The following is a 72,089-nucleotide window of genomic DNA, read 5'->3' as shown; positions in this document are numbered from 1 at the left end:
ATACCCGTAATCGAACAAATTTGTATTTTTTCATTGTAGCTTTTCCCAGTTCCCAGGTTACACTGCCTGCAGCAGCTTTGATCAATGTGGTCGCGTGAAAAACTAGGTATACTGCACTAGACAATACTATCGCATACTTTGACAGCAGCAGCGTTTGGTAAATCAAAGCAAAGACAATTGTAATGGAGAGGTAGAGCGCAACGAAAAGAACTAGACGCTAAATAGGAGTGTATACCATTAAAAACAGTCACGAATTACATTCTATGTTACAAAGTTAATGAGAATATCAAATAGGCAGGGAGGTCATTATAGCACGTAGCTGAAAGCACAATGTCAGCAAATTACCATGGATGAAGGGGGAGCCTTCGTAACGATGACACTCATGTGAAGTGATCTGTTACGTTTACAGTAATATTCGAAACACTAAAGATTATATTTGTTTCTCATTTTCCCCTTCGGAGAGGAAATCGAACAAATGTAATAGGTCTATTTTCATGGCGTCGTTGTCAACAAACTTGCCCTTGTCACACTGCCTGATAGCTGATGCGGGAGGGGTTATAAGTTCGCCGCAAAAAGGCAATGACAAAGGCTATATTGCCGACATATAATGCTTTATTATAAAATTTTTATACAACATTTGGTGAGAAAATCTGTACTGTCAAAATCACACAGCGTCATTACCTTGTGTTCATATTACATGTACAACCTGAACGATGCACTCCAAGCGTCACGAATATGAATATAACTAAACACACTTCACAGCGAAATGGTATACAAAAGAAGCAAAACTTTGCGAAAAGAATAAAGAACAAGGCAAACTTTTAATCGGTTGCCAAACAAAATCAGTCAGCAAAGAAGGACGTACAAATGAACATAAATGGTGGCATGGAATGTAGTACTGCTGTCGTCACTTTTCTCGAGCCTGTTTATCAGATGAGTATCAGATGATCTATGCCCGATACGCCTGATCAGTTTTCTTAAATTCGGTGCAATACTTTTTTCTGCTGCACCGCAGCACTTAAAGGCCTATGTGCATGTTCATTTTGAAAGCTCCCCCCCCCCCTCCCTGAAATAGTACTTTTTCTAGCGGTACTGATTGCGTTATAAATCGCTTCCTCATGTTTTGATTCGATAAAAGAATTTAGTTACGCAAAGACAAGTCAAAAGATCATTTTAAAAGTGACGATGGCAATACTTACAAAACACACATATCACATTTATATTACATCAAACATTGCTCAGAGCATACATGGCAGGTAAACAGTCACATAATACAAATACACTATTTTAGTACACACCGAACACTCATTTAGGGGCAGGTTACATAAGGAATCGAGAATAGTACTCTTCATATTCAAGCAGTGATGAACTTTCTAAACCAGAGGTACAACACGACACTATAAATAGAGGAGAAAGCACGCAAAACTAAACGGCACCTCTCACAATATAACTGTTATCTCCTCCAATGGCTACAATCATTGCTTTTCTCTTTCTTTCCTTACAAGGTTGCGCAGTTTTTCTATTGATTTGACTTTCGTCGACATTCCCATAGCCCAATATGTCTACATTTTGTAGACAGTTTCCTTCTTTCACTTTTTCTTCTGCTCAGCGTGGCCTCTTCGCCCGTGACTCTTTAATAAGTCCCTGAAACCAATACTCTTGGTCCCGCTTTTTATATGCATGGCTTAGTCTGGTATTCTCACTCACTTCAAGCCTTTTCGCCAGCTTGAGGGCGTCAGCGGCTGCATTCCACTTGTTCGACTTTCCATGGTGCAGATGCTTTAGCACGTCGTTTTTTTTTTTCCCCTAACCTTTGGCTTGAAAACCAATCAAGGCACTTGAACTTTTGGTGCTTTGCGGAAGCGTGGTGCGCGAGAATATGAATGTACGGCGCAACTCTATCGCCACCATAGCCTTTGCAACCTTGGGCTCCTATTTGTAAGAACGTGTGAAAGAATTCTGAGGTTTGTCTTTCTATGCTGCGACCTTCAACGTCATTTTCCAGGTGGTACAAAGTTTTGCGCAGAAGCTTCCAAAGGAGCAAACTTTTTCCTCTGTTTGAGGGTGCAATTTTGAGGCCAGTTTTTACGGCAAAGCATTCAGCAGGCGCTCACAATCGCCCCCCGATAGCGACTTGAATGTTTTTCCCTTGTTTACATCATTGACTTCCCAGACATAAAAATTTAATCCCAGTTATGTGTGGCGTCAACGATGTCCTGAAAGTGTATAGTCATACAACGTGGGTTGTGAGCTTTTTCGCGGTAATCTCTGTCTTCTGCTTCTCAAAGCAATCCGTCTACAAGGCGGCTAACTATTCTTAACTTCATGTGCAATACATCAGTAATTATTAATTCAGAGTCGAAGTTGAAAAAAAAGGCACGTTTTTCATCCCGTTCGCATCTGCGCAGCAATCAGCTTTCATGTTCTCAAGAGTGCGGATCAAAGGAGGTTTATTAAACCTCCTGTTACTTGTCAGAACTGAGCACCTTGTCTGCGGGTTCGCTCGACAAAATGGACAAGGATAGCGTGAAGCAGCAGACTGCAGACCCTGAACAACAAGCAAATATTTCAAATCGGACCCTAGAGAGATGCGAATCGGAATCTCGTCGTCCCCCACAGATATGCTACCCGCTTGTACGAAAACATTCATTTCTTTTATCAAATCCCGAAAAGCCTCTCTTATTTCAAAATAACCCTCCGAGATCTCCGCCACACCGAGAAGGGGATGGAGGTTATGGCTTTGTAGCTGCCGCGTTTTGCAAATGATGACGAATGATAATGTTGTCCAGGTAGTGCGTCTAAACACAACACAGCCATCACCCTCTATTTTTACAAGGAGTGCCTCGGTGGAGATCTCTGTCATACTCATGCCTACATTTATAGCTAGCTCTTGCGTAGCTAACACCAAGTCTTCCTCAAATGAAACCTGAGCGCCAGGTGAGGTACCCGATGTCTTCAAGGCAGTTATTCTGCTAAGATCTCTCTGTAAGAATTTATTAGCCTTATGGTAGGAAGAATAGGGAGGCTCGCGGAGAGCCGCTCCCAGAAAACGTTACTGACAAAATGTACGTCTAAGAGGGCTGCAACTTCTCGCAAGCTTTTTTTGTTTGGAGAAGAAAGGGCACTGTAGTTAACTTGACCATTGCTGCAGAAACTGTATTTTTTAACATCGCCGTTACAAATAATTTCTCCATTTTCCTTGAATGTTACTTCATGCAGCAGGCCCTTTAGGATAGTTGTTAGTAAGCTGGCATACATCTAGGCCGTAGCTCTCCAGTACAACTTCGAGTGTTGGAATATCCAGCGGCATTAAGCTTCCTTCGGTCATTTTTTTTGCACCCCTTCGTCGACCCGAGCGGAAGCGCGTAACTAAAATAGGAGATATTTTTTTTTCTTTTTTTTATGATGCTACCGGTGGTTCAAATCGGCTGCTGTGGACCCCCCCCCCCCCCCAATCTGTAAATCTGACAATCGAAGCTCATTTAAATTTATCTTATGCCCCTGCATTCCAGAACGCTCAGACAGCAGGCATTTTGTTTATAGCCCCATTTAGATAGTTATTCACGGGCTGACGCGGGATAAATATTAGCTGGTAAAGGCGAATTTCACCGTTCGACGCAACTTGGTAGTTTATTTATTCGTCAAGGCCCACGTGTAAATTACGACGTATCTCATTTTGCAGCGTTTGGTTTTCGAACTGCGGGCCGAAAAAAAAAGTAACCCGTAAACACTATATAGCAAAAAATAATACGCGCTATACGTACCACGTCGTTTTTTTTTATTCTTTACTAAGACCGTATAATAAGACCGTATACTCTGGACGCTCTTGTTGGCACGGCTCTCGACACCTCGTCGTGAAGCTGCTACATGCAGCCTACGTGCGAAAGCCGTGAAAAGGTTTGCGCGGCACTCGTTCTATACATAAACACCATTTGGAAAACGCTCAGTGCAGCCTAAACTTCTGACATCGTGAGCAGCTTCTCGAGTTCTGGTGACGTACCACCCACTCGTATGATCACCTCGTATAAAGCAGGAGCACGCAGGTGCCGTGCAGCAGCCAAAGGCAGTGTCCCAGCTGAGCGAACAGGCATGGCACGCACCAGCTGGCCATATGCAGAAAAATCCTTTCAGAAGGTTTGTTTGCACCAGTGCCTGGCTTCTCTCTTTTGATGCTCTGACCATTGTTTTGCGCTTCTAAGGCTTTGATCAACGCGTCGCCTTCCTACGCTTGCCAAGGTTGACGCGGTGCAGAGCTGACTGCTTCGTTTGATCTGATGCACGCTGCTATTGATTCATGGCGGAATATTTACCTATATGGGGTATAAGCTGCAGCAGGAGACCCTGTCAGCCAAGTCGATCCTGCAACCGGTGGGCTCAACCAAAGGGGGTTAGCCGTAGCTCTTGCACGGTCTCCACCTGCACGAAGCTCGGTCGAGCATTGCGTGCTGTGCAGGGCCGAGGCCAGCTGTAAACAGGAACCCACCACGTGCCTTCCAAGGCGGACATGTTTCAAACAAAACCAAGCAAAAGAGCGACGTTCTTCACCGACATCTTCGCAGTGCGCTGCAGCCGAGGCGCATGTGGCTCCCTCAGATCATCGCTTGCAAATGCACAACACCCTGACAGCAAAGAGTTTTACCTGCGGTGGAGGCAGACCTCAGTTGTTTAAGACGCTATTAATACCGCAACCACAGGCCTGCCAATCTTCGCGCCTAATTTTTTATGGGCGTTTGAATCTTGGTGGGCAAGCTCACAGTTATAGATGCTCGCGTGAAAAAACGTGTCCATTTATGCACGCTATAGATGGCTACTTCTCCGGTTCTCGATAGCACGAGCGCACTCCTTGTTTATTTCTGTTGGTCCCACTCTTGTCTGGCGAGTATCGAATGTACCGACAAAAGGCGTTACTGGACGCTTCAATATCGAAAGAAGGAAACGGAGTTTTTGAAGAAGACAGCTCTGTCACTGTGAGAAAAAAGGTGTAAAGGAAGAAATAAAAAAAGAAATTCAAAGTAGTAAAACAAGTGAAATAAAAACCTTATAAAAATAAATTGGTGCGCATCGCGGTTTCCTCATAACATTGCTGAAAGCAGCAAATATTGATGAAACAAAAAAAAAACGGCGCCAAAATTAGTCACGAGACAGCAGGCCGTAAGAAAGAAACTTGAGTTTCCTTTATTGCGCCTCTTCTCGTGCATCACATTTTAATGTGTAACGGGCCAGCAATGACCGGTTGAACAAATTCCGAATGAAGAGGTTTAAATAGTGGAAATATTAAAGTGGCAACGTCGCGTTCTAATGTAAACCAGCAAGTAATCGGATATTGCTCCTGCTTTGGCATCTAAAGACTCATGATAAATACCGTATATCCCTCAACAGAGAGGTGCAAGATCTCTGAATTCTGTCATTTCTTACCAATGGAGACTTAACACTGACAGTGCGAAAAAGCTTGAAATATCAGGCTAAGAGCGGGCATCTTGGCATAAAGGCATCTTGAAGAGGCAGAAAACAAGCAGCATTGGTAGAGAACGAACTCATGTTTTTGATATTCTAGCTGAAATTAAGAGCAAAAAAACAGACTTCTGCAAGGCACACCATGTTATGATCAGGTCACCACTCGCTATACTGTCATAGCGAGAGGATCGATGCGAATGGGAGGGAACCGTTATCTCTGGTGGCTGATGGTCAGGACGATAATGAGGCCGAGAAATTCGCTATGAGAGAGTTTTTGCGCCTTGCAGAAAGGAGAAGGTAGTTAAATATCACCGGGATAGGCATTTGTCTTGCAGTGGACGGAACTCGGATCGTCGTTATAATGACGCTGACGATGAGATCTCTCTTGGCCGGATGTGCTTTCTAAAAGGTGTGACACAATTGGTAACACAGTCTAAATTTGACGATTAAGGTTAGAGAGGTTTCCTGAAAAAAATATGGTTGCGTAATTGCGCAGTGCCTTTCGAGTCGCACGTCGTTAAGGAGAAATTCGTTCTTCACGCATTCTTCAAAGTATATACCACGGATGTTGTGCACAGGTCGTCCGGCCTCTGCAACATCCCTCCAACTAAACTCTAGGCTTTCACGCTCGTTTCGCCTCTTTTGAAAGCACCAAATAGCTGCGTACCTTATGGCCGGACTATCCGTAATCAGTGCATGAAAGCATCTCGTTTTTGTCTCTCTTTGTTTGTAACCGAGACATCCGCACAATTAATATCAAGAGCATTTTCGCCAAGCGGAACGAGGTTCATTAAGCGGCGTTTCTCAGCTTCCAGAATTTTCAAAATTATTTTAGCGGCAGTTGTTCATCAGCACTTTTGCTTTTTCCTTACTGTTGCATCGCTAAAGTCTGAAACGTAGGCGTAGTATCAAATCAGTGGCTGCACCAGCGCGCGGTGCCTTTCAAACGGCTGCATCTTCTGCGCATCGAGAGTGGGGTCTAGGAAAGAAAGACACCGCCGCCTTTTCTCTGAGTGCAAAGTAAATTCAGCGGCAGCCAACGCCTAGATGTCCGCTTCCTGGTGTAGTCTGATAAAACTGCCTTCTGCTAGTCTCCGTTATACTTTGGCAGAACTCTGCAATTTGAGGCATTACCGCAGTCTTAATTGGGTAATACCACCGGCCCTGAGAGCGGTATATCCTGCTCGATGCAACACAACGGAAAAAGCACGCCATGTTACGCACTCACGTGACATACTTAGATAATATACGAGCCGTAAAACGGGCAATACGCGGCGCTTAGCTTGGTGCAACGTAACAAAAATTCGCTAATCCAATCTCTGTTCGCATGCGGGAGATGCGGGGTTAGATCCCCAGTGCCGCCGGGTACTGTTGTGCTCGCGCTCCCTTCCTGCTGTTGAGTTCGGCGAATTTGGACATGGGGGAGGATTCCCTGAAAACCACTTCGAAGGTGAATGAGCCCTCTGCAAGAAACGTGGCTGCAGGAATGTCGGAACCAGCGACGATAATAGCGCCTCCACGTGTTCGAAAATGATATCGGGTCGACGAACGGAGTGTTGTCCTCTTCAGTCACGCTGGGGTTGAACTATTGCCCGAGAGCTGCGCCTTCGACAGAGGTTCCGCGTTCCGGTCATCAGTACAAGATCTTTCAACCCTTGCTGGGAGACAGCCCGCATTCCTGTGTCACGCAGGCGCCTTCTGGTTCCACATGGGCGCATTCCGGACCCACGTGCGCGCCCACCTGGAGGCCGCGTGGACGACAACGTGACCGGGTCCTGTTCCCCTTCCATCAACCGAGCTGCGAGAGAACATCAGGTCCGCCCTGCCGTGGGTGGTACCATCAGTGCCATCGTTCCATTGGACATAATTCTTCGAACTGTGTTCCCCAGCTAGGGATCTGGGGAATACGAGCAGTACTTAACGAGCTGCTGGTGTCGTACCGGAAGAGAGCCCCCCTCTTGAGAGATACCCTTTGCTGAGAGAGATTCCCGACTGCTAAGAAGTTCTCTTTACTGAGAAGGACTCTCATTTGCCCTTACTTGTACATTATGTAAATAGTCTTTGTATAAAGTTTTCCAAGTTTTCTTCCTCCGATCGTCCTCGTCTCTTCTCCGGCCCAGTCACGCTTCCCGAATCCCAACAGTACCCACCGGTGATACAATAGGCACAAGCTTTCCCCTGCATGGTGCTCAGCTACTTTCGGGTGAATTTCTTGGGAAATGGGTTTTTGACCCCACGTTCAGTAGAAGAAACAACCTTGTGTAATGGCGCTCTTTGGCCACAGAAGCCCTTGCGCATACAAAATCATCACCACCACCAATCTCTCTGTAGGTTCACAATATCGTGTTGAGGGCGGTAGTCCACATTAAGTAACTTTTTTTGCATTCCATCAAAAGCCATATTTCCGCTTTGTGTAAAGCCCACCTGACATACGTTATTATAGTACCTCGAGCGTCTTTGCCAGTGCGTGCTTTAGCGAAGCATCAGACATGCAGCGGCGGGCGCCAATTTCTCGTCAGAGTGCCGCTGCGTAACAAGCGTGAAGGCAGGGCTGATAGGCTGAGACGGACAGCACGCTTACGCCCAATGCGATGTGTGAGGAACCATTGACGCCAACGAAGAGCGTTCGACGAGTGCCGAGAAAAGTGGCGCAACCCGTATATTCTTTGTACAACTGGCCAAACGCTTGTTTGCTAAGTTTTATAGCGCCTCAGACTTCGTTTTGCGCTCACAAGAAATACACATTTCAGGTATGAAATTGTGTAATCACCTGACCAAGTAATGCGCAAATAGCAAACCGTTCGTCACCTGGCCTTTAGTACAGCGGCCTTCACCTCCATGATATTTCACTGGGATACAACTAGAGAACGGAGAGGCAAATGCCCTTCGAAGGAGCCTCTCCAGCCAATGACGTCAAGAGTCTTATAAGTTATAGATCAGCTGTAAAACCCTCATTCCTGTGATTAGGGGTGATAGTCACCTTTGCTTAGCTTAGACTTTAAAGTTCCTATACTTAAAGTATTGTGCCATGAACCTGTGAATTTGATAGGTTTTCACTACGTTCAGATATGTGCTCACTTGATTTTTCTTCTTTTCATGACCAGATAGTCACGGTCAGTTATTAGACCGGGGATCTGAGTTGTGACTACTCATTGGTTCGGAGCATATAACACGCACTACATCACTGTAATCTCAGTGCTGTACATCTTATGCGAACATTGAGAAACCTGAAGTCAAGACACAGTACATGAAAATTGCAATGTGTGCAATGTTTTCAGATTTCAACTTCGAGGCACAACATGAGCAGAGAATGTCAGTATAGCAGTTACACCTGGACGCGGCAAAGTGCACTGCAAAGATGTTTTGTCTAGTTAGTTCTGTGCCTGTTATTAGAAGAATTGCCTTCTGATCTGCGTTAAGAGTGGCACGCTACAGTTTTTCTCTTGTTACTCAAGTGTAGCCAAGCATCTTGTTTCGGATATTGCTTTGTCTATTATCATTCCTCGTTTAGTAGCTTGCACAGCAAACTGGTGTCTGTGGTGACGGCAAGCACTGCCTCTCAATTGCTGCTTGTTCCTTACTCTCGCGATTGTTGTGATGTGCATTTAACCGGAGCTGTGCAGTCACCACGTATTGCAAAATGGTACTTGTGAGCGCTAGTCGGTTCATTTCGCCGGAAAAGGTACCCCGCCAAAAAAAAAAAGACAGGACTAAAGGAGCGGACAGGAAAAGGCGCTTACTAATTACTGATGATTTTATTGCTATGATGGCGTAATATATTGGAGAACATAAGCACAATCAACACGTTTCATTGCATCGCTGATTGAATACGTCAACAAAAGGAAGGAAAGAAAAGGTAAAACCAGCACTTGCCACTCAGCCGCTGAGATAGTCAATTTCTTTTTAAATGAGTGCAAGAGATGGCTTGCTCACTGACTTGTCTTGCTTTTGATGAATCAGGAAAGGTTCAACTTATTCCCGCGTGCGCTGATCTTTATGCTTGTACAAAATGGTTGCCCTGCTGAAAGCTGTGGTGCATTTTCACTCAAGATAATGTAAAGCAGAATTGGTATTGAGGGGTGCGGGGTGCCACAAAATGTGGCACCATCCCCTTTGACTGCAGATTTATTTTTTTTCTTTGCTGTCCCGTCTTTTCTTTCTCCTTGTCTTGAACTGCGCTGTGTTGTGTTCTTTGCTGTAATGAATTACTAACTAGCCCTATCGGCTAAGCGCGCGAGTTACATTTCTTGTTCCTCGGTACCTTTTATGTGTTCGTCCGCTCATCCTTCAAGACTCGTTGCCCTCCTGGCTTCTGCTCTTTGCCGCGCGCGTTCTCTGGTTTAGTGCATCCGCCTGAAGTTGCTTCCTGGCGGGATAAAGGCCCTCCTATGGTGTTCTCAATCGTGAGGACCCTCAACTCCAAGTGGCAGCGCCAAGCACGTTTCAGCAGCTTCAGCGCCTCGACAAAATCATGCATGAAGTGGCGCGAGCTTTCTGTGCTCGCTGACAGAGCCTCAGAAGACATATTGCAGCATGAGCTCTGCAGTCTGCGTGCCATCACATGTAAACAGCGCTTTAGCATCAGCAACCGGGTGCACACGCTCGGAAATGAGGAGCTACAGGACAAAGTGATTCGCCTTCTCAGCTTGGGCCCGAAATTCGCTGTGCAAACAACAGATTTATCCCCTTCACCAGGCTCCACCTCCCCCATGACCGATCCCCTTCGGTCTGCTTGCACGAAACCGCAGTGGGCGGCAGGTGAAAGAAGAATAACTACGGCTTGATGTATCCAGGATTAACAACAGCGTAATGAAAATCGGTTGACGCCATTGACTGGAGTGTCTCCTTTGAGGGGCGTATGCCACTTCACTTTTGGGTTGTATCTGACGACTATATATTAACTTCCTAGAACACTGTATCCTTTTCGCAGCTAGCTGAAGCTTCCTCTGCCCGCTGAAGACATGTTTAAATGCTCCTACGTGATCACTCGACCAAATTATCTTCTGAATCTCAGCCTTCCATACCACCGCAGAAACGCATTAACCAAGCCAACCTGAATGTGCATGAGACGGTTCAAGCAATTTTGCGGGCAAATATATGTTCTAAAAAGCAGATTTACTTGTGCGATTAGTGTGTGACTATCACTCGTTGGTGTATGGTGTTTAGAAAAGGGCGGTCCAACAGAAACGAACAGTTCGAATATACGTACTTCATTAGGCACCACCATAAGGCGTCAAGTGTCAGGCAATAAAGCAATGTAGAACACGAAAAAGAGAAAAATAAGCTAAAATCAGGAGCTAAGTATGAACTGCGATTGTGCGAGCGAAATAAGCAAGCGTTTGTCGCAGTCGATCAACAAGTTCCGGTTTATCTTGGAAACCAGGATCAGCGGACCGTGCATCGCATCATGTGGCACTTTGTCACCAGCCCACGATAGTCCATGCTCGGGAGCCAGGAAAAGGCGACGTCTGCACTAGTCGTACCAGTTGCGGAATGTTCTGCACAGATGGCGTTTCTCACATGGCCTTCAGCTCCACAGGTTTAGGTGGTCTTCCATTCGCTCGACCGCACTGTACAGCAGAGGCACGTAGGTGAGGTGCAGTAGCCAAATGTATCGCCACTGCTGAGCCGGCAGGTAGTCACCGCAGTGGCCTTGTGCTACTGGCGGCTCATTTCAGCAGCTGCGCTCCTGTGCCATTCCTTTTGCCCTTGCTGCTGCCTTGGTGACTGGCTGCTGGCTTTTTCCCAGTGACCGTGGCGAACAAGAAGTGGCGGATCCGGCAGAGCGATGGCACGAGGAAGGAGGCCACGATAAACCACTCCAAGTACAGGAGCGCCGCTTTGCAGGCACACTCGGCAGCCCTGTGTGCAAACTGGAAAGACAGGCAGAAGACGCCAGCGGCCAAAGGCGAGAGCGTATCACAGATGGTGCCCAGCCAGACGCCCAGGAGCTCGCACAGCTTGCGCTTGAATGGACACAACATTGAGCCCATCAGCGGCGTACGCATGGGTGGCGCGAGGCAGGCCTTGTGTGTGAAGCAGGCGGTCACTCCGGCTGCGCTTACGAAGTTGGCGATATCGGGAACATCTGCTCTGTGCACAAGCTGCTTGAGCCCCAGAGGAACAAGGGTGAGGAACTCGAAGGGCAAACGGGTGACGTCGTTGCCCACCATCGGCGCTGTGGACTGCATGGCCTTGCGTATTTTGTGCAGCCGGAGGTTGCTCAGCAGTTGCCCGGCCAAGAACATTACCTGCGGCGGTGATAGACACCTAAGTTACTGATGGCCAATGCATTGCGCGCACACACACACGTTGAGCATCCTGCGCATTTAGGGATCCCAGTGCGCATAGGAAACGGGGCCGGGGCTCGTGAGAAGCGAGAGAACATACAGGCGAGTTAGGCAGCCTCGAAAGACGGCTCGTATACGTCTAGATGGCAGCGGCTTCCACTCACCTGCAAGCGCGTCGGCTTGGAGCCTCGGCGGTCCTCTGATGGAAGCCCAGCAGCGCAAGAGGTGTCGGCACGCGTCCGGATTCGGTGGCTGCTGTCTCGCCTCTCGCGTGCACCACAGCGCTTCTTTGTTCTCTGTTTCTTCTGGTGTGCTTCCCTCGCAGGAATGAACCATGAACACAGAAGAAAAAAAAGGAAATAGCAATGTCTTGACGCCTAACAACCAATAGCCACGGACACGATTTAATATCACTAGCAATAAACCAGAGCCAATAAACACTAAACATAACAACGTCCCTCTGTAATTTGCAAACTGGCATAATAAGAGAAGAATGTGCTATTATTTAGATACTATGCATGGGTGTTTCAGGGAAGCCCACCACGAATTTTTATAATTAGGGTTTTGAGGTAAAGATAAGTTTTTCACAGCATATATAGTAATGTCAGTGTTAGCGGAAGTCAGAAAGCAGACACTGGTTAACTGAATTCTAATCGTCAACTTGCCGGTTGGTAAGAGCTGACTATTACAGGTGCCTGACCGCCATTAACGACTTTTAGCCGGCTGTGTGTGATAGCCATATCACTTCATAGAACTTCGAAAACGCAATACTTGCTTCTGAATCTTCATTATGTATAGCGTCATTCGAAAACCGCGCGCCTGCGGGGAGCGCAAAACGACGTCCATCAAATCGGGACACTCCGTCACGCACGTACCACGCGACATTCTATGCCGCGCCCGTGCTGGAGCAGCGAATGACGAGCAGCGGGAGCTACACAGCGCGATTTTCTAGGATACTATAAGAGCGCCTGTTTTCCTCTCCACGTGGCTGGCCACGCTTCACTCAATGCAGCTGTACTGAAACACTTCCGATCCTTTGCGGACCAACGAAAGGATAAGTTGCAAAAAGCATAGTTGGTCCGCTACGACGCACCACACAAGCTAGCAAAATGAGTTTAAAGGGCATCCACGTTCGCTTAGAAGTTTTAGCTTCACTTGTATTGTGCACGGATAACGTGGAAGAAGTAACGATTCAAGAGAACGTGTTCGGGCGTTCAGTCGCGAGTATATTTGACTGTAGCGATGACAGTTAAATTAATCACGTGACGAAGCACTGAATCACTTTACCACCATGCTGGCACAAACCCGATGTCAGCAGCCTCATGGCTCCTCACCAGCTAAGGGATCCACGGCTGGCCGCGGGGGTTATTCCGTCTAACTGATGATCTTGGGACCGAGACGCATGTGTGCCGTCACCCTCGTACAGGCCTCCAGCTTTGGACGTTGCATCCATCCTCGTGCTACGTACTTCGTCGACCGCACCTGGGATTTGCCGAGAGAGAGCCCGAAGACAGCTGCTGTTGAAATTTTCCACGCGTCATGTGGCACATATATCCACATGCCTGGTTATGCAGGAAGCGGAAGGCGAACGGTAGTTAAATAACATGCAGATGCTGTGGAAATAATACAGCGCATTCCTTAGGTAAGGTCAGGCGGAGGATTAAAGGGTCTCTGTGAACTTTTTCTTTTTAGGAAAGTAGATTATCTGCATATTTGTGGCTATTGTGACGCTTATCCGGCGGCAGAAGACGAATTCATTGCTGAGCAAGCCGCATTTAAAAGTTCTCACCACTCAGTTCAAACGCGCGACCTCAATACCCAAAGAATTCAGCTATCACAGCCTTGCGGTGGATGGCGCCGTAGCCTGGCCTTGGGGATCTACGCACTAAAAAAAATAGCTGTGGTTCAACCCGGCTGTACCTATTAAGACGAGCGAAAGCTTTCTTAAGCATGGTTAGACATGGTTTAGCTTCGATTAAACTTTATTGTATATGAATTGTGATGACCCCCATATTGCGCAGGTCCACACGGGACGGAGAGGCAAAGAGACACAGTATGGCTCAGTTTAAACAAATAGGTATATTCAATAATTACACAAGATTAAGATTATACATCAGAGGCTGGGGCGTCCGAGCTTACGTGCCGACGACTTTATGGGGGCGATGGAGTGGCTCCGGAGTTGGGCTCGAGCGGTTGCTGGCAGAAGCTGCACGCCGTCGGGCTTCGGCGCTGAAGGCCCTCTTGGCGAACGATGTCGTCCTGAGCGTCCTTCTTCCGTACTGCTTCTCGATTTTTATATCCTCTTCTCCACACTCCCTAGGGTGAGGACGCCCACGCCGGAGGGGAAGGAGGGGGGCTAGGGCTTTCACTTGGGCGCACAAACATACCACCGCACTTATTGTCTCGCCCCCCTCACGTGTTGAGTCCGAGGGAAAGAATGTTGTCTTCGCGGTAGCGCATAGCGTCGGCTGTGGTACGGCGCGCTCTGGATCGCTGACAGTTCCCTTGTCCTGGAATGTGCCCGGGAGGGCCGCACCTGGAACGGCCACGCAAATTGGGGAGGATAAAGCCTGTTTCCCCGCGGCGGCGGCGGCGGGTCCGGTTGGGTCCGGTTGGGCTTAAACCCCTTCGTTCTGGTTGTCACTCTCAACGAGCATGGCTGGGTAATTGATGATGCCTGTCATCTGGGTCTCCGTCTTCCCTTGTCCTGGAATGTGCCCGGGAGGGCCGCACCTGGAACGGCCACGCAAATTGGGGAGGATAAAGCCTGTTTCCCCGCGGCGGCGGCGGCGGGTCCGGTTGGGTCCGGTTGGGCTTAAACCCCTTCGTTCTGGTTGTCACTCTCAACGAGCATGGCTGGGTAATTGATGATGCCTGTCATCTGGGTCTCCGTCTACGCCGCGCCGTCGAACGTGGAACCTCGTAGCACACACAAGGAATGTACCTCGTAGCACACACAAGGAATGTCACACTCGCTCACCCTCCAGAAGAATGTTCTCCGAACATTTGAGTCCCTGCAGCTCCCCTTGTCTTTCTGAATCGCCTCGCACAGTGCGTCCGACAAAACACTTTTCGCTGCACTCAACACCACTGCACAACACCATATGCCTCCGCTGTCATAACTGGCGTCTCCAGGGGCAGCACTGATCTTCTTTTACAGATAAACATGAAACTCAGCACCCAAGCCTCTCCTTTCTAGTCCAAACTGGACGAAATAAATTTACCACAGTTACAAAGGAGCTCCCACTTCTAGCACGATCACGGCACAGACAAAAATATAGATAACGAAAGGAAGTAGGGCAGGTTCTGCATGCGCTCCGCATGCTCTCCTGTGAAGGTGTTACTTAATGACAGAAAGGTTTAACTACCAACTCCGATAACTTAACACATAAGCACATAGCAATGTTATGAGCTGTGGCATTACACAATTCTAACCAGTTCAAAACTCCGCTCTGTTTACACCATTAGTCCGACTTAGCTTTCCGATTTCGCAGCGGATATCGGCGTTCATGAGTCATACTAAGTAAGTCTGTGACCCTTTGTCTGCTTTGGGACTCGCGAGGGCTCGTGGCAGGAGCCTCTCCTGGCGTTATCTGCGCGGCAACCTCGCGCGCTTCTTCTTCTAGCAATGCATGAAGTAAATCCGGTGGCATTCTGGCCGTCACCTCTGGCGCCTGCCGAACAAATGCAGGAGAGGGCGTTTCTTGCGAACTATCTGCGCGCTCCGCTTCACTTCTGTCCCCATCAAAATCCGCGCTTTCCCTTTCCTCATTTCGTGAATACTGAACCGGTGCCGACTTGAGGCGATTTGCGTGTATCCTTATCAAGCGCCGGTTTACGTCTCGGACTCTGAAGTTTACCGGAGAAAGCTTCTCGACAACCTCGCACGGTCCTCTCCACTTCGTCTGGAACTTACGAGCTAGCCCAATCTGCCTTTGGCAGTTTTCAATGTACACGCTGTCCCCCACATTAAACGGCGCGTCTCTAGCACTGCGATCGTGCACCTCCTTCCTGCGCTTCGCCGCTTTCTTTAAGGCCTCCTTTGCGATGTCCCTCGCCACTTGCAAGCGCGATTCTAGCTCAACCTTATAGTCGTCCAGTGAAGCGTATGGGACACGACGGGGGCCCTCTGGCACTTCACTAGGCTGGTCCGGGTCTCGGCCGAAGAGAAGAAAGAATGGCGATTCGCCCGTGCTCTCGTGTGCTGCGGAATTGTAGGCAAACATTGCATACGGGAGCCACAAGTCCCAGTCCCGCTGGTCGCGCGAAACAAAATGCGACAGGAACCCGGCCACGGTTTGGTTCAGTCGCTCCACCGCGCCGTTGCAAGCCGGATGGTACGGTGTTGTCTGCTTCTTAGCGATCTTAAGCAGCTCGCAAACTCTCCTCATTAGCTGCGACACGAAGTTCGTTCCCCGATCTGTCAAGAGTTGCCTCGGGGGTCCATGTAGGAGCACGATCTGTTCGACAAATGCTCTTGCAACCCTGTCTGCCTTCTGATCTGGGAGTGCTACCGCTTCCGCGTATTTTGAAAGGTGGTCGACAAATACTAAAATGTACTTGTTTCCGGAAGTGGTCGTGGGCAATGGGCCCATTATGTCCATACCTGTCCGCTCGAAGGGAGGCGAAACCTCAGGGAACGGCTGAATTGGAGCTGGTCTTCGTCCCTTGGGTGTTTTTCTTTCGAGACAGGAATGACACTTCGCACAGTAGTCTCTAACATCCTGTCGCATGCCACTCCAAAAGTACAAACGCTCCACACGCCTGCGTGTCTTCGCTACGCCAAAATGACCGGCGCATGGCGCATCGTGAAACGCGCGAAGAACCCTTTCTGTCCACGACCGAGGTATGACGACTCTCTCCCAAGCGGTTTTCTCTGGTCTCCCTTTCCTGGTTGGCCTCGTGCGCCGACACAGGGTGCCGTCTTTGTCAATGAAATAACCTAGCTGTTCGGGGTGAGACGCTGCGCCCTCTAAGCTTTCGATTATTCGTTTCAGGTCAGGATCTTTGCACTGCTCTGTGCGTAATTCGGCGGGGTCGACTACGGGGACAAACTCATCTATAGCTGCCACGGCAGCTGTGCGGCTGAGTGCATCAGCATTCAGATGTGTCTTTCCTGACTTGTGCTCAACTTCAAAGCAGTATTCCTGCAGGTGTAGATTCCATCTAGCGAGTCGCGAGCTAGGGTCCCTGACACTCATCACCCATTTCAGAGGATGGCAGTCTGTGACTAGCTTGAATTTGCGGCCGTAAAGGTAGCATCTGAAGTGCTTTACTGCCCAGACAACGGCGAGGCACTCCCTTTCCGTAGCTCCGTACTTTTGCTCTGTGGGGCTCAGCTGTCGGCTAGCAAAAGCAACGGGATGTTCTTTGCCCTCGATAACCTGAGATAGCACGGCACCAACTGCGAAATTTGACGCATCTGTGGCCATAACGAAGGGCAAATTAAAATCCGGGTGGCGCAACAGCGGTGCACTCAGTAGCTTCCTTTTCAGGGCCCCAAAAGCATTCTCCGCGTTTTCGTCCCAGCGAAAGGCGACATTTTTGGCTGTTAAGGCGGTGAGCGGCTTAGCGAGCTTGGCGAACTCCTCTATGTGCCTTCGGTAGTAACCGATCAGGCCGAGAAACTGCCGGACCTGGCGGACGCTAGTCGGGGATGGAAAATCCGAGACACACCTTAGTTTCTCAGGGTCCGGTCGCACGCCGTCAGCTGAAACAACGTGCCCGAGGTATTTCACCTCGTTTTTGAGGAATTGGCACTTAGAGGGCTTCAGCTTGAGACCCGCTCCTCTTAGTCGCACCAAAACCTGCTCAATATCGCGCAAATGGTCCTCAAAACTGTCACTGTATATGATAATGTCATCCATATACACGAAGCACAGCCTCCCCAGAAGACCTGCCAGGATAACATCAGCGGTTCTCTGCCAGACAGCAGGGCTGTTGGCCAGACCCATCGGCATTCTTTTCCATTCATAGTGCCCTGAGGGCGTGTTGAATGCCGTTTTCTCGGCATCTGCCGGATCCATTGCTATCTGCCAGAATCCCGCCGCCATGTCCACTACCGTGAAGTACCTGGCAGAGCCCAGCTGAGAAAGCGTCTCCTGTATATTGGGGATGGGGTATGGATCGATGCGAGTTACGGCATTTAGTTTGCGGTAGTCCACTACCAATCGATACGAGCCATCTGGCTTTTCCACCAATAGTGCTGGTGCTCCCCAGGGTGACTTTGAGTGTTCGACAATGCCGCGATCAATCAGGTCCTGCACCTGCCGCTCCATCTCCTCACGTTGGGAGTAAGGAATCCTGTACGCACGCTGGTAAACGGGCGATGAAGTGCCGGTTTCTATCCTGTGCTTTATAACGCCACAGCAGCCCAAATCCAGGTTGGACGCGGCGAATACTTCCGAGTAGTCGTTCAGCAAACCAGCAAGAGCCTCCCTCTCCCTGGATTTTACGTGAGAAAGATCGAACGACACCTTTGGAGCAGCCGAAGGACTAGCATGCTCTACAGTTGCGAGTACCGTATCGGTGGGCTCACGTTGCTCTATCGCAGAGGTGAAGAAAGCCAATGTTTTGTTCTTGGGAAGGCTCAGTGGCTGCTGGCTACAGTTAACCACCCGTAGGGGCACTCTGTGGGCGTCATTAACTGTCACGAGGCACGCGGCTGCCTTCAGGCCATTGCTGAGAGAGTCGACCGGCTCAAGCACTCCCACGGCGCCGCTCTCTACATCTGAAGGCACAAACGCGTACAAAATGTGCTCCGACCAAGGAAGGACGACCGCCTCATCGACCAGCCTGACGGCAACCCGCGAATATACCTTCTCCAATGATCCCACTGTTTGACGGGTGTCAATATCGGTAATGCGAATCTCAGCCCCTCTCCTGTTCAAAAACGGAACTTTTGATCCGCCCGCATTAACCTCTTCCTCAGAGAATGAGACTACTACCTTCCCTTTTCTCAAAAAATCCTGCCCTAATATACCTGACACTCCGTTTGGCAGAGACACCGTGTCCGGGCATACGTAGCAGGGGTGCTCCAATGCAATTCCGCCGAGAGAGAAGTGTAACCGGTAGAGTCCACTTATGCCAAGAGGATCCCCCGTTATGCCTACAAATTTGGTTGCCATACCACCAGACGCTTCCAACACCTCGCGGTCCCCCTTCCTTCGAAGCGTGTTAAAACTGCTCTCCTTAAGCAATGTCACCTTTGACCCCGTATCTATCAACAATTCCATGCAACAACCATTTAACTTGCAACGCACAACAGGGCATGCCTCGTCGGCCACACAAACTACCACCACCTCATCATCCACTGCTCCCTCCCCACGCTCCTCAGGCTGGGGAGGACTATCTAGTTTTTTGACTCGGTATCTGGAGCCCCGCTGTAGGCTTGCTTAGGGCGTGTCTCGCCTGCTTCTCTTTGTGGCTCCCCACGGCGCACGTTTTGGCAGAACCTGGCGATGTGTCCGCGACCCTGGCAAGCGAAGCATACGATTTCTTCAAAATCTCGCATACCGCGCCTGTAGCTTTGTGGCGGTCTCCGGTTTCCAGCGAATGGGCGCTGTTGAGCGCGCGCTTCAACCTGGCGTTCTACCTGCTGAGATAGCAGCTGTTCTAAGCGATCTAACCGCTCTGTCAAGAGAGCAACCTCCGGGTTGAGCACCGCTCTCTCTATGACGCGTACTCTCGCTGCGGCTGTCGTTAACGCCTCATTTTGTTCCTCATCCAATGCGGCCTCCACGGCTTGGTCGAAATTGCTCGGCTTGCGCGAGAGCACGAACCGGCGCACGGGGTCTTGCAGACCAGCCACGAACAAAGCGCTCATTTCCTCTTTAAGTATATCCTCCGCGTATTTCTTCTTAAGCTGGTCTCCTTCCTCCTCCCTGCTTAACGTATCGCGCGCTAAGCGCTGAAGCCGCGACGCAAACGTTCGCACGTCCTCCCCTACCATCTGTTCGGCGTCACGGAACCTCTGTACTCGCACGTGACGTGGTTCAGTGTCAAAATGCTCAAACGCGAGCTTCTTAAATTCCGCAAATGATTTTGTGGATTTTACTTTTTCGTCTCGCCATGCAAAATCATGAGCAGCTCCTGCCATCTTACACCTCGCCATTACCAGCATTTGAGCATCGGACCATCCCCCCATTTTCCCAATCTCTTCTAGCATGGAAAAGAAATCGCAGATTGGAACCCCTGTCTTATCTCCTGTAAACGTCGGAATGACGCTTCCTAATGCCAGCATGCTTGCTCCGAGCGACGGCTGTGGAGTGGGAGCTCCCTCAGATAAAGACTTTTTTTTTTCAAGCCCTCCGGTGCCTCAAGCCTCTCAAATGGGGGTAAAAGTCCCACAATCAGTCCCGTGATTCCCTTTTGATTACAATTTTGAAGTCATGAATGTCGCAGCATTCAGAGGACATTTGCTTTTGAGACCCCACTTCTGACACCAGTGTGATGACCCCCATATTGCGCAGGTCCACACGGGACGGAGAGGCAAAGAGACACCGTATGGCTCAGTTTAAACAAACAGGTATATTCAATAATTACACAAGATTAAGATTATACATCAGAGGCTGGGGCGTCCGAGCTTACGTGCCGACGACTTTATGGGGGCGATGGAGTGGCTCCGGAGTTGGGCTCGAGCGGTTGCTGGCAGAAGCTGCACGCCGTCGGGCTTCGGCGCTGAAGGCCCTCTTGGCGAACGATGTCGTCCTGAGCGTCCTTCTTCCGTACTGCTTCTCGATTTTTATATCCTCTTCTCCACACTCCCTAGGGTGAGGACGCCCACGCCGGAGGGGAAGGAGGGGGGCTAGGGCTTTCACTTGGGCGCACAAACATACCACCGCACTTATTGTCTCGCCCCCCTCACGTGTTGAGTCCGAGGGAAAGAATGTTGTCTTCGCGGTAGCGCATAGCGTCGGCTGTGGTACGGCGCGCTCTGGATCGCTGACAGTTCCCTTGTCCTGGAATGTGCCCGGGAGGGCCGCACCTGGAACGGCCACGCAAATTGGGGAGGATAAAGCCTGTTTCCCCGCGGCGGCGGCGGCGGGTCCGGTTGGGTCCGGTTGGGCTTAAACCCCTTCGTTCTGGTTGTCACTCTCAACGAGCATGGCTGGGTAATTGATGATGCCTGTCATCTGGGTCTCCGTCTTCCCTTGTCCTGGAATGTGCCCGGGAGGGCCGCACCTGGAACGGCCACGCAAATTGGGGAGGATAAAGCCTGTTTCCCCGCGGCGGCGGCGGCGGGTCCGGTTGGGTCCGGTTGGGCTTAAACCCCTTCGTTCTGGTTGTCACTCTCAACGAGCATGGCTGGGTAATTGATGATGCCTGTCATCTGGGTCTCCGTCTACGCCGCGCCGTCGAACGTGATTTTTTGTTACTTTATTGAGTATATAGAGCACTTTAGTAGGTGGTACCTCACAACTGGAGAGCTGCTCCAAATATCATTTTGCATGTTACTGAGCGAAGAGGAAAAGTATAAAACTGGTTTCAATCTTTGTTTTTTTGTGTCCTGGCGTGCGGAGAAATTTCTCGACCTCACATGCCCAGCTTTCTGGGACATCAACTACTTGCGCCATCTATCGGCACGGGTGGCGGCAGGGCACGTAACTGAATGGGATAGGGTACAAAAAAAATCGTAATACGTGAACAAAAGCGCCTACAGGAAATGCATCCGGGATTTGCTTTATATACACTTAGCTGTAAAATGTGCCGAGGTTTTAGTTATGTGCTATTAATACACGAGCTTCCCAGCGCGTTTGAATATTATACGATGCCGCCTACGGGAGGGGGCCAAAGTTTGCCATTTTTCCAGACTTTGAAACTGTGTAGCGCCGTAACACGGATATATATCGATAATTATTCCAGGTTTTGGGTACCTTAATATATGCTGTTTAAAATGGTGTGCGAAGATCTTACATAGCTTTGATCAAGAAGCTTCATGAGGCCTTTTAATCTGAAACCTGATATTGCCTAAAATATCAAAGATGGCGCCTGGTAGCGAGCTACGCTGCAGAAATGGTTCGGGCTGATCAAGTTGCGTCCATTTTGATGCTTGACTTTTTTATCTGGTGACTTTTGCTTTGTAGACAAGAACACATGTCAGAGCTCGAACCCCGTGTCTCAACCGGCGTTTCAAATAAAGAAGGTTGTTACGATGACCATGCATTAACGCAGCTACATAAAGTATTCGTGGCTGTTCATACATATGCTTGTCGTGGAGCAACTGTGCAAATTGTCAGCCCTGTGCTATTCTTGCTCCATTGTCCCTTCATGGTATGCATGAGTCATCGCCTTCTAGAATGTCCGAGTACCTTAAATTGGATTATCAAAAGGGATTACACTAAACCGACACATTAAGCCAACTAAACCTATTTTCTTGGCTAACCGTACTCCCAAAATTGTGTGGGTCCTTTGAAACTGTTGGGGCCCTCAGACTTTCAAATTTGGGGGTGCCCTAGGAATATTCCACAGGTGGTCACGCGGTTTGATGATGTCACGACCCTCTCAGTCATCTTCATAGATCGCGGGCTCCTCATACGACTACTGGCGCAGTGGTGGAGCGGTTAAGCGATGCGCCACTGCCCCGACCGGTGGCTGTTTCAAACACGGCTTGTGAGGCCCAGGTTGCTCTTACCGAGCTCTCGTTAGACTCATGCGTAGCGTCACGGTGGGAAGGCGACAATCCCATTGAATATAGCTGAATTAATATCATTGCCACGAGCCACGCGGGGCAGGTAGCTCACCACCCGGTGGCCAGGCAATAATGGAATCGCAAGGTCACGTGACCTCTCTCGACCAATAAGAGAATTTCGTGACCGAGACGCTGGAATTGTATCACGACAACCTAAATGCTATCTCAATAATGAAGAGAAGAACGCAAGGCATTCGCTGAGGCTCTTAAATGAATACTTACCACGGAGGAACAAGCAGTGCACTTGAAAACATATTTGCAATGCCAAGCGGCTTCTTGCACGCTTCTGTACTCAAAACTTTTTTTTTTCCAAGCCGCCGCGGTGGCTGAGCCGTTATGGCGTTCGGCTCCTGGCCCGAAAGACGCGGGTTCGATCCCGGCCGCGGCGGTCGAATTTCGATGGAGGCGAAATTCTAGAGGCCCATGTGCTGTGCGATGTCAGTGCACGTGAAAGAAACCCAGGTGGTCGAAAATTCCGGAGCCCTTGACTACGGCGTCTCTCATAGCCTGAGTCGCTTTGGGACGTTAAACCCCCTTAAACCAAACCAAAACTCTTTTCCTTTCTTCAAGTCGCTTGCTCGTGAACGAACTCATAGCAAGTATAATTTTAGAGCTTGAATAAAAGCTTACGAGCACACTGCACGGAATCATCGTTTACTGATTCACTAACGGCAATTATGCTTCTTTACGATAAAGACACGATACACACATTGCAATGCATCTCAAATATTTTTAATTACGGATTGGTGTAAAACTTGTTAGCGAAATAATGGTCTCAAAGGCTTCTCAAAGGACTGCACAAGATATGCCGTCTCCGTGCTCAGTAAGATAATTGCCACTAGAGGCTCCTAACGAGAGCAATGTTCAATCAAATTAGAGATGTTCATTAGAGGCACTCTGACGCCCCGTCCGCTCAACTTGCATTTGTTTCCACCTTTTATTGTCGCTGCTAGCCGATCGAACTTGAGGCATCAAAGACAGGTCCGGTGCAGTACATTTAACGCGCGCAGTCATCGATCATTGCGTGCGTGAATGTGTTGCGCTTTCTCACTCAAATTTTTGAAAATGAACCAGGGAATATGCGGTGTTCTGCGTTTAAGCAATACGACCGGTTGATGGTGCGCGGCTTCGTAAACCTCCGGTGCCGCAAAGTGGACCATCCGTACGTGAAAGGATCCTCGAAATGATGGCGAGAAATTTAGAGAAATAGAGGAATGCGGCAATATGAGCGCTTCATAGAGTCTCTGTAAGATGTGTGAACTCGTTACGTAAGCACTTCAGGAAAGGTTAAACTGGCGTTATCGCCATGATTGTTTGCACGGGGAATTCAAGTGTCTATACCGCGTTCAGAAAGTGTATAAAGTGTACAACAGCTGCATCTTACCGGTACACACCTACGGGGAAGAAGCGTGGAGGCTAACGAAAAGGGTTCAGCTTAAGTTAAGGACGGCACAGCCATGGAAAGGAAAATGATAGGTGTAACCTTAAAAGACCGGAAGCGGGCAGAGTGGGTGAGGGAAGAAAGGCGGGTTAATGACATCCTAGGCGATATCAAGAGGAAGAAATGGGCTTGGGCAGTGCATGTAATGCGAAGTCAAGACAACCACTGGTCCTTATGGGCAACGGAGTGTATTGCAAGAGAAGGCAAGCGTAGCAGGGGGTAGCAGAAGGATAGGTGGGCGGATGAGATTAACGTTTGCAGGTATAAGGGAGACGCAGCTGGTAAAGGACAGGGTTAATTAGAGAGACAGGGGAGACGCCTTTGCCCTGCAGTGGGTGTAGTCAGGCTGATGAAGACCCCGTTCAGAACGCTTTCTGTATTGTTCTGCTTCATGCGCGTCTCCACTCTATCGAGCGTCTCCGATCTTTCTGTTTTTCTTCGATACATATACACCACGGCTGTCGTGGGGTCCCATGCCTTAGCCGATCCTTCACTCATGATCTTGTGGCACTTATGGGGACAGCCCAGCCAGGAAGTGAGGGAGAAGAGAACGGCATCCGAACGCGCCCAGCTCGCCGCCTCTCAGCTGTGCTCACAAAAATTGCTGACCATCTGGTAAAGGCACGCGTTAGCAGACCCTGCACAAAGCCGCATATTAAAATCGCACCGTCTGCCCAAGGGAAGCTTTTGTTCGCGTCCTTGTTTTTCTCTCCATCGGAATCTAAAGGTTGCTGTCGTTCGTAGTTCCTAAAGGGGCGCAGAGGACAAAATGAAGTTGGCATGCATAGCCTGGGTACACCTTTCCAATCACAGGGAGACTGCTCTCACCGAGAACGGAGCTTTCATAAGCTACAAAAGAATAAGAAATTAATACCGGCTCCACCATCATCGACGGTTTTAGCAAGCCAACTGCAGTGACGTCGAGACAGTTTCAGAGCAAAAACTCTACTCCTCCCGCAAGAAGCTGAAGGTCACGTGGCTATGAAATTTAACCTTCATACCAGGAGGAGCGAAGACTTGGCTCTGGCGCCATGCCACGCGACTCGCCATGCCTCGCCAGAGGTGCGCATGCGGAGGCGCCGGCATTCGCGCAACTGCTGTAAATCGGGTGCGCTCAATTCGCTGTATAAAACCGCGTGGCGTGTGCTTACCTTCACACAAAGGCCATGGATGAGCAACGGGACGGAACTAGAGCTTCGTCGAAGTATCGTCGCCGTGCAAGCGAAACGATTGATATGTAATGAAGTTTAATCAAAGCTAAACCATGTCTAACCATGCTTAACAGAGCTTTCGCTCGTCTTACTAGGTACAGCCGGATTGATCCACAACGATTTTTTTTTTCGTGCATGGATCCCCAAGGCCAGGCAACGGCGCCATCCACCCTGTGATAGCTGTGATAGCAGAATTCCTGTGGGTCCTGAGGTCACGCGTTTGAACTGAGCGGCGAGAAAAGTTTTAAATGCGTCTTGCTCAGGAATGAATACGTCTTTTGCCGCCGGATAAGCATCAGCTTAGCGACAAAGAGCCAGAGAATCCACTTTCCTAAAAAGAAAAAGTTCGCAGAGACCCTTTAATCCTGCGCCTGACCTTGCCTAAGGAATGCGCTGTCTTATCTCCACAGCATCTGCATGTTATTTAACAACTATTCGCCTTCCGTTTCCTGTATAATCCGGCATGTGGATATATGTGTCACATGACGCGTTGAAAATTACAACAGTTTTCTTCCGTTTCGCTCTCGGCAAATGCCAAGTGCGGTCGATGAAGCACGTAACACGAGGGTGGATGGAACGTCCGAAGCTGGAAGCCTATGCGAGGGCGACAGCACAGATGCGTCTCGGTCCCAGGATCATCAGTTAGACGGAATAACCCCGGCGGCCCGCCGCGGATCCCTTAGCTGGTGAGGAGCCATGAGGCTGCTGACTTCGGTTTTGTGCCAGCATCGTGGCAAAGTGGCTCAATGCTCCAACACGTGATTCATTTAACTGTCACCGCAGCAATCAAATATGCTCTCGACTGAACGCCCGAACACGTTGTCTTGAATCGTTACTTCTTCTACATCATCCGTGTACAATACAGGTGAAGCTAAAACTCCTATGCGAACGTGGATGCCCTTTCAACTCATTTTGCTAGCTTGTTTGGTGCGTCGTGGCGGGATAACTTTGCTTTTTGCAACTTATCCTTCCGTTGGTCCGCATATGTTCGGTTTGTTCCAGTACAGCTGCATTGAGTGAAGCGTGGCCAGCCACGTGGAGAGGAAAACATGAGCTTTTATAGCATCCTAGAAAAGCACGCTGTCGAGCTCCCGCATACCGTTATTCGCTGCTCCAGCACGGGCTCGGCATAGAATGTCGCGTGATACGTGCGTGACGGAAGGTCCCGATTTGATGGACGTCATTTAGCGCTCCCCGCAGGCGCGCGGTTTTCGAATGACGCTATACATAATGAAGATACAGAAGCAAGTAATTGCGTTTTCGAAGTTCTAAGAAGTCATATGGCTATTACACATAGCCGGCTACAAGTCGCTAATTGCAATCAGGCACCTGTAATAGCCAGCTCTTACAAACCGGCAAGTGGACGATTAGAATTCAGTTAACCAGTGTCTGCTTTCTGACGTCCGCTAATACTGACATTACTATATATGCTGCGGAAAACTTCTCTTTACCTCAAAACCCTAATTTTAAAAATTCCTGGCGGGCTTCCCTGAAACACCCATGCATAGTATCTAAATAATAGCACTTTCTTCTCTTATTATGCTAATTTGTAACTAACAGAGCGATGTGTTAATGTTTAGTGCTTAGTGGCTCTGGTTTATTGCGAGTGATATTAAATCGTTGCTGTGGTTATTTGTTGAAAGGTGTCAAGACGTTGCTTTCTCTTCTTTTTTTCTTTTGTGCTCATGGATCATTACTGCGAGGGAAGAAGACCAGCTAGTAGCGACAGAGAACAAAGAAGCGCAGTGCTGCACGCGAGAGGCGAAGCAGCAGCCACCGAATGCGGACGCGTGCCGACACGTCTTGCGCCACTGAGCTTCCATCAGAGGACCTGCGAGGCTCCAAGCCGACGCGCTTGCTGGTGAGTGGAGTCCGCTGCCGTCTAGACGTATACGAGCCGTCTTTCGAGGCTGCCTAACTCGCCTGAATGTTGTCTCGCTTCTCGCGAGCCTCGTCCCCGTTTGCTATGCGCACTGGAATCCCTAACTGCGCAGGATGCTGAGCGTGTGTGTGTGCCCGCGATGCGTTGGCCATGATTAACGTAGGTGTCTATCACCGCCGCAGGGAACGTTCATGGCCGGGCAACTGCAGTGCAACCTCCGGCTGCACAATATACGCAAGAGCGTGCAGCGCGCAGCGCCGATGGTGGGCAACGACGTCACCCGTTCGCCCTTCGAGTTCCTCACCCTTGTTCCTCTGTGGCCCAAGCAGCTTGTGCACAGCGCAGATGTTCCCGATATCGCCGTTTTCATAAGCGCTGCCGGAGTCACCGCCTGCTTCACACGCCAGGCCTGCCTCGGGTCACCCATGTGTACGCCGCTGATTGGCTCAATGTTGTGCCCATTCAAGCGCAAGCTGTGCGAGCTCCTGGGCGGCTGGCTGAGCACCATCTGTGATACGCTCTCGCCATTGGCATCTGGCGCCTTCTGCCTGTCTTTCCAGTTTGCACACATGGCTGCCGAGTGTGCCTGCAAAGCGGTGCTCCTGTACTTGGAGTGGTTTATCGTGGCCTCCTTCCTCGTGCCATCGCTCTGCCGGATCCGCCACTTCTTATCCGCCACGGTCACTGGGAAGAAGCCAGCAGCCAGTCACCAAGGCAGCAGCAGGGGCAAAAAGAATGGCACAGGAGCGCAGCTGCTGAAATGAGCCGGCAGTAGCACAAGGCCACTCCGGTGACCACCTGCCGGTTCAGCAGTGGCGCTACGTTTGGCTACTGCACCTCACCTACGTGCCCCTGTTGTGCAGTGCGGTCAAGGGTATGGAAGGCCACCTAAACCTGTGGAGCTGCAGGCCTTGCGAGAAGCGCCATCTGTGCAGAACATTCCGCAACTGCTACGACTAGTACAGCTCTCGCCTTTTCCTGGCTCCCGAGCACGGACTATGGCCGGCTGGTGACGTAATGCCGCATAATGCGACGCACGTTCCGCTGACCCTGGTTTCGAAGAGAAGCCAGGACATGTTGGTCGACAGCGACAAACGCTTGTTTATTGCGCTGGCACAATCGCAGTTCATACTTCACTCCTGATTTTAGCTTAATTTTCTCTTTTTCGTGTTCTACTTTGCGTTTTTCCGTGGCACTTGACGCCTTATGGTGGTGCCTAATGAAGTACGTATATTCGAACTTTTCGTCTCTGTTGGATCGCCCTTTTCAAAACACCATACACAAACGAGTGATAGTTACACACAAATCTCACAAGTAAACCTCCTTTTCAGAACATATATTTCCCGTAACATTGCTTGAGCTGTCTCACGCACATTCAAGTTGGCTTTTTAAATGCGTTTCTGAGGCCATACGCAAGGCTGGGATTCATACGATGATGTGGTCATGCGATCACCTAAGAGCATTTAAATATGTCTCCAGTGAGCATTGGAAGCTTCAACCAGCTGCGAGAAGGATGCAGTGTTTCATGAAGTTAATATATAGTTGTCGGCTACAACTCAAAATTCCAAGCGGCATAGGCCCCTGAAAGGAGGATTTCCAGCCAATGACGTCGACCGAATTTCTTGACGTTGTGGTTAATCCCGCATTCATTTAGTCGTGGTTATTCTCCTTTCAACTGGCACAACTTGCGATTGTCTGCAAGCGTACCGAAGAGGATCGATCGGTCAAGGGGGAGGGGGGAGCCTGCTTTAGGGGATAAATCTGTTGTTTGCAACAGCGAATTTCAGGCCCAACCTGAGAAGGCGAATCACTTTGTCCGGTAGCTCCTCATTTCCGAGCGTGTGCACCCGGTTGCTGAAGCTAGAGCGCTGTTTACGTGTTATGGCACGCTCACTGCAGAGCTCATGCTGCCATAAGTATTCTGCTGCTCTGTCAGCGAGCACAGAATGCTCGCGCCACTTCATGCTGGCTCTTGTCGAGGCGCTGAGCTGCAGGTACAGAGCTTCACTGCAGAAACGTGCTTGGCACTGCCACTAGGAGTTTAGGGTCCTCATGATTCTTGTGCTATGGTGAAGCGACGATTGAAAACTCCCGAGGGGGGCCTTTATTCCGACAGGGAGCAACTTCAGGCGGGTGCAGTAAGCCAGAGAATGCGCGCGGCAAACAGCAACAGCCAGGAGGGCAACAAGGCTTGAAGGATGAGCGGAGAAACACTTAAAAGGGCCCGACGAACGAGAAATGTAACCTGCGAGCGTGGCCAATAGGGCTAGTTAGTAATTCATGGCAGCCAGTAACTCAAGCGCTATTCAAGACAAGGACAAAGAAAAGACGGGACAGCAAAGAAAAAAATTTGACATGCAGTGAAAAGCGACAGTGCCACATTTAGTGGCACCCCCCCCCCCCACACACACACACAAACAAAACCAATTCTGCTTTACATTGGTTTGAGTGCAAATGCACCCCAGCTTTCAACAGAACAACCATTTTGTACAAGCATAAAGGTCAGCGCACGCGGTAAACAGTCGAATCGTTCTAGCTCATCATGAGCAAGACAAGTGCGTGAGCAAACCATCTCTTGCGCTCACATAAAAAGAAATTGACTATCTCACCGGCTGAGCTACTAGCGCTGGTTTTACCTCTTTCCTTCTTTCCTTTTGTTGACGTATTTAATCAACGATGCAATGCTACGTGTTGATTATACTCACGTTCTTCTATTTATTGGGCCATCATAGCTATAAAATCAACAAGCGTAAGTCAGCGCCTGTGTCTGTCCGCTCCTTCAGTCCGCTCTTTCTTTGCGCTGTACCTTTTCCTGCGAAATCTACCGACTAGCGCTGACAAGTAGCCTTTGCTATACGTGATGACTGTACAACTCCGGTTAAGTGCACATCACAGCAATCGCGAGAGTAACGCGCAAGCAGCAAACGAGTAGCACTGCATGCTGTCATCACAGACAGCAATTTGCTGTGCGAGCAACTAAACGAACAATGATAATAGACAAAGCAATATCAGCAACAATATGCTTGGTTACACTTGTGTAACAAGAGAAAAACTCTGGCGTGCCACTCTCACCGCAGATCTGAAAGTCACTCTTCTAATAACGGGCACAGAACTAATTAGACAAAACATCTGGGCACTGCACTTTGCGGAGCCCGGGTGTAACATCTATATTGACATCATATGCTCCTGCAGTGCCTTGAAGTTAGTGTCTGAAATCATTTCACACTTTGCTCTTTTAGAGTACTGAGTTTTGACTTCAGGTTCCTTAATGTTAACATCACATGTACAACACTGAGATTACAGTCATGATGTGCATGTTAAATGGTACGAACCAATAAGTAGTCACAACTCAAATAACTAGTCTAATAAGTGACCGTCACTACCTGGCCATGGACAGAAGCAAAATCAAGTGAGCACATATCTGAACGTAGTGAAAACCCACCAAATTCACAGGTTCATGGCACAATACTTTAAGTGTAAGAACTTTAAAGTCAAAGCTAAGCAAAGGTAACTATCACGCCTAATCACAGGTATGAGGGTTTTACAGCTTATCTACAACTCGCAAGACTCTGTTGACGTCATTGGCTGGAGAGGCTCCTTCGAAGGGCATTTGCCTCTTCGTTCTTGAGTTGTATCCCAGTGACGTATGGACACCCCCACCCCCACCCCCACCCCCCCCACCCCCACCCGTGGCGTATTGAACTAAAGGACGCAGGACTAAAAGCAAGGTGACGAACTTTTTGGTGCCTCCGCATTACTCGGACAGTAATTACACAATGTCATACCTTGAAAGTGTATTTCTTGTGAGCGCAAAACGAAGTCTGATCCGCTATAAAACTTAGCAGACAAGCGCTTGGCCAGTTGTACAAAGAATATACGGGTTGCGCCTCTTTTCTCGGCACACGTCGAACGCACTTTGTTGGCGCCGATGGTTCCTCACACATCGCATTGGGCGTAAGCGTTCTTTGCGTCTCAGCCTTGCAGCCCTGCCTTCACGCTTGTTACCCAGCGGCGCTCAAACGAAAAATTTGCGCCCGCCGCTGCATGTCTGATGCCTCGTTAAAACACGCACTGGCAAAGACGTTCCACTTACTAGAATCACGTATGTCAGGTGATCTTTACACAAAGTCGAATTATGGCTCTTAATGGAATGCAAAATAAGTTACTTAATGAGTATTACTGCCCGGAACATGTCATTGTAAACCTCCAGAGAGACTGGATTAGCAAATTTTTGCTACGTTGCAACAAGCTAAGCGACACGTATTGCACGTTTCGCGGAATGAGGTACATGGCGTGTTTTTGTCTGTTGTTTTGTATCGAGTAGGGTATACCACTCTCAGTGCCGGTGGCATTACCCAACTAAGACTGCAGTAATGCCTCAAATTGCAGAATTGCACGAAAGCAGAACGGAGACTACCAGAAGGCAGTTTTATCAGCCTACGCCAGAAGGCAGACATCTAGGTTTTGGCTACCGCTGAATTTACTTTGCACTCAAAGAAAAGGCGGTATCTTTATTTTCCTCGACCCCACGTTCGATGCGCAGAAGATGCAACCGTCTGAAAGGTACCACGCAATGCTGCAATGACTGATTTTATACTACGCCTACGTTTCAGACTTTACCGATGCAACAGCAAAGAAAAAATAAAGGTAGTGACGAACAGCTGCCGATAAAATAATTTTGAAATTTCTGGATGCTGAGAAACGCCCCTTAATGGACCTACTTCCGCTGCGAGAAAGAAAATTTTCTTGATGGTTATTGTGCGGATGTCGCGGTTACAAACAAAGAGATACAAAAACGATTTGCTTTAACCCACTGATTACGGAGAGTCCGGCCATAAGGTACCCAGCTATTTGGTGCTTTCAAAGGAGACAAAACGTGCGGGTCAGCCTTGAATTTTGCTTGGGAGGCGTTGCAGAGGCCGGACGAACCGTGTAAAACATCCGTGGTATGTATTTTGAAGAATTCGTGAAGTACGAATTTCTTCTTAACGACGTGCGACTCGAAAGGCACTGCGAAATAACGTTACACAGCCATTTTTTTCAGGAGACCTCTCTAATGTTAATGGGCATATTTAGGCCAAGTTAACAATTCTGTCGCACCTGTTAGAATGCACAGCCGGTCAACAGAGATCTAATCGTCGACGTCATTATCCTGATCATCCCAGTTAAGTCCACTACAGGACAAATGCCTCTTGCGGTGATACTTAATTACCTTCTCCTTTCTGCGAGGTGCGAAAACTCTATCCTAGCGAATTTCTTGTCCTCATTAATCCACCTGATTATCAGGGATAAAGGTTCCCTCCCATTGGTATCGATCCTCTCGCTGTGACAGTATAGATAGTAGTGACCTCATAATAACATGGTGTGTGTTGCCAAAGTCAGTTTTTTGCTCTTAATTTCAGTTAGGATATCAAAAAATTGAGTACGTTCTCTCACCAATGCTGCTCTCTTTATACCTCGGTCGAATTTCGATGGAGGAGAAATTCTAGAGGCCCGTGTACTGTGCGATGTCAGTGCACGTTAAAGAACCCCTGGTGCTCGAAATTTCCGGAGCCCTTCACTAAGGCGTCTCTCATAGCTGGAGTCGCTTTAAGATGTTACACCCCTATAAACTAAACTAAACTTAAAGATGCATTTATCGTTTTCAGTTACGCCACTCGTTGCCCCGTTCTTACCCTGATATTTCAAGCTTTTTCCCACGGTCAGTGTTAAGTTCCCATTGGTAAGAAATGACAGAATTCAGAGATTCAGAGAAGTAAGAGAATCCAGTGGTCGTGCACCTCTCTGTTGAGGGATATACGATATTTATCATCAGCCTTTACATGAGAAATCAGGAGCAATATCCGATTCCTCGCTGATTTACCTTAGAACCCGACTTTGCCACTTTAATGTTTCCACTATTTAAACCTCTTCATTCAGCATTGGTTCAACCAGTCATTGCTGGCTCGTTGCATATCAACAGGTGATGCTCGAAAAGAGGCATGATAAAGGAAACTCGGGTTTTTGTCACCCGGCCTGCCGTCTCGTGACTGATTATCGCACTTTTTTTTTTTTGCTTCATCAGTATTTGCTGCTTTCAGCAATTTTATGAGGAAACAGCGATGCATACCAAATTATTTTTAAAAGGTTTTGATTTCACTTGTTTTAATACTTTGCATTTCTTTTTATTTATTTCTTTACTCCTTTTTTCTCACAATGTCAAAGCTGTCTTCTTCAACTACAACTCCTTTTACTTATTTCTCCATTGAAGCATCCAGTGATGCCTTTTGTCGGTACATTCCATGCTCGCGAGGCAAGAGCTGGACCAACAGAAAGAAACAAGAAGTTCGCTCGTCCTGGCGAGAACCGCAGAAGTGGCCATCTATTGCGGACGTCAGTGGACACGTTTTTTTCCGCGGGCATCTGTAACTGTGGGCTTGCACACCGAGATTCAAATTAGGTGCGAAGAATGGCAGGTCTGTGGTTGCGGTAATAATAGCGTCTTAGACAACTGAGGCCTGCCTCCACCGCAGGTAAAACTCTTTGCTGCGAGAGTGTTGTGCCTCTGCAAGCGATGTCTGAGGGAGCCACATGCGCCAAGCGTGCAGCACACTGCGATGATGTCGGCGAAGAACGCCGCTCTTTTGCTCGGTTTTGCTTGTAACATGTCCGCCTTGGAAGACATGTGGCGGGATCCTGTTTACCGCTGGCCGCGGCCCTGCACAGCACGCAATGCTCGACCGAGCTTCGTGCATAGGGAGACCATGCAACAGCTGCGGCCAGCCCCCTTTGGATGAGCCCACCGGTTGCAGGATCGACTTGGCTGACATGGTCTCCTGCTGCAGCTTTTACCCCATATAGGTAAATATGCCGCCATGAATCACTATAGCAGTGTGCAGCAGATCAAACGAAGCAGTCAACTCTGCACCGTGTCAACCTTGGCAAGCGTAGGAAAGCGTCGCGTTGATCACAGACTTAACAGCGCAAAACAATGGTCTGAGCATCAAAGGAGAGAAGCCAGGCACTGGGGCAAACAAACCTTCTGAAAGGATTTTTCTGCATATGGCCAGCTGGTGCGTGCCATGCCTGTTCGCTCAGCTGGGACACTACCTTTGGCTGCTGCACGTCACCTGCGTGCTCCTCCTTTATACGAGGTGATCATGCGAGTGGGAGGTCACCAGAACTTGAGAAGCTGCCCACGATGTCAGAAGTGCAGACTGCACTGAGCGTTCCCCAAATGGTGTATATGTATACGACGGGCGCCGCGCACTCCTTTTCCCGGCTCTGGCACGTATAGGCTGCATGTAGCGGCTTCACGACGAGGTGGCCAGAGCCGTACTATCAAGAGCGTTCAAAGGATAAAAACTTGCGACATACGGTCTTAACAAAGGATTAAAAAAAACGCGACGTGGTACGTATAACACATCTTATTTTTTGCGAGAAAGCTTGTCTGGTTTGTTTTTTTCAGCCCGCACTTCGAAAACCAAACGCCGGATAATCAGATACGTCGAAATCGACGCGTGGGCCTAAAAGAATGAACAAATTACCAAGTTGCGTTGAACCGTCAAATTTTCCTTCACCAGCTAATATTTATCCCGCTGAAGCCCGTGATATATCTAAGTAGGGCTATAAACAAAATGCGGGTCGTCTGATCGTTCTGGAAGGCAGGGGCATAAGATCAAATTAAATGAGCTTCGATTCTCACATTTACAGACAATGGGTCCACAGCAATAGGCATGAACTACTGGCAGCATCATTGAAAAAAGAAAGAAAATATCTGCGTATTTAGTTAACCACTTCCGCTCTCAGGAATGATACTGAGGTCGAGGAATTTCTCCACACGCCAGGACCTAAAAATCAAACTAAGATTGAAACCAGTTTTATAGTCTTTCTTCTTCGCTCAGTAACACGCAAAGAAACCCTGATATTTGGAGCAGCTCTTCAGTTGTGAGGTACATCCCACTATTGTAATCTATGCACTCAATAAAATAACAAAAATTGTTTCTAAAACTTAGAGAACAACGCAGCAAGCAACGAAAAAAAAAACTCGAGGGCCTTTTTAGCCACGTCCCTAAAAATATCGGCAGACGATTACGATAGTCGCTAATGCGAAATTTGAGCGAAGCTCTTCACACGGCACCTGCCACCGCTGGCAGGTGCCGTGTTAGGCTGCTAGCCACCCTCGGGTGTCTTTACTGGGGGAGCCACCTTCCAGTTGCCCATTCCTTCGCTCTCGCCGTGGCAGGTGGCGTTTCACTCTGCTGCTACACCTGCCACAGTTGTCAGGTGGCGTGTTACGCTGGCTGCTCCGACAACGCCGACGACTACGACGCGGGCGCCAGCAACAGGCGGATAAGAGCAGCGTTTAAAAATAAAACATGATAGTATTTAGGATGAATGCCATGCCCCCGCATAGCGCGCTATAAAAGCGTGGTGTGGAGCATCTGCTCCTCGCGATTCGCTGCTCCAGCGCGGACGCGGCATAGAATGTCACGAGGTACGTGCGGGACGCAGTGTGCTCCCCTCAGGCGCGTGGTTTTCGAGTGACGCGAAAAATGGCCAAGGTTTGTAAAGCTACAGCGGCAAGTAAATACGTTTTCGAAGTTCTCAGTACTGATGTGGGTATTACACATAGCCGGCTTCAATTGGTTAATTACAATCAGACACCTTAAATAGTTAACTGTTACCAACCGGCAAGTTAACGCCTAGAATTCTTTTAAACAGTGTCTGCTTTCTGACGTCCGCTAACACCGATATTACCATATATGCTGCGAAAAACTTCTGGTTTATGAGGTTTTAACGACCCAAAGCGACTCAGGCTATGAGGGACGCCGTAGTGAAGGGCTCCGGAAATTTCGACCACCTGGGGTTCTGACATCGCACAGTACACAGGCCATTAGAATTTCGCCTCTATCAAAATTCGACCGCCGCGGCCGGGATCGAAACCTCGCCTTTTGGGCGAGCAGCCAAGCGCCATAACCACTCAGCAACTTCTCTTTACCACAAAACTCTTATCTTTCTTGAAAATTTGTGGCGCGTTTCCCTGAAACACCCATACATAGTGTCTATATAATAGCCCTTTCCTCTCTTCTCGGACCAGTTTACAACTAACAGAGGGACTGGGTTATGTTTAGTGCTGAGTGGCGTTGGGTTATTGCGAGTGATATTAAATCAATGCAGCGGCTAATTGTTGTTAGGCTCCAATACATTGGTATTTTTTTTTTCTTTTGTGCTCATGGTTGATTGCTGCGAGGGAAGAACACCAGCAGCAACAGACAACAAAGAAGCGCAGTGGTGCACGCGAGAGGCGAAGCAGCAGCCATCGAATGCGGACGCGTGCCGACACGTCTTGCGCCACTGAGCTTCCATCAGAGGACCTGCGAGGCTCCAAGCCGACACGAGTGCAGGTGAGGGGAAGCCGCTGCCGTCTAGACGTATACGAGCCGTCTTTCGAGGCTGCATAACTCGCCTGAATGTTCTCTCGCTTCTCACGAGCCCCGGCCCCGCTTCCTATTTGCACTAGGATCCCTAACTGCGCAGGATGCTCAGCGTGTGTGTGTGTCCGCGTTGCGTTGGCCATCATTAACGTAGGCGTCTATCACCGCCGCAGGTAACCGCCATTGCTGAACGACTACTGTGCAACCTCCGGCTGCACAATATACGCAAGAGCGTGCAGCGCACAGCGCCGATGGTGGGCAACGACGTCGCCCGTTCGCCCTTCGAGTTCCTCAGCCTTGTTCCTCTGTGGCCCAAGCAGCTTGTGCACAGCGCAGATGTTCCCGATATCGCCGTTTTCGTAAGCGCAGCTGGAGTGACCGCCTGCTTCACACGCCAGGCCTTCCTCGCGCCACCCATGTGTACGCCGCTGATTGGCTCAATGTTGTGCCCACTCAAGCGCTGGCTGTGCGAGCTCCTGGGCGGCTGGCAGGGCACCATCTGTGATACGCTCTCGCCTTTGGACTTTGGCGTATTCTGCCTGTCTTTCCAGTTTTCCCTCATGGTTGCCCAGTGTGCCTGCAAAGCGGTGCTCCTGTACTTGGAGTGGTTTATCGAGGCCTCCTTCCTCGTGCCATCGCTCTGCTGGACCCACCACTTCTTATCCGCCACGGTCACTGGGAAAAAGCCAGCAGCCAGTCACCAAGGCAGCAGCAAGGGCCAAAGGACTGGCACAGGAACGCAGCTGCTGAAATGAGCCGGCAGTAGTACAAGGCTACTCCGGTGACTACCTGCAGGCTCAGCAGTGGCGCTACATTTGGCTACTGCACCACACCTACGTGCCCCTGCTGTACAGTGCGGTCTAGCGAGTGGAAGGCCACCTGAACCTGCGGAGCTGCAGCCCATGCGAGTAGCGCTATCTGTGCAGGACATTGCGCAACTGATGCGAACAGCGCAGCTCTCGCCTTTTCCTGGCTCCCGAGCATGGACTATGGTGGACTGGTGACGTACTGCCACATAATTCGATGCACGTTCCGCTGACCCTGGTTTCCAAGAGAAGCCTGGACTTGTTGATAGACCGCGACAAAGTCTTGTTTATTGCTCACGCACAATCGCAGTTCATACCTCCTGATTTTAGCTTAATTTTCTCTTTTTCGTGTTCTACTTTGCTTTATTGTGTGCCACATGACGCCTTGTGGTGGTGCCTAATGAAGTAGTTATATTCGAACTCTTCCTCTCTGTTGGATCGCCGTGTTCTAAACACCATTCATCCATGAGTGATATTCACACACAAATGTCGCAAGTGAATCTGCTTTTAGACCATATATTTGCCCGTAACATTGCTTCAACTTTCTCACACTCATTCTGGTTGGCTTGGTGAATGCGTTAGAAGTTTGCCAATTCTGCGGAATATATATAAAAAAGATGTCATGCAGTAATGTTAACGTTCTATCATACGTACAGGCTGGCAGATAGAGATCGTCAGACGGATAAACGCTATCTGAAGACGCAACCAAGCGAAGTGTATCGCCCCATAAGTTCCCTCTCACAAACTGTCATATTACCGGAAAACATCTTCACGCACACCATCGCTTCTGCGGCCGTACGGAAGGCTGCAATTCAAACGATAGTGTGGTCATGCGATCATGAAGGAGCATTTAAACATCAGTGCGAGCGCGAAATAGTCGAAGCGCTCTTGATTCATCAACAGCAAGAGAAGTGCGTGACCAAACCGTCTCTTGCGCTCACTCAAAAAGAAATGGACTACCTCAGCGGCTGAGTGACTAGTGCTGGTTTTACCTCTTTCCTTCTTTCCTTTTGTTGACGTATTCAATCAACGATGCAATGCTACGTGTTGATTGTGCTTAGGTTCTTCTATTTATTGCGCCATCATACCAATAAAATCAACAGTCGTAAGTCAGAGCCTGTGTCTGTCCGCTCCTTTAGTCCTATCTTTGTTTGCTCTGTACCTTTTCCTCCGAAATGTACCGAATAGCCCTGACAAGTACCCTTTTGCAATATGGGATGACTGTACAGCTCCGGTTAAGTGCCTGTCACAGCAATCGCGAGAGTTAGGCACAAGTAGCAAACGAGTGTCACTGCTTGCTATCATCTCAGAGAGGACTTTGCTGGGCGAGCCACTAAACGAAAAATGATAATAGACAAAGCAATGTCAGAAACAAGATGCTTGTTTACACTTGTGTAACAGGAGAAAAACTCTAGCGTGCCACTTTCACCGCAGATCTGAAGGCAAGCCTTCTATTAACTAGCACAGAACTAGAAAAAAAATCTGGGCAGTACACTTTGCCGAGTCCGGGTGTAACTGCTATACTGACATTCTATGCTCATGTAGTGCCTCAAAGTTCAAGTCTGAAAACATTGCACACTATGCTCTTTTCAAGTACTGTGTCTTGACTTCAAGTTTCTCAATTTTCGCATCGCATTTACAGCACTGAGATTACAGTGATGTTGTGCATGTTAAATGTTCTGAACGAATAAGCAGCCACAACTCAGATCACTGGTCTAATAAGTGACCGTCACTGCCTCGTCATGGACAGAATCAAAATCAAGTGAGCACATATCTGAACGTAGTGAAACCCTACCAAATTTTCACAGGTTCATGGCACATTACTTTTGAGTGTAACAACTTTAAATTCTAAGCTAAGCAAAGGTTACTATCGCCCCTAATCATAGGTATGAGGGTTTTACAGCTAATCTACAAATCGCAAGATTTCTTTTGACGTCACCGGCTGGAGAGGCTCCTTCGAAGGGCATTTTCCTCTTCGTTCTCGAGTTGTATCCCACTATAATATCATAGAAGTGAAGGACGCAGGACTAATGGCCAGGTGACTAACTTTTAGCTACTTCCGCATTACTCGGTCAGGTGATTACACAAATTCATACCTGAAATGTGTATTTCTTGTGAGCGCAAAACGACGTCTGAGCCGGTATAAAACTTAGAAAGCAAGCGCTTGACCCGTTGTACAAAGAGTATACGGGTTGCGCCTCTTTCCTCGGCACTCGACGAACGCACTTCTTCGGCGCCGATGGTTCCTCACACATCGTATTGGGCGTAAGCGTGCTGTACGTCTAAGCCTTTCAGCTCTGCCTTCGCGCTTGTCATACAGCGGCGCTCTGACGAGAAATTTGCGTTCGCCGCTGCATGTCTGATGCCTCATTAAAGCAGGCACTGGCAAAGACGTTCCACTTACTGGAATCACGTATGTCAGGTGGGCTTTGCACATAGCCGAATTATTGTTTTTAATGGAATGCGAAAAAGTTACCTAATGTGGATTACCGCCCGCAACACGATATTGTAAACCTACAGAGAGATTGGTGGTGGTGATGATTTTTTTTTTTTTGGGCGCAAGGGCTTCTGAGGCCAAACAGCGCCATTACACAAGGTTTTTTCTTCTACTGAACGTGGGGTCAAAAACCCATTTCCCAAGAATTTCACCCTATAGAAGCCGAGCACAATGCAGGAGAAAGCTTGTGCCCTTTGTATCAACGGTGGGTCCCCGGCGGGCACTGGAGGTCGAACCCTGCACCTCCCGCAGGCGAACAGAGAGATTGGATTAGCAAATTTTTGTTACGTTGCACGAAGCTAAGCGGCGCGTATTGCCCGTTTTACGGGTCGTATATTATCTAAGTATGTGGCGTGAGAGCGTAACATGGGATACCTTTGTCTGTTCGGTTGCATCGAGCAGTGTATACCACTCTCAGTGCCGGTGGCATTACCCAACTAAGACTGCAGTAATGCCTCAAATTGCAGATCTGTGCGGACTACCAGAAGGCAGTTTTATCACCCTACGCCACAAAGCGGACATCTAGGCGTTGGCTGCCGCTGAATTTACTTTGCACTCAGAGAAAAGGCGGTGTCTTTCTTTCCTAGACCCCACCCTCGATGCGCAGAAGATGCAGCCGTTTGAAAGGCACCGCGCGCTGCTGCAGCCACTGATTTGATACTACGCCTGCGTCTCAGACTTTACCGATGCAACAGTAAAGAAAAAAATAAAGGTGCTGATGAACAGCTGCAGGTGAAATAATTTTTAAATTTCTGGAATCTGAGAAACGCCGTTTAATGAACCTACTTCCAGTCGGCGAAATATTCTTGATGTTTATTGTGTCGGGATCGATCGAACCAGACTGCGGCGGCTTAGTTTTTATGGAGGCAAAACGCTAAGGCGCCCGTGTGCTGTGCGATGCCAGTGTACGTTAAAAATCCCCAGGTGTTCTAAATTATTCGGGAGCCCTCCACAACGGCACTTCTTTCTTCCTTTATTCTTTCACTCCCTCCTATATCCCTTCCCTTAAGGCGCGGTCCAGGTGTCCAACGATATATGAGACAGATACTGCGCCATTTCCTTTACCAAAAACCTATTATTATTATTATTATTATTACTACTATTATAATTATTATTATTATTATTATTATTATTATTATTATTATTATTATTATTATTATTATTATTATTATTATTATTATTATTATTATTATTATTATTATTATTATTATTATTATTATTATTATTATTATTATTATTATTATTATTATTATTATTATTGTGCGGATGTCGCGGTTATAAACAAAAAGCGACACAAACGCGGTGCTTTAATGCACTGACTACGGATAGTCTGGACATAAGGTACGCAGCTATTTGGCGCTTTCAAAAGAGGCAAAACGTGCCGGTCAGCCTAGAGTTTAGTTTGAGAGTCGTTGCAGAGGCCGGACGACGCGTGTAAAACATACGTGCTATATACTTTGATGAATGCGTGCAGTACGAATTTCTCCTTAACGACGTGCGACTCGAAAGGCTCTGCGAATAACGTAACAAGACAATTTTCTCACGAAACATCCCCAAACTTAATGGTAACATTTAGACTGAGTTACCAATTCTGTCGTACCTGTTAGAATGCACAGCCGGTCAGCAGAGATCTCATCGTCGACGTCATTACCACGATCATCCGAGTTAAGTCCACGAGAGGACAAATGACTCTCGCGGTGGTATTTAATTACCTCCTGCTTTCTGCGAGGTGCAAAAACTCTAACTTAGCGAACTTCTCGGCCTCATTAATCCACCTGATCATCATCATCATCATCATGACCAGTCTGATTACACCCACTGTAGTTCAAAGGCCTCTCCCATGTCTCTCCAATTAACCATTTCATTTGCCAGCTGCATGCACCCTTTCCCTGCATACTTCTTAATCTCATTCGCCTCCCCAACATTCTGCCGCCCCCTGCTACGTTTGCCTTCTCTTGGAATCCACTCCGTTACCCTTAAGGACCAGCGGTTATCTTGCCTTCGCATTACATGCCCTGCCCAAGCCCATTTGCAAATCATGATCAGTGAGTTAGACAGGCAGAGCAGAACTCTGGGTCTCAAACTTAACGTACAGAAAACCAAAGTAATGTTCAATAGTCTAGCAAGGGAGCAGCAGTTCATAATTCGCAGCGACACGCTAGAAGTGATAAAGGAATCCACCTGATTATCAGCCACCAGATACAAAGGTTCCCTCGCATTGGCATCGACCCTCTCACTGTGACAGTAAAACCAGCAGTGACCTGATAATAACATGGTGTGCCTTACCAAAGTCAATTTTTTTAAGCGAAAGCTTTACTGGCCGCGAACTTGCGATTTCGCCATGGCGGTGCTCCGAGAAAGCGCATGACGTCACAACACGCGCCTCGCCGCTGGTATTTTTGTCTCTCTCGCTCCCTAGTCACTACTGCGCAAGCCCCATAGTAGCACCGAGCCACAGCTGTTCCGCCGCTGCGCAGCGCCTTCCCTCAAAATCCAACATTCAAGTTTCAGTTTTCTCTTTCTTCTTTTCCTCCCTCCTTTATCCCTTCCTTTACGGCGCGGTTCGCGTGTCCACCCAGATATGTGAGACGGTTACTGTGCAATTTCCTTTCCTCAAAAACCGAACAAAACAAGTTAGCCGACGGCGTTCATAGAGTTCATTGGCGTTGACAACTTAGCAAAGGCCGTTCATTTTCAAGAAAGGAAAGGCGCACAACCGGCTCCGTGGGTCAGTAGAGACCTCAATCTCGCTTTCATGTACGTGGCGTTGGTGTCCAACTGGTTTGGTTTGGTTTGGTTTATAGGGGTTTAACGTCCCAAAGCAACTCAGGCTATGAGAGACGCCGTAGTGAAGGGCTCCGGAAATTTCGACCACCTGGGGTTCCTTGCAAAAGCCTGCTTTGATTGCGTTCCGCACGCTGGATAGGCAGCGCGCCCTCCCTGCCACCCTGGGAGGTGGCATGCAGTTAATGGTGGATCGCGAGAGATTGATCAATAAAATGAACGCTGCGGCCTAGCTATTGCTGCAGCGCCGCATGTCAGCTAGAACGCTGTCAGCGCTAGTGCATTCAGGCCACATCTCTCGCTCACCACCGCCACACGTGTCAAAGCACGAATGAGGTGTCCGCATATCCAGAGAGCCAGTTATGCGGCCTTCCTTTCCTCAAAGCGATCGCCGTCTAGAACGTTGTCGACGCAAACGCCAATGAACACAGTGAACGTCGACATCTTTCGCTTTGTATATCCTGGATTAGCTGAGCTAATCCACATTATTTCTTGCTCTTAATTTCAGCTACGATGTCAAATACTAGAGTTCGTTCACTCACCAATGCTGCTCTCTTTCTGCCTCTTAAATATGCATTTATCGTCTTCATTTCCGCCACTCGTTGCCCCGTTCTTAGCCTGATATTTCAAGCTTTTTCGTACTGTCAGTGTTAAGTTCCCATTGGTAAGAAATGACAGAATGCAGTGGTCGTGCACCTCTCTCTTGAGGGATATACGCTATAACCTGAGTCTTTACATTGCAAAGCAGGAGCAATATCCGATTCCTCGCTGATTTACATTAGAACCACCAGACGTTGCCTCTTTAATGTTTCAACTCTATATACCTCTTCATTCAGGATTGGTTCAACCAGTCATTGCTAGCCCGTTACACATCAAAAGGTGATGCACGAAAAGAGGCGTGATAAAGGAAACCCGGGTTTCTGCCATCCGGCCTGCCGTCTCGTGACTAATTTTGGCGCTGTTTTTTTGTTCATCAGTATTTGCTGCTTTAAGCAAATTTATGAGGAAACAGCGATGCACACGAATTTATTTTTACAAGGTTTTGATTTCACTTGATTTACTACTTTGCATTTCTTTTTTATTTCTTCCTTTATTTCGTTTTCCTCTCAGTGACAAAGCTGTCTTCTTCAACTACAACTCCTTTTCCTTATTTCGCCATTGAAGCGTCCAGTAACGCCTTTTGTCGGTACATTCCATGCTCGCGAGACAAGAGCGGGACCAACAGGAAGAAACAAGAAGTGTGCTCGTGCACGCGAGAACCGGAGAAGTAGCCATCTATAGCGGACATCGGTGGACACGTTTTTAACGCGAGCATCTGTAACTGTGTGCTTGCCCAGCGAGATTCAAGCGCGCAAAAACAATTAGGCGCGAAGAATGGCAGGCCTGTGGTTGCGGCATTATTAGCGTCTTAAAAACTGAGGTCTGCCTCCGCCGCAGGTAAAACTCTTGGCTGAGCGGGTGTTGTGCATGTTCAAGGGATCACTGAGGGCGCACATGCGCCCAGGCTGCAGCACAGCGCGATGATGTCGGCAGTGAATGTCGCCCGTTCGCCCTTCGTCCTGTTCAGCCTCGTGCCGATGAAGCATGAGAAGGCACTCAAGCCGACCGTGTGCAACGCAGCTGCGCTGGTGCTCGCCGCCTTCCCAAGCGGGGCCACAGAGTGTCCGCCTACTTCATGCGCAAGCACTTCCGCCAACCAATGCTGTGGGCGCCGCTCTTCGGCTCAGTGTAGGACCCCACCAAATACTCGTCATGCGTTCTCCCGAAAATATGCGCGAAACCACCTTAGATGCCGCTCACTTCGATATCTTCTGCTCGGCGGGAGGGCAGTCCAGCACGTCTGCAACACGGTGCTGCAGTGCTTCTGGTGGCTGAATACTTCGAGAACCGCTTCCAACCCGTCAGTGTCGTAAGGGTCCCTTGCACACTGCACAGTGCCGTGCAGGTCTGATACCACCCTGTGCGGAAGACGCTGGAGATCTCCGCAGACAGGGTGGTGGATACTTATGTCCGCATATATCATAAGTTATATCCCTGTCACTTAACGCAAACGCAGTGTTGGCTTCTGCCGACCTTTACTTTGCATACCGAGATACCGCTGTGGCTATTGTTCTTTTCAGGGTTTCAATAAATGCGCGAAGCTCTCAGGATGCTATTGTTAGAAGGCGCGGCGTGTTCTGCTGCAGCGACCTACACGAGAGCGAGATTTCGGATTTTGCAAATTTATAAAAAAAATACGTTCGGTCATCCGCCGGTACATTAATTTGAAGACCTTTTGAAATGAAAAAAATCCAATTTCTGAGCTGTTTTGCACAAGACGAAAACCATGTGTTACAAGTATTTCTCGTCCGAATATCATGCTTTTTTAACAACGTCAAGAGCGGACTGCTCATGCGCGCTTATTTCTAAATGTCTGGCCTAAAGGCGCGCAACTGTTCGGCGCATATTTACGAGAAACAACGTGCGCATGAGCGTAGTGCTGAAGAAATACTGCATATACCACCCAAACGAAGTAAGCCTGTTTGCCAGTTTCAATAATGCATGCAGCTCGAATTCTGCAGCCGCCCGACGCGCGATTCGAAAGGAAAGCAGAAAAAGTTACAAAACTCGGAGGTCCTCAGCGAGAAAAACGGTCTTCAAAGGACGGAAAAGTTACTTTAAGGCGGAGCCTTTCAGTTGCACCAAAGGTGACGAAATTCTTCTTAGAATTTCTTCTTATTGCGAAGTATAAGGGAAAATAAACGAGGAAGTGAGAAGACGGGTTGGTAAAAGCCATCGAAAGAAGCACAAAGCTGTCCGGCCGCTAACTAAGGAAGATATAGTATGCAGGAAAGGAGACACAGAGAAAACGCAAAGGAAAAGAAGCAGTGAAAACGAAATGCATCGGACCAAAATACATGCGCTTTCGAAAAGCTCGCCGGCAAAGCAACCTTTCCACTGCACGTATCTAGTCGAAAAAGCCCAAATTTGTTGGGCCACAGGGCCGAGCGTAACCGCGTTTTCGAAATTCTGAAAACTGGTATCGATATTGCTTACGGTGGGCTACACGCCCCTCAATAATTAAGGAGCGTAACAGTAACAGTTAGGAAGGAAGCTATTCAATATTAGTTAACCAGTCTGCTAGTTAGCACGCCTTAGCTTCATTCTGAAGTACTACACCGCTGACAATGCTATGTCGAAAAAATGGATTGTGTAAACTATTAGTTACGCACCCTGTATAAGTTCAATTGAGCCCATTGCGCTTTATCTCGACGAGACACACGGACGCTGGCAAAAAAAAATAAAGAAATAAACGTTATATATCGGACAATGTTCAAAGAGCAGAGTAGACGACACTCTCGCAAAAGCGCGGTGGACTGCTGCCAATCGGGCGCCGCAAAATCCTGCGCCTGAGGATTGCATAGTGCTCCTCGATTGGAACATCCTTTAGTTTTATATGACGTATAGCCGACCCGCCACATCGCAAGGCCTTAGCATGGCGGGGCAGGGCACGGCCGTGAAACTGACGTGGACGTGACCCACCAGTAAAACACATTGTTCAGTGTGCCACCTGAGGGCATAGCAGGAGATAAGATGCCGGGCGTGGTGGATGGACCACCAAACTTCAGTGTATGAGGCATTTACAGGACTAACAGAGGCTAGGCGGCCAGCTTTCTCATTAACTCCGATGAAAACACGTGAAGGTTTCCACTGATTGAACAATGCTTACTCGAGGACGTTGATTTCAATGACAGAGGCGGAAATGCTGCACACTATATTTAAATATGCGCGTACCGCGCTTCCAACGGACGATAGAGAGCAGTGGAGGACTCACAGGAAATGATCCCGACAGATCCTCGAGAACACATTTGAGGGCATGCGATATCTGCGCCAACTCCGCTGTTGCAATAGAGACAATATATTCTCTATATAGAGATAATATAGAGAATTTATTCGCACGTGAAGTATGAACACTCTTACATATTCAGAAATCTGATGAGGACGGTGATGATCAGGCAGACCAACCATCGGCTACCGTGAATGCTTCCGCCGCGATTAGTTACATCGCGTCCTTAAAGGGGCCATGACATGGTCGTTCTTCATATTGCAGTTTTGGGCTTCAGTAACTAATGCAAGAGCTTATGATTCAATTTCAGAAATTTGGCTGCCCTGGACGCACTGCATATTCCAAAAAATGCGGTCGAAATTGAGACCGGGAAACTCCTCCATGGAGGAAAAAAAAAAAAAACAGCAGGGAGCGCGACGCCAAGCGGCCAGCCTTCGCAAGCCAAGCTCTCTCGAAGTCGCTCCCTCCGCCGTTTTTTCGCTCTCCCAGTCAGTCCTTAGTATTTTGGTGTTGGTATGCTTTAGTGCGTGCGTCTGCGCGGCCCGTGGCGTCTACAGCAAGGGGGTTGATCTACAGTCAGTTTGCCACGCTAGTCCGCACATGCGCGCGCCCAGCGGCGCTAGATATCACCGCACGCTATCACGTGGCGCGGTCACGGGGGACCGACTCTCTTCTTTTTAATGCATTTTTACTTTTTACGACTAGGATTCAAGTCTCTCGCGGATGCTCCCTCCTCAGTTTTTTTTTTTTCCTCCATGGACTCCTCCCAACGGCAGCGACCGTCATATTGAATGCTCTAACCACTCAGCCACCGCGGCGGCCAGAACCGTTATCTCTCGTGGCTAATGATCAGGCGGATTTATGAGGCCCAGAAATTCGCTAGGATAGGTTTTTGCGCCTCGCAGAATATAGAAGGTAATTAAAAATGACCGCGAGAGGCATTTGTCCTCTGGTAGATTTAATTCGGCTGATCGTGATAATGACGCCGACGATGAGGTCTCTGTTGACCAGCTGTGCATTCTAACAAGTGCGACAAAATTGGTAACTCCGTCTAAATGTGGCCATTGAGGTTAGAAAGGTTTCCTGAAAAAAAAAACTGCCGTGTTACGTTATTTCGCCGTGCCTTTCGAGTCGCACTTCGTTAAGGAGAAATTCGTACTGCACGGTTTCTTCAAAGTATATAGCACGGATGTTTTAAACGCGTCGTCCGGCCTCTGCAACATCCCTCAAATTAAACTCTAGGCTTACCCGCACGTTTCGCCTCTTTTGAAAGCACCAAATAGCTGCGTACCTTATGGCCGGACTCTCCGTTACCAGTGGGTTAAAGCATATTGTTATTGTCTTTTTGTTTATAACCGCGACATCCGCAACAATTAACATCAAGAACATTTTCGCCAAGCGCAAGTAGGTCCATTAAGGGGCGTTTCTCAGCTTCCAGGAATTTCAATATTATTTTACCAGCAGCTGTTAGTCTACACCTTTATTTTTTCTTTGCTATTGCATCTGTAAAATCTGGAATGTAGGCGTAGTATAAAATCAGTCACTGCAGCAGTGCGCGGTGCCTTTCAGACGGTTGCATCTTCTGCGCATCGAACGTGGGGTCTAGAAGAAAAAAAGACCACCTTTTCTCTGAGTGCAAATCCAGCGGTAGCCAACGCCTAGATGTCCGCTTTGTGGCGTAGGTTGATAAAACTGCCTTCTGGTAGTCTCCGTTCTGCTTTGGCACAATTCTGCAATTTGAGGCATTGCTGCAGTCTTAGTTGGGTAATGCCACCAGCACTGAGAGTGGTATAGCCTGCTCTACACTGCACAAGAGAAAAAAATACGCCATGTTGCGCATTGCGTAAAACGGGTGATACGTGTCGCTTAGGTTGTTGCAAAGTAGCAAAAATTTGCTAATCCAGTCTCTCTCTAGGTTTACAATGACGTGTTGCGGGCGGTAATACACATTAAGTAACTTATTTTGCATTCCATTAAGAGCCATAATTCGACTTTGTGTAAAGCCCACCTAACATACGTGCTTCTAGTAAGTGGAACGTCTTTGCTAGTGCATGCTTTAACGAGGCATCAGACATGCAGCTGCGGGCGCAAATTTCTCGTCTGAGCGCCGCTGGGTAACAAGCGTGAAGGCAGAGCTGAAAGGCTGAGACGGACAGCACGCAGTGCGTTCGACGAGTGCCGAGAAAAGTGGCGCAACCCGTATATTCCTTCTACAACTGGTCAAGCGCTTGTTTGCTAAGTTTTATAGCGGCTCAGACGTCGTTTTGCGCTCACAAGAAATACACATTTCAGGTATGAAATTGTGTAATCACCTGACCAAGTAATGCTTAAGTAGCAAACCGTTCGTAACCTGGCCTTTAGTTCTGGGTCCTTCACTTCTATGATATTACAATGGGATACACCTCGAGCACGAAGAGGAAAATGCCCCTCGAAGGAGCCTCTCCAGCCAATGACGTCAAGAGTTATCAATTATAGATCAGCTGTAAAACCCTCATTCCTGTGATTAGGGGTGATAGTCACCTTTGCTTAACTTAGACTTTAAAGTTCCTATACTTAAAGTATTGTGCCATGAACCTGTGAATTTGGTAGGTTTTCACTACGTTCAGATATGTGCTCACTTGATTTTGCTTCTTTCCATGACCAGATAGTGACGGTCAGTTATTAGACCGGGGATCTGAGTTGTGACTACTCATTGGTCCGGAGCATATAACACGCACTACATCACTGTAATCTCAGTGCTGTACATCTTATGCGAACATTGAGAAACCTGAAGTAAAGACACAGTACATAAAAATTGCAAAGTGTGCAATGTTTTCTGACTTCAACTTCGAGGCACAACATGAGCAGAGAATGTCAGTATAGCAGTTACACCCGGACGCGGCAAAGTGCACTGCAATGATATTTTGTCTAGTTAGTGCTATGCCTGTTATTAGAAGAATTTATTTCTGATCGGCGTTAAGAGTGGCACGCTAGAGTTTTTCTCTTGTTACTCAAGTGTAGCCAAGCATCTTGTTTCGGATATTGCTTTGTCTATTAGCATTCCTCGTTTAGTGGCTTGCACAGCAAACTCGTGTCTGTGGTGACGGCAAGCACTGCCTCTCGTTTGCTGCTTGTTCCTTACTCTCGCGATTGCTGTGATGTGCATTTAACCGGAGCTGTGCAGTCACCCCGTATTGCATAATGGTACTTGTGAGCGCTAGTCGGTTCATTTCGCCGGAAAAGGTACCCCGCAAAAAAGACAGGACTAAAGCAGCGGACAGGCAAAGGCGCTTACTTATGACTGATGATTTTATTGCTATGATGGCGTAATATATTGGAGAACATAAGCACAATCAACACGTTTCATTGCATCGCTGATTGAATACGTCAACAAAAGGAAGGAAGGAAAAGGTAAAACCAGCACTTGTCACTCTGCCACTCAGATAGTCAATTTTTTTTTTTGAATGAGTGCAAAAGATGGTTTGCTCACGCACTTGTCTTGCTTTTGATGATCAGGGACGCTTCGACTAATTCCCGCGTGCGCTGATCTTTATGCTTGTACAAAATGGTTCTCCTGCTGAAAGCTGTGGTGGATTTGCACTCAAGCCAATGTAAAGCAGAATTGGTTTTGAGGGGTGGGGGGTGCCACAAAATGTGGCACTGTCCCCTTTGACTGCAGATTTAATTTTTTTCTTTGCTGTCCCGTCTTTTCTTTCTCCTTGTCTTGAACAACACTGTGTTGTGTTCCTTGCTGTCATGAATTACTAACTAGCCCTATCGGCTAAGCGCGCGAGTTACATTTCTTGTTCCTCGGTACCTTTTATGTGTTCGTCCGCTCATCCTTCAAGACTCGTTGCCCTCCTGGCTTCTGCTCTTTGCCGCGCGCGTTCTCTGGCTTAGTGCATCCGCCTGAAGTAGCTTCCTGGCGGGATAAAGGCCCTCCTATGGTGTTCTCAATCGTCGCTTCACACTAGCACAAAAATCATGAGGACCCTCATCTCCAAGTGGCAGCGCCAAGCACGTTTCAGCAGTGAAGCTCTGTACATGCAGCTTCAGCGCCTCGACAAAACCATGCATGAAGTGGCGCGAGCTTTCTGTGCTCGCTGACATAGCCTCAGAAGACATATTGCAGCATGAGCTCTGCAGACTGCGTGCCATCACACGTAAACAGCGCTTTAGCATCAGCAACCGGGTGTACACGCTCGGAAATGAGGAGCTACAGGACAAAGTGATTCGCCATCTCAGCTTGGGCCCGAAATTCGCGATGCAAACAACAAATTTATCCCCTTTGACCAGGCTCCCCACTCCCACAAGGCCTATCCCCTTCGACTGCTTGCACGAAATCGCAGGGGGTGACAGGTGAAAGGAGAATAACCACGGCTTAATGTATCCGGGATTAACCACAGCGTAGTGAAAACTGGTCGACACCATTGGCTGGAGGGTCTCCTTTGAGGGGCGTATGCAACTTCATTATTGAGTTGTATCCTACGAATATATATTAACTTCCTGGAACACTGCATCCTTCTCGCAGATGGTTGAAGCTTCCTCTGCACGCTGAAGACATGTTTAAATGCTCTTACATGATCGCATGACCACATTATCTTTTGAATCCCAGCTTTCCGTACGGTCGCAGAAACGCATCCACCAAGGCAACCTGAATGTGCGGGAGACAGCTCAAGCAATGTAACGGGGAATATATGTTCTGAAAAGGAGGTTTACTTGTGAGATTTGTGTGTGGCTATCACTCGTTGGTGTATGGTGTTTAGAAAAGGGCGATCCAACAGAGACGAAAAGTTCGAATATACGTACTTCATTAGGCACCACCATAAGGCGTCAAGTGCCACGGAAAAACGCAAAGTAGAACACGAAAACGAGAAAAATAATCTAAAATCAGGAGTTAAGTATGAACTGCGATTGTGCGAGCGCAATAAACAAGCGTTTGTCGCTGTCAATCAACAAGTCCTGGTTTCTCTTCGAAACCAAGGTCAGCGGAAACTGCGTCGCATTATGCGGCATTACGTCACCAGCCCGCCATAGTCCATGCTCGGGAGCCAGGAAAAGGCGAGAGCTGTGCTGTTCGTACCAGTGTCGCAATGTCCTGCACAGTAGGCTCTTCTCACATGGCCTGCAGCTCCACAGGTTTAGGTGGCCTTCCATACCCTTGACCGCACTGTACAGCAGGGGCACGTAGGTGAGGTGCAGTAGCCAAATGTAGCGCCACTGCTGACCCGGCAGGTGGTCACCGGAGTGGCCTTGTGCTACTGCCGGCTCATTTCAGCAGCTGCGCTCCTGTGCCATTCTTCTTGGACTTGCTGCTGCCTTGGTGACTGGCTGCTGGCTTCTTCGCAGTGACCGTGGCGGATAAGAAGTGGCGGATGCGGCAGAGCGATGACACGAGGAAGGAGGCCACGATAAACCACTCCAAGTACAGGAGCACCGCTTTGCAGGCACACTCGGCAGCCATGTGTGCAAACTGGAAAGACAGGCAGAAGGCGCCAGATGCCAATGGCGAGAGCGTATCACAGATGGTGCTCAGCCAGCCGCCCAGGAGCTCGCACAGCTTGCGCTTGAATGGGCACAACATTGAGCCAATCAGCGGCGTACACATGGGTGACCCGAGGCAGGCCTGGCGTGTGAAGCAGGCGGTGACTCCGGCAGCGCTTATGAAAACGGCGATATCGGGAACATCTGCGCTGTGCACAAGCTGCTTGGGCCACAGAGGAACAAGGCTGAGGAACTCGAAGGGCGAACGGGTGACGTCGTTGCCCACCATCCGCGCTGCGCGCTGCACGCTCTTGCGTATATTGTGCAGCCGGAGGTTGCACTGCAGTTGCCCGGCCATGAACGTTACCTGCGGCGGTGATAGACACCTACGTTAATGATGGCCAACGCATCGCGGGCACACACACACATCCTGCTCAGTTAGGGATCCCAGTGCGCATAGGAAACGGGGCCGGGGCTCGTGATAAGCGAGGGAACATACAGGCGAGGTAGGCAGCCTCGAAAGTCAACTCCTATACGTCTAGATGGCAGCGGCTTCCACTCACCAGCAAGCGCGTCGGCTTGGAGCCTCGCAGGTCCTCTGATGGAAGCTCAGCGGCGCAAGAGGTGTCGGCACGCGTCCGCATTCGGTGGCTGCTGTCTCGCCTCTCGCGTGCACCACTGCGCTTCTTTGTTCTCTGTTTCTTCTGGTGTGCTTCCCTCGCAGCAATGAACCATGAGCACAGAAGAAAAAAAAGGCAATAGCAATGTCTTGACGCCTAACAACCAATAGCCACGAACACGATTTAATATCATTCGCAATAAACCAGAGCCAATAAACACTAAACATAACAACGTCCCTCTGTAAATTGCAAACTGGCATAATAAGAGAAGAATGTGCTATTATTTAGATACTATGCATGGGTGTTTCAGGGAAGCCCACCACGAATTTTTATAATTAGGGTTTTGAGGTAAAGATAAGTTTTTCACAGCATATATAGTAATGTCAGTGTTAGCGGAAGTCAGAAAGCAGACACTGGTTAACTGAATTCTAATCGTCAACTTACCGGTTGGTAAGAGCTGACTATTACAGGTGCCTGACCGCCATTAGCGACTTGTAGCCGGCTGTGTGTGATACCCATATCACTGCATAGAACTTCGAAAACGCAATAGTTGCTTCTGAATCTTCATTATGTATAGCGTCATTCGAAAACCGCGCGCCTGCGGGGAGCGCAAAACGACGTCCATCAAATCGGGACACTCCGTCACGCACGTACCACGCGACATTCTATGCCACGCCCGTGCTGGAGCAGCGAATGACGAGCAGCGGGAGCTACACAGCGCGATTTTCTAGGATACTATAAGAGCGCCTGTTTTCCTCTCCACGTGGCTGGCCACGCTTCACTCAATGCAGCTGTACTGAAACACTTCCGATCCTTTGCGGACCAACGAAAGGATAAGTTGCAAAATCATAGTTCGTCCGCTACGACGCACCACACAAGCTAGCAAAATGAGTTTAAAGGGCATCCACGTTCGCTTAGGAGTTTTAGCTTCACTCGTATTGTGCACGGATAACGTGGAAGAAGTAACGATTCAAGAGAACGTGTTCGGGCGTTCAGTCGCGAGCATATTTGACTGTAGCGGTGACAGTTAAATGAATCACGTGACGAAGCACTGAATCACTTTACCACCATGCTGGCACAAAACCGTAGTCAGCAGCCTCATGGCTCCTCAACAGCTAAGGGACCCGCGGCTGGCCGCGGGGGTTATTCCGTCTAACTGATGATCTTGGGACCGAGACGCATGTGTGCTGTCACCCTCGCACAGGCCTCCAGCTTCGGACGTTGCATCCATCCTCATGCTACGTACTTCGTCGACCGCACCTGGGATTTGCCGAGAGAGAGCCCGAAGACAGCTGCTGTTGAAATTTTCCACGCGTCATGTGGCACATATGTCCACATGCCGGGTTATGCAGGAAGCGGAAGGCGAACGGTAGTTAAATAACATGCAGATGCTGTGGAAATAAGACAGCGCATTCCTTAGGTAAGTTCAGGCGAAGGATTAAAGGGTCTCTGTGAACTTTTTCTTTTTAGGAAAGTATATTATCTGGATATTTGTGGCTATTGTGACGCTTATCCGGCGGCAGAAGACGAATTCATTGCTGAGCAAGCCGCATTTAAAAGTTCTCACCACTCAGTTCAAACGCGCGACCTCAATACCCAAAGAATTCAGCTATCACAGCCTTGCGGTGGATGGCGCCGTAGCCTGGCCTTGGGGATCTACGCACTAAAAAAATAGCTGTGGTTCAACCCGGCTGTACCTATTAAGACGAGCGAAAGCTCTGTTAAGCATGGCTAGACATGGTTTAGCTTCGATTAAACTTTATTGCTTATGAATGGTCTGGCTTGCACGGCGACGATACTTCGTCGAAGCACTAGTTCCGTCCCGTTGCTGATCCATGGCCTTCGTGTGGAGGTAAGCACACGCCACGCGCTTTTATACAGAGAACTGGGCGTCAGCCGATTTCCAGCAGTTGCGCGAATGCCGGCACCTCCCCATGCGCAGCTGTGGCGAGGCACAGCGAGTCACGTGACATGGCGCCAGAGCCAAGTCTTCGATCCTCCTGGTTTGAAGGTCAAATTTCATAGCCACATGACCTTCAGCTTTGTACGGGAGGAGTAGACTTTTCGCTCTGAAACTGTCTCGACGTCGCTGCAGTTGCCTTGATAAAACCGTCGATGATGGTGGCGCCGGTATTAAATTTGTTCTTTTTTAGCTTAAGAAAGCTCCGTTCTCGGTGAGAGTAGTCTATTTGTGATTGGAAAGGTGCGCCCTTGCTGTGCGTGCCAAGTTCAGTATGTCCTCTGCGTCCCTTTAGTAACTTCGAACGGCTGAAGCATACATTACGTTGGAGAGAAAAAGAAGCACGCGAACAAAAGGTTGCCTTGGGCAGACGGTGCGATGTTAATATGCGGCTTTGTGCAGGGGCTGCTAGCGCGTGCCTTTGCCAGATGGTCAGCAATTTTTGTGAGCACAGCTGAGAGGCGGCGAGCTGGGCGCGGTCGGACGCCGTTCTCTTCTCCCTCACTTCCTGGCTTGGCTTTACCCATCAGTGCCACAAGATCATGTGTGAAGGATCGGCTAAGGCATGGGACCCCACGACAGCCGTGGTATATATGTATAGAAGAAAAACGGAAAGATCGGAGACGCTCGATAGAGGGCAGACGCGCATGAAGACGAACAATACAGAAAGCGTCCTGAACGCGGTCATCATCATCAGCCTGACTACACCTACTGCAGGACAAAGGCGTCTCCCATGTCTTTCTAATTGACCTCTAAATATTCTTCGATGTCTTTCTAATTTAAGGATGTAATTAACCCGCTTTTGTTCCCTCACCCACTCGGCCCGCTTCCGTTCTCTTAACGTTGCACCTATCATTTTCCTTTCGACGGCTCGCTGCGCTGTCCTTAACTTAAGCTGAACCCTTTTCGTTAGCCTCCACGTTTCTGCCCCGTACGCGAGTACAGGTAATTTGCAGCTGTTGTACACTTTGTGCACTTTTCTGAACGCGGTATAGACACTTGAGTTCCCCGTGCAAACAATGATGGCGATAACGCCAGTTTAACCTTTTCTGAAGTGCTGACATAACGAGTTCACAGATCTTACAGAGACTCTATGAAGCGCTCATATTGCCGCATTCCTCTTTTTCTCCAAATTTCTCGCCATCATTTCGTGGATCATTTCACGTACGGATGGTCCACTTTGCGGCACCGTAGGTTTATGAAGCCGCGCATCATCGACCGGTCGCATTGCTTAAAAGCAGAACACCGCAGATTCACTGCTTCGTTTTCAAAAATTTGATTGAAAAAGCGGGACACATTCACGCACGACATTATCGATGACTGCGCGAGTTAAATGTACTGTACCGGACCTGCCTTTGATGCCTCAAGTTCGATCGGCTAGCAGCGACAATAAAAGGTGGAAACAGATGCAAGTTGAGCGGACGGGGCATCATAGTGCCTCTAAAGAACATCTCTAATTTGACTGAACATCGCTCTCGTTAGGAGCCTCTAGGGGGAATTACGTTATTGAGGACGGGGACGGCATATCTGGTGCAGGCCTTTGAGAAGCCTTTGAGCCCATCGTTTCGCTAACAAGTTTTACACCAATCCGTAATTATAAATATTTAAGAGATGCATTGCAAGGTGTGTACCGTGCCTTTATCGTAAGGAAGCATAATTGGCGTTAGTTTATCAGTAAACGATGATTCCGTGCAGTGTGCACGTAAGCTTTCGTAAGATGTCGTAAGCTTTAATTCAAGCTCTAAAATTATACTTGCTATGCGTTCGTTCTCGAGCAAGCGACTTGAAGAAAGGAAAAGAGTTTTGAGTACAGAAGCATGCAAGAAGCCGCTTGGCATTGCAAATATGTTTTCAAGTGCACTGCTTGTTCCTCCGTGGTAAGTATTCATTTAAGAGCCTCATCGAATGTCTTGCGTTCTTCTCTACATTAATGAGATAGCATTTAGGTTTGCGTGATGCAATTCCAGCTTCTCGGTCACGAAATTCTCTTATTGGTCGAGAGAGGTCACGTGACCTTGCGGTGCCATTATGACCTGGCGAGCAGGTTTTGAACTACGTACCCCGTGGCACGTGGCAATGATATTAATTCAAATAAATGCAATGCTATGGTCACCTTCTCAGCGTGACGCTACGCATGAGCCTTACGGGAGCTCGGGAAGAGCAACCTGGGCCTCACAAGCCGTGTTTGAAACAGCCACCGGTCGGGGCAGTGGCGCACCGCTTAACCGCTCCACCAATGCGCCAGTTGTGGTATGAGGAGCCCGGCGACCTCTGAAGATGATTGAGAGAGTCTTGACGTCATCAAAACCGCTTGACCACCTATGGAATATTCCTAGGGCACCCCCAAATTTGAAAGTCTGAGGACCCAAATAATTTCAAAGGACCCCCAGAATTTTGGAAGTAGGTTTAGCCCAGAAAATGGGCGAAGTTGTCGGGTTAGTGTAATCCCATATGATAATCTAATGGAAGGTGCTCGGACATTCTAGAAGGCGATTACTCATGCATACCATATAAGGGCAATGGAGACGGTTTCAATCATTAGGCACTCATTGTAGAAGGCCACAGCAGGGAACCTAAATTATATCGTTTTTTATAACGCTGCTCATTTTATAACGTGGCCGAGTCCTTTTCCCATTCCCTCGATCGACCTGCGAAGAAACATCCGGACCGCCCTGGCGTGGTTGGTACCATCAGTGCCATCGTGTGATTGGACATCGTTCTTCGAACTCTATTCCCCGGCTAGGAATCTGGGGAATACGAAGAGCATTTAAGGAGCTTCTGGTTTGATACCAGGGGAAAGCCCCCCTTCTTGAGAGGTATCAGAGACTCCCAAGTCCTGAGAAGCTCTCATTACTGAGAAGCACTGTCAGTTGCTCGTGCTTGTACATAATGTAAATAGTCCTTGTATAAAGTTTTCCAAGTTTTCTTCCTCCGATCGTCCTCGTCTCTTCTCCGGCCCAGTCACGCCACCTGAATTCCAATAACACCACCGGCCAGCGGTGGCAGGTGGCGTGCGAAGAGCTGCGCTCAAATTTTGCATTACCATGTATTGTTATCGTCTGCCAAATTTTTTAGGGACGTGGCTAAAAAGGCTCTCGAGTCTGTTTTCTTTTCGTTGCTTGCTGCGCTGTTCTCTACATTTCAGAAACAATTTTTCGTTATTATACTGAGTGCATCGAGTACATTAGTAGGTGGTACCTCACAACTGAGAGCTGCTCCAAATATCAGGGTTTCATTGCGTGTTACTGAGCGAAGATGAAAACTATAAAACTGGCTTCAATCTTAGTTTGTTTCTTATGTCCTGGCGTGTGGAACACTTTCTCGAAATCAGTACGATTTCTTAGAGCAGAATCGCTTAACTAAATACGCAGTTATTTAATTTCTTTTTTAAAATATGCAACCAGTGGTTCATACCGACTGCTGTGGACCCCTTCAATCTGTAAATGTGACAATCGATGCTTATTTATTTGATCTTATGCCCTGCCTTCCAGAACGCTCAGACGACCCGCATTTTGTTTATAGCCCTATTTAGATAGATATATCACGGGCTGCAGCAGGATAAATATTAGCTGGTGGGGGAGAATTTCACGGTTCAACGCAACTTGGTAATTTGTTTATTAGTTTAGGCACACGCGTCGACTTCGATTTATCTGATTATTGAGCGTTTGGTTTTGGAAGTGCGGGCTGAAAAAAAAAAAAACCGAGACAAGCTTTCTCGCAAAAAATAATGTGTACCACGTCGCATTTTTTTAATACTTTGTTAAGTCCGTATATCACAAGTTTTTATCCTTTGGACGCCCTTGATAGTACGGCTCTCGCCACCTCGTCGTGAAGCCGCTACATGCAGCCTATACGTGCCAGAGCAGGGAAAAGGCGTTCGTGGCGCTCGTCCTATACATATACACCATTTGGGAAACGCTTAGTGCAGCCGGCACTTCTGACATCGTGGGCAGCTTCTCAAGTTCTGGTGACGTACCTCCCACTCGCATGATCACCTCGTGTAAAGCAGGAGCACGCAGGTGACGTGCAACAGCCAAAGGCAGAGTCCCAGCTGAGCGAACAGGCATGGCGCGTACCAGCTGGCCATATGCAGAAAAATCCTTTCAGCAGGTTTGCACCAGTGCCTGGCTTCTCTCCTTTGATGCTCAGGCCATTGTTTTGCGCTGATAAGGCTTTGATCAACGCAGCGCCTTCCTACGCTAGCCAAGGTTGACACGGTGCAGAGTTGACTGCTTCGTTTGATCTGATGCACGCTGCTATAGTGATTCATGGCGGCATATTTACCTATATGGGGTAAAAGCTGCAGCAGGACACCCTGTCAGCCAAGTCCATCCTGCAACCGGTGTGCTCACCTAAAGGGGGCTGGCCGTAGCTATTGCACGGTCTCCCCTTGCACGAAGACCGATCAAGCATTGCGCGGTGTGCAGGGCCGCGGCCAGCTGTAAACAGGAACCTTTCACGTGCCTTCCAAGGCTGACATGTTTCAAGCAAAACCGAGCAAAATGGCGACGTTCTTCGACGACATCATCGCGGTGTGCTGCAGCCTTGGCGCATGTGGCTCCCTCAGACATCGCTTGCAGATGCACAACACCCGCTCAGCCAAGTGTTTTACCTGCGGTGGAGGCAGACCTCAGTTGTTTAGGAAGCTATTAATACCGCAACCACAGGCCTGCCATTCTTCGCGCCTAATTTGAATCTCAGTCTGCAAGCCCACAGTTGCAGATGCTCGCGTGAAAAACGTGTCCATTTATGTACGCTATAGATGCCTACTTCTCCGGTTCTCGCGTGCACGAGCACACTTCTTGTTTCTTTCTGTTGGTCCAGCTCTTGCCTCGCGAGCTTGGAATGTACCGACAAAAGGCATTACTTGATGCTTCAATGGAGAAATAAGGAAAATGAGTTGCAGTTGAAGAAGACAGATTTGACATTGTGAGAAAAAAGGAGTAAAGGAAGAAATAAAAAATAAATGGAAACTTGTTAAACAAGTGAAATCAAAACCTTATAAAAAAATTTGGTGTGCATCGCTGATTCCTCATGAAATTGCTGAAAGACGCAAATACTGATGAACCAAAAAAAACAGTGCGAAAATTACTCACGAGACGGCAGGCCGGATAGCAAAAACCCGAGTTTCCTTTATGATGCCTCTTTTCGTGCATTACCTTTTGATGTGTAACGTACCAGCCATGACTGGTTGAACCAATGCTGAATGAAGAGGTTTATTGAGTAGAAGCACTGAAGTGGCAACGTCGGATTCTAAAGTAAATCAGCTAGAAATCGGATATTGCTCCTGCTTTGTCATGTAAAGTCTCAGGATAAATGCCGTATATCCTTCAACAGAGACGTGCACGATCACTGAATTCTGTAATTTCTTACGAATGGGGTCTTAACACTGAACGTGGGAAAATGCTTGAAATATCAGGGTAAGAACGGAGCAACGAGTGGCGTAAATTAAAACGATAAATGCATCTTTAAGAGGCATAAAGAGAGCAGCATTAGTGAGAGAACGAACTCAACTTTTGATATCCTAGCTGAAATTAAGAGCAAAAAACAGACTTTTGCAAGGCCCACCATGTTATTATCAGGTCACTACTGGCTATACTGTCACCGCGAGAGTGTCGATGCGAATGGAAGGGAACCGTTATCTCTGGTGGCTGATGATCAGGTGGATTAAGGAAGCCGGGAAATTTGCTAGGATACAGTTTTGCACCGCGCAGAAAACAGAAGGTAGTTAAATATCGCCTCTAGAGGCATTTGTCCTCTAGTGGATTTAACTCGGTTCATCGTGATAATGACGCTGACGATGAGATCTCTGTTGACCTGCTGTGCATTCCAACAAGTGCGACAAAACTGCTAAGCCAGTCTAAATGTGACCATTAAGGTTAGAGAGCTTGCGTGAAAAAAATTGTCGTGTTACGTTATTTCGCCGTGCCTTTCGAGTCGCACTTCGTTAAGGAGAAATTCGTACTGCACGCGTTCTTGAAAGTATATAGCACGGATGTTTTAAACGCGTCGTCCGGCCTTTGCAACATCCCTGAAATTAAACTCTAGGCTTACCCGCACGTTTCGCCTCTTTTGAAAGCACTAAATAGCTGCGTACCTTATGGCCGGACTCTCCATTATCAGTGGGTTAATTCATATCGTTTTTGACTCTTTTTGTTTATAACCGCGACACCCGCACAAATAACATCAAGGAAATTTTCCCCAAGCGCAAGCAGGTTCATTAAGGGGCGTTTCTCAGCTTCCAGGAATTTCACAATTATTTTACCAGCAGCTGTTAGTCTAAACCTTTATTTTTCTTTGCTGTTGCATCGGTAAAGTCTGAAACGTAGGCGTAGTATAAAATCAGTCACTGCAGCAGTGCGCGGTGCCTTTCAGACGGTTGCATCTCCTGCGCATCGAACGTGAGGTCTAGACAAAAAAAAAGACACCACCTTTTCTATGAGTGCAAAGCAAATTCAGCGGTAGGCAACGCCTAGATGTCCGCTTTCTGGCTTAGGCTGATAAAACCTCCTTCTTCTAGTCTCTGTTCTGCTTTGGCACAATTCTGCAATTTGAGGCATTGCTGCAGTCTTAGTTAGTTGGGTAATGCCGCTGGCACTGAGAGTGGTATACCCTGCTCTACACTACACAACAGAGAAAAATACGACATGTTCCGCATTGCGTAAAACGGGCGACACGTGTCGTTTAGGTTGTTGCAACGTAACAAAAATTTGCTAATCCAATCTCTCTGTTCGCATGCGGGAGGTGCGTGGTTCGACCTCCAGTGCCCGCCGCGACCCACCGGTGATACAAAGGGCACAAGCTTTCTCCTACATTGTGCTCGGCTTCTATAGGGTGAAAAGCTTGGGAAATGGGATTTTGACCCCACGTGCAGTAGAAGAAACAACCTTGTGTAATGGCGCTGTTTGGCCACAGAAGCTCTTGCGCCAAAAAAAAATAATCACCGCCACCAATCTCCATGTAGGTTTACAATATCGTGTTGCGGACGGTAGTCCACATTAAATTTTTTTTTTGCATTCCATCAAAAGCCATATTTCCGCTTTGTGTAAAGCCCAACTGACATACGTGGTTATAGTACCTCGAACGTCTTTGCCAGTGCGTGCTTTAAAGAGGCATCAGACATGCAGCGGCGGGCGCGAATTTCTCGTCAGAGTGCCGCTGTGTAACAAGGGTGAAGGCAGGGCTGATAGGCTGAGACGGACAGCACGCTTACGCCCAATGCGATGTGTGAGGAACCATCGGCGCCAACGAAGTACGTTCGACGAGTGCCGAGGAAAGAGGCGCAACCCGTATACTCTTTGTACAACTGGTCAAGCGCTTGTTTGCTAAGTTTTATAGCGCCTCAGACTTCGTTTTGCGCTCACAAGAAATACACATTTCAGGTATGAAATTGTGTAATCTCTTGACCATGTAATGCGCAAGTAGCAAACCGTTTGTCACCTGGCCTCTAGTCCAGCGTCCTTCACTTCCAGGATATTTCACTGGGGTACAACTAGAGAACGAAGAGGGAAATACCCTTCGAAGCAGCCTCTCTAGCCAAAGACGTCAAGAGTCTTATCATTTATAGATCAGCTGTAAAACCCTCATTCCTGTGATTAGGGGTGATAGTCACCTTTGCTTAGCTTAGACTTTAAACTTCCTATACTTAAAGTATTGTGCCATGAACCTGTGAATTTGGTAGGTTTTCACTACGTTCAGATATGTGCTCACGTGATTTTTCTTCTTTCCATGACCATATAGTGACGGTCAGTTATTAGACCGGGGATCTGAGTTGTGACTACTCATTGGTTCGGAGCATATAACACGCACTACATCACTGTAATCTCAGTGCTGTACATCTTATGCGAACATTGAGAAACCTGAAGTCAAGACACAGCACATGAAAATTGCAATGTGTGCAATGTTTTCAGACTTCAACTTCGAGGCACAAAATGAGCAGAGAATGTCAGTATAGCAGTTACACCCGGACGCGGCAAAGTGCACTGTAAAGATATTTTGTCTAGTTAGTTCTGTGCCTGTTATTAGAAGAATTGCCTTCTGATCTGCGTTGAGAGTGGCACGCTAGAGTTTTTCTCTTGTTACTCAAGTGTAGCCAAGCATCTTGGTTCGGATATTGCTTTGTCTATTATCATTCTTCGATTTGTTGCTTGCACAGCAAACTCGTGTTGTTGGTGACGGCAAGCAGTGCCTCTCGTTTGCTGCTTGTGCCTTACTCACGCGATCGGTGTGATGTTCATTTAACCGGAGCTGTGCAGTCATCACGTATTGCGAAAGGGTACTTGTCAGCGCTAGTCGGTACATTTCGCAGGAAAAGGTGCAGCGCAAAAAAGACAGGACTAAAGGAGCGGACAAGCAAAGGCGCTTACTTACGACTGATCATTTTATTGCTATGATGGCGTAATATATTGGAGAACCTAAGCACAATCAACACGTGGCATTGCATCGCAGATTGAGTACGTCAACAACAGGAATGAAGGAAAAGGTACAGCCAGCACTTGTCACTCAGCCGCTCAGATAGTCAATTTCTTTTTGAATGAGTGCAAGAGATGGCTTGCTCACGCAGTTGTCTTGCCTTTGATGATCAGGGACGCTTCGACTAATTTCCGCGTGCGCTGACCTTTATGCTTGTACAAAATGGTTCTTCTGCTGAAAGCTGCGGTACATTTGCACTCAAGCCAATGTAAAGCCGAATTGGTTTTGAGGGGTGGGGGGGGGGGGGGGCACAAAATGTGGCACTGTCCCCTTTGACTGCAGATTTATTTTTTTCTTTGCTGTCCCGTCTTTCCTTTCTCCTTGTGTTGAATTGCGCTGTGTTGTGTTCCTGGCTGTCATGAATTACTAACTAGCCCTATGGGCTAAGCGCGCGAGTTATTTTTCTTCTTCCTCGGGACCTTTTAAGTGTTTCTCCGCTCATCCTTCAAGACTCGTTGCCCTCCTGGCCGCTGCTCTTTGCCGCGCGCGTTCTCTGGCTTAGTGCATCCGCCTGAACTTGCTTCCTGCCGGGATAAAGGCCCTCCTATGATGTTCTCTATCGTCGCTTCGCCATAGCACAAGAATCATGAGGACCCTAAACTCCAAGCGGCAGCGCCAAGCAGGTTTCTGCAGTGAAGCTTTTTACCTGCATCTTCAGCGCCTCGACTAGGTCATGCATGAAGTGGCGCGAGCTTTCTGTGCTCGCTGACAGAGCCGCAGAAGACCTATGGCAGCATGAGATCTGCAGTCTGTGTGTCATGACACGTAAACAGCGCTCTAGCATCAGCAACCGGGTGCACACGATCGGAAATGAGGAGCTACAGGACAAAGTGATTCGCCTTCTCAGCTTGGGCCCGAAATTCGCTGTGCAAACAACAGATTTACCCCCTTTGACCAGGCTCCCCCCTCCCCCATGACTTATCCCCTTCGGTCTGCTTGCACGAAATCGCAGGGGGTGGCAGGTGAAGGGAGAATAACCTCGGCTTAAAGTATCCGGGATTAACCACAGCGAAGTGAAAATTGGTCGACGCCATTGGCTGGAGGGTCTCCTTTGAGGGGTGTATGCCACTTCATTATTGAGTTGTATCCTACGACTATATATTAACTTCCTGGAACACTGCATCCTTCTCGCAGCTGGTTGAAGCTTCCTCTGCACGCTGAAGATATGTTTAAACGCTCCAACATGATCGCATGACCACACTAACGTTTGAATCCCAGCTTTCCGTACGGCCGCAGAAACGCATCCACCAAGGCAACCGGAATGTGAGTGAGACAGCTCAAGCAATGTTACGGGAAGTATATGTTCTGAACAGGAGATTTACTTGTGAGATTTGTGTGTGACTATCACTCGTTGGTGTGTGGGGTTTAGAAAAGGGCGATCCAAAAGAGACGAAAAGTTCGAATATACGTACTTCATTAGGCACCTCCATAAGGCGTCAAGTGCCTCGCAAAAACGCAAAGTAGAACACGAAAAAGAGAAAAATAAGCTAAAATCAGGAGTGAAGATTGAACTGCGATTGTGCGAGCGCAATAAACAAGCGTTTGTCGCTGTCAATCAACAAGTCCTGGTTTCTCTTCGAAACCAAGGTCAGCGGAAACTGCGTCGCATTATGCGGCATTACGTTGCCAGCCCGCCATAGTCCATGCTCGGGAGCCAGGAAAAGGCGCTGGCTGCGCCGTTCGTACCAGTGTCGCAATGTCCTGCACAGGTGGCGCTTCTCGCATGGCCTGCGGCTCCGCAGGTTTAGGTGGTCTTCCATTCGCTCGACCGCACTGTACAGCAGAGGCACGTAGGGGAGGTGCAGTAGCCAAATGTAGCGCCACTGCTCACCCGGCAGGTGGTCACCGGAGTGGCCTTGTGCTACTGCCGGCTCATTTCAGCAGCTGCGCTCCTGTGCCATTCTTCTTGGACTTGCTGCTGCCTTGGTGACTGGCTGCTGGCTTCTTCCCAGTGACCGTGGCGGATAAGAAGTGGCGGATCCGGCAGAGCGATGGCACGAGGAAGGAGGCCACGATAAACCACTCCAAGTGCAGGAGCACCGCTTTGCAAGCACACTCGGCAGCCATGTGGCCAAACTGGAAAGACAGGCAGAAGACGCCAAATGCCAAAGGTGAGAGCGTTTCACAGATGGTGTCCAGCCAGCCGCCCAGGAGGTCGCACAGCTTGCGCTTGAATGGGCACAACATTGAGCCCATCAGCGGCGTACACATGGATGGCGCGAGGCAGGCCTGGCGTGTGAAGCTGGCGGTGACTCCAGCTGCGCTTACGAAATCGGCGATATCGGGAACATCTGCGCTGTACACGGGCTGCTTGGGCCACAGAGGAACAAGGGTGAGGAACTCGAAGGGCGAACGGGTGACGTCGTTGCCCACCATTGGCGCTGTGCACTGCATGGCCTTGCGTATATTGTGCAGCCGGTGGTTGCACAGTAGTTGCCCGGCCATGAACGTTACCTGCAGCGCCGATAGACACCTACGTTAATGATGGCCAACGCATCGCGGGCACACACACACGCTGAGCATCCTGCGCAGTTAAGGATCCCAGTGCGCATAGGAAACGGGGCCGGGGCTCGTGAGAAGCGAGAGAACATACAGGCGAGTTAGGCAGCCTCGAAAGACGGCTCGTATACGTCTAGATGGCAGCGGCTTCCACTCACCTGCAAGCGCGTCGGCTTGGAGCCTCGCAGGTCCTCTGATGGAAGCTCAGTGGCGCAAGACGTGCCGGCACGCGTCCGCATTCGGTGGCTGCTGCTTCGCCTCTCGCGTGCACCACTGCGCTTCTTTGTTCTCTGTCGCTGCTGGTGTTCTTCCCTCGCAGCAATCAACCATGTGCACAAAAGAAAAATAAAGAAAGAAGCAATGTCTTGACGCCTTTCTACAAATACCAACGGCAACGATTAAATATTGCTCGCAATAAACCAGAGCCAATAGCACTAATCATCACCGCGTCCCTCTGTAAGTTGCGAACAGGCATAAAAAGAGAAGAAAGTGCTATTATTTAGATACTATGCATGGGTGTTTCAGGGAAGCCCGCCACGAATTTTTAAAATTTGGGTTTTCAGGTAAAGAGAATTTTTTTCGCAGCATATATAGTAATGTCAGTGTTAGTGGACGTGGGAAAGCAGACACTGGTTATCTGATTTCTAATCGTCAACTTGCCGGTTGGTAACAGCTGACTATTAAAGGTGCCTGACCGCCATTAGCGACTTGTAGCCGGCTGTGTGTAAAAGCCATATTATTTCTTAGAACTTCGAAAACGCAATTACTTGCCTCTGAATCTTCATTATGTATAGCGTCATTCGAAAACTGCGCGCCTGCGGGTAGCGCAAAACGACGTCCATCAAATCGGGACACTCCGTCACGCACGCACCACCCGAAATTCTATGCCCCGCCCGTGCTGGAGCAGCGAATGCCGGTAAGCGGGAGCTCCACAGCGCGCTTTTCTAGGATGCTATAAGAGCTCCTGTTTTCCTCTCCACGTATCTGGCCACGTTTCACTCAATGCAGCTGTACTGGAACAAACCGAACATATGCGGACCAACGCAAGGATAAGTTGCAAAAAGCAAAGTTGGCCCCGCCACGACGCACCAAACAAGCATGCAAAAACAGTTGAAAGGGCATCCACGTTCGCTTAGGAGTTTTAGCTTGACCTGTATTGTGCACGTATTATGCGGAAGAAGTAACTATTCAAGAGAGCATGTTCGGGCGTTCAGTCGCGAGCATATTTGACTGTAGCGGTGACAGTTAAATGAATCACGTGATGAAGCATTGAGCCACTTTGCCGCGATGCTGGCACAAAACCGAAGTCAGCAGCCGCATGGCTCCTCACCAGGCGAGGGATCCGCGGCAATCCGCGGGGGTTATTCCGTCTAACTGATGATCCTGGGACCGAGACGCATGTGTGCCGTCGCCCTCGCACAGGCCTCCAGCATCGGACGTTGTATCCATCCTCGTGCTACGTGCTCCGTCGACCGCACCTGGCATTTTCCGAGAGAGAGCCCGAAGACAGCTGCTGTTGTAATTTTCTTCGCGTCATGTGACACATATATCAACATGCCGGATCATCCAGGAATCGGAAGGCGAAAGGTTGTTAAATAACATGCAGATGCTGTGGAACTAAGACAGCGCATTCCTTATGTAAGGTCAGGCGCAGGATTAAAGGGTCTCTGTGAATTTTTGGTTTTAGTAAAGTAGATTCTCTGGCTCTTCGTCGCTATGCTGATGCTTTTCCGGCGGCAAAAGACGCATTCAGTGAGAAAACCGCATTTAAAACTTTTCTCACCGCACAATTCAAACGCGTGACCTCAGGACCCAAACGAATTCAGCTGTCACAGATTCGGGGTGGATGGCGCCGTAGCTTGGCCTTGAGGATCCACGCGCTAAAAAAAAAATAGCTGTGATCCAACCCGGGTGTACATAGTAAGACGAGCGAAAGCTCTGTTAAGCATGGTTAGACACGGTTTAGCTTCGATTAAACTTTATTGCATAGGAATAGTTGGCTTGCACGGCGACGATACTTCGTCGAAGCACTAGTTCCATCTCGTTGCTCTTCCATGGCCTTTGTGTGAAGGTAAGCACACGCAGCGCGCTTTTATACAGCAAACTGAACGTCACCCAACTTCCGGCAGTTGCGCGAATGCCGGCGCCTCCGCATACGCAGCTGTGGCGAGGCATGGCGAGTCACGTGGCGTGACGTCAGAGCCAAGTCTTCGCTCCTCCTGGTTTGAAGGTCAAATTTCATAGCCACATGATCTTCAGCTTCTTGCGGGAGGGGTAGAGTTTTTCCTCTGAAACTGTCTCGACGTCACTGCAGTTGGCTTGCTAAAACCGTCGATGATGGTGGCGCCGGTATTAATTTCTTCTTCTTTTGTAGCTTATAAAAGATGCGTTCTCGGTGAGAGTAGTCTCCTTGTGATTGGAAAGGTGCGCCCTAGCTGTGCATGACAACTTCAGTTTGTCCTCTGCGTCCCTTTAGGAACTTCGAACGTATGAATCATACATTAGAATGGAGAGATAAAGAAGGACGCGAACAAAAGCTTCCCTTGGGCGGACGGTGCGATGTTAATATGCGGCTTTGTGCAGGGGCTGCTAACGCGTGCGTTTGCCATATGGTCAGCAATTTTTGTGAGCACAGCTGAGAGGCGGCGAGCTGGGCGCGGTCGGACGCCGTTCTCTTCTCCCTCACTTCCTGGCTGGGCTGTCCCCATCAGAGCCACAAGATCATGAGTGAAGGATCGGCTAAGGCATGGGACCCCACTACAGCTGTGGTTCATATGTATCGAAGAAAACCAGAATCGGAGACGCTCGATGGAGGTGAAATGCGCATGAAGCCGAACAATACAGAAAGCGTCCTGAACGAGGTCATCATCATCAGCCTGACTACACCCACTGCAGGACAAAGGCGTCTCCCATGTCTCTCTAATTAAAGGATGCCATTAACCCGCTTTTGTTCCCTCACCCACTCGGCCCGCTTCCGGTCTCTTAACGTTACACCTATCATTTTCCTTTCCATGGCTCGCTGCGCTGCCCTCAACTTAAGCTGAACTCTTTTCGTTAGCCTCCACGTTTGTGCCGCGCGCAGGCGAGTACCGATAAGATGCAGCTGTTGTACACTTTATACACTTTTCTGAACGCGGTATAGACACTTGAATTCCCCGTGCAAACAATGATGGCGATAACGCCAGTTTAACTTTTCCTGAAATGCTGACGTAACGAGTGCGCACATCTTACAGAGAGCCTCCGAAGCGCTCATATTGCCGCTTTCCTCTATTTCTCTAAATTTCTTCACACCTTTGCTGGACCCTTTCACGTACGGATGGTCCACTTTGCGGTACCGGAGGTTTACGAAGCGGCGCACCATCGAGCGGTCTTATTGCTTAAACTCAGAGGACCGCGTGTTCCCAGCTTCATTTTCAAAAATTTGAGTGAAAAAGCGCCACACTTTCACGCACGACATGATCGATCATTGCGCGCGTTAAATGTACTGCACCGGACCTGCCTTTGCTGCATCAAGTTCGATCGGCTAGCAGCGACAATAAAAGGTGGAACCAAATGCAAGGTGACCGAACGGGGCGTCATAGTGCCTTTAATGAACATCTCTAATTTGATTGAAAATGGCTCTCGCTATAGGAGCCTCTAGTGGGAAGCACGTTACTGAGCACGGAGACGGCATATCTGGTGCAGGCCTTTGAGAAGCCCTTGAGACCATCGTTTCGCTAACAATTTTTACCCCAATCCGTAATTTAAAAAAAATTAAGAGATGCATTGCAATGTGTATACCGTTCCTTTATCGTAAAGAAGCATAATTGGGGTTAGCGAATGAGTAAACGATGATTCCGTGCAGTGTGCACGTAAGCTTTCGTAAGATGTCGTAAGCTTTAATTCAAGCTCTAAAATTATATTTGCTATGCGTTCGTTCTCGAGCTAGCGACTTGAAGAAATTAAAAGAGTTTTGAGTACAGAAGCGTGCAAGAAGCCGCTTGGCATTGCAAATATGCTTTTCAAGTGCACTGCTTCTTCCTTCGTGGTAAGAATTCATTTTAGTGCCTCAGCAATCGTCCTGCGTTCTTCTCTTCATTAACGCGATAGCATATATGTTATCGTCATACAAAAATTTCCAGCTTCTCGGACACGAAATTCTCTCAATGATTGGTCGAGAGAGGCCACGTGACCTTGCGGCGCCATTATGACCTGGCGAGCAGGTTTTGAACTACGTACCCCGTGGCACGTGGCAATGATATTAATTCAAATAAATTCAATGCTATGGTCACCTTCTCAGCGTGACGCTACGCATGAGCCTTACGGGAGCTCGGGAAGAGCAACCTGGGCCTCACAAGCCGTGTTTGAAACAGCCACCGGTCGGGACAATGGCGCATCGCTTAACCGCTCCACCACTGCGCCAGTTGTGGTATGAGGAGCCCGCGATCTATGAAGATGACTGAGAGGGTCGTGACATCGTCAAACCGCGTGACCACCAGTGGACCACTCATAGGGCACCCCCAAATTTGAAAGTCTGAGGACACCAATAATTTCAAAGGACCCACACAATTTTGGAAGTACGGTTAGCCAAGAAAATAGGTTTAGTTGGCTTAATGTGTCGGTTTAGTGTAATCCCATATGATAATCCAATGGAAGGTACTCGGACATTCTAGAAGGCGATGACTCATGCATACCATAAAGGGGCAATGGAGCAGGTTTCAAACGGAGCTTTGGCGGACAAATCATTTGACACTCATTGCAAACGCCATATGAGGCAACCTAAATGCTATCTTGTTTTTTTTTCTTTTTAGAACGCTGCTCTTAGGCGCCTGTTGCTGGCATCCGCGTCATAGTCGTCTGCGTCGGCGTTGTCAGAGGAGCCGGCGTAACACGCCATCTGACAACTGTGGCAGGTATAGCAGCAGAGTGAAACGCCACCTGCCACGGCGAGAGCGGAGGAATGGACAACGGGAAGGTGGCTCCCCACGGGAAGATACCCGAGCGTGGCTAGCAGCCTAACACTGCACCTGCCAGCGGTGGCAGGTGGCGTGTGAAAAGCTTCGCCCAAACTTCGCATTACCGGCTATCGTAATCGTCTGCCAATATTTTTAGGGACGTGGCTAAAAATGCTCTCGACTTTGTCTTTTTCGTTGCTTGCTGCGTTGTTTTCTACGTTTCAGAAATGATTTTTTGTTACTTTATTGAGTATATAGAGCACTTTAGTAGGTGGTACCTCACAGCTGGAGAGCTGCTCCAAATATCAGGGTTTCTTTGCATCTTACTGAGCGAAGAGGAAAACTATAAAACTGGTTTCAATCTTTGTTTTTTTGTGTCCTGGCGTGCGGAGAAATTTCTCGACCTCACATGCACAGCTTTCCAGGACATCAACTACTTGCGCCATCTACCGGCAGAGGCGGCGACAGGGTGCGTAACTGAACGGGATGGGGAACAAAAAAAAATCGTAATACGTGAACAAAAGCACCTACAGGAAATGCTTCCGGGATTTCCTTTATATACACTTAGCTGTGGAATGTGCCGAAGTTTTAGTTATGTGCTATTAATACACGAGCTTCCCAGCGCGTTTGAATATCATACAATGCCGCCTACGGGAGGGGGCCAAAGTTTGCCATTTTTCCAGACTTTGAAACTGTATAGCGCCGTAACACTGATATTGTGAGCACAGTGCGTGACCCTCGTCTTCATCTGTGAATATTCATCATCATCTCGCATCTTCGTCTTTTGAGGAGTGGCCGCCATATTTGCCAGCGGGAATAAAGAGCTCGCTTGGTCCACAGTCTCACAAGTGGTGGAGGCTGCTCTAGATCCCGCGTCCTCTCCGTCGCCACACTGCAGCTCCGTTTCGGTCGTCACCTGGTCGGATCATCTCCGAAGATGGAAACCGTCGACCCACAACGCCGTGACGCTTCCGCAGGCCTTGCCGGTGCCTCAGCAGGTGTGCTACCCCTACCTGCTGATCCCTCCGCCCGCCACCCTGACTCCAACGCCCCCGCTGCTCCTGTCACCTGGACACCCGACATGGACCGTCACGACCCTTCAGCGCGAGCCTCCTACATTTGCGGATCTCCGTGGTGATGACGTCGAGGACTGGCTCGAACAGTACAATCAGGTCAGTGCCTACAATCGCTGGGACTCTGCCATGAAGCTTCTCCACGTGCCATTCTATTTAACCGCCGTGGCTAAGACTTGGTTCGTCAACCATAAAGATACCATCCCGGACTGGACCCATTTTACATTGCAGCTTCGACAAATTTTTGGCACTGTTGGTGCCAGCCCGGCCATCTACAAACAAAAGTTAGATGCGCGTGCCCAGCTGCCCGGCGAATCTTACACGTCTTACATTGAAGATGTCTTGAGCCTGTGTCGACGTGTCAACAGTGCCATGTCCGAGTACGATCGGGTCCGTCACATTCTTAAAGGCATCGGCTCCTTTGCTTTCACCACGCTGGCTGGCCAAAACCCTACCTCAGTCAACGATATCCGCACTACATGTCACCGTCTTGACGACCTTCATTCCCTCCGCTTGCAAGACGCCTGGGACCCCCGCCTTTCAACTGATGTGGACTTGCGCTCTCTCATCCGCTCCATCATCCGCGAGGAGCTGCACGGCTCCACCTTACCGCCGTTGGATTCCCATCAGCACCGGCCTCCGACCTCGCCATTTCGTGATCTAATCAAGGACGAGCTCGCTTCCGTCACTCGTTCCGCGGCGTCCGAACCATCTGTGCCTCTTTGTGCGCCCACGTATGCCCAGGTCGCTGCGTCTCCTGCTCCTCCCGTC

At 48.7% G+C, this 72,089-nt stretch overlaps 1 protein-coding gene across 1 annotated transcript; it reads right to left on the bottom strand.

Annotated features, from left to right (window-relative positions):
- Positions 1-51,545: 51,545 nt before the first annotated feature.
- LOC144116181 (uncharacterized) lies at positions 51,546-58,407 on the bottom strand. The gene is made up of 3 exons (XM_077650904.1): positions 58,317-58,407; positions 52,324-52,472; positions 51,546-52,127 (listed from the first exon to the last, which is right to left on the bottom strand). Exons 1-3 carry the CDS (start codon positions 58,405-58,407, stop codon positions 51,546-51,548), a joined length of 822 nt encoding a protein of 273 aa, XP_077507030.1.
- Between the last annotated feature and the right edge of the window lie 13,682 nt (positions 58,408-72,089).

The sequence above is a fragment of the Amblyomma americanum genome, chromosome 1 (genome assembly GCF_052857255.1).
Source record: "Amblyomma americanum isolate KBUSLIRL-KWMA chromosome 1, ASM5285725v1, whole genome shotgun sequence".
Taxonomy (NCBI): Eukaryota; Metazoa; Arthropoda; class Arachnida; order Ixodida; family Ixodidae; genus Amblyomma; species Amblyomma americanum.
The sequence above is the reverse complement of the archived record's forward strand: the minus strand, read 5'-3'. Positions and strand labels throughout refer to the sequence as shown.

Excerpts from the sequence above, each read along its gene's own strand:
- LOC144116181 (XM_077650904.1), bottom strand. The coding sequence starts at position 58,407 with ATGCCTGTTCGCTCAGCTGGGACTCTGCCTTTGGCTGTTGCACGTCAC. Across the intron at positions 52,473-58,316 it reads GGTGATCATGCGAGTGGGAG|CACACCAGAAGAAACAGAGA; the intron begins GTACGTCACCAG and ends CTGCGAGGGAAG. Across the intron at positions 52,128-52,323 it reads CCAAGCCGACGCGCTTGCTG|GTAACGTTCATGGCCGGGCA; the intron begins GTGAGTGGAAGC and ends TCACCGCCGCAG.